The following is a 72,089-nucleotide window of genomic DNA, read 5'->3' as shown; positions in this document are numbered from 1 at the left end:
GGTTAATCTAATAGCCATCTTATAAAAAATTTCCTTTATTTAGAATAGTACACGACTAATACATAGAACTCTGGACGCACATCTCTATTTCTTCCACCTTGCTTGAATTATATGGATAATATCCCTCTCAGGCTCTTTATGCTCATGAATTATCAACCCATGATATTGAAAGTGGTTATCTTGAAAAAAAATAAAATTGGTCAGCGGACTTAACTAATTATTTGTTTTTACTTCTATTGTTATTAAAATTGTATTCTATATATTATGTTTTAGTTTGATTAAGCACCCTTTCAAAATTATAGCTTTCTGTTTATAATCTCCTCCATCTTATCAATCAAAACTATGTCATCTGTGAATAACATACACATGAGATCTCTTCATACATATGCCTAGTTAATTTGTACATAATCAATATGAAAATTTATGACTAGTTAGCTTGTTTATAATCAACCCAAAAATATAGGGGATCAATGCCCAGGTGGTCTTCATATTATCTGGTCGATCAATGCCATTAAACAATTAAAAATTCACTTATCTCTCTACTAATAAATTTCACATTCCTTACCTCTCCCAATACATTACGCTTAACAATGGTAATGTCTTCTCGAGTGTCCTATCTTTTTCAACACCCAACAAATTTCCTCTCGAGGGACCCTATCCTATGCTTTCTCTAAGTTAACGACGACCATATGGATATCCTTTCTCTTCTCCCTATATTTTACCATCATTATAATACGTGTGGGTATTTAAAGGCAATCTTCATCTTAAGCCAGATAAGATGGACGAAGACCATATAGATATCCTTTCTCTTCTCCCTATATTTCTCATCATTATAACACGTGTGAGTATTTAAAGGTCATCTCTTCATCTTAGGCCAGATAAGATGGACAGAGATCATATAGATATCCTTTCTCTTCTCCCTATATTTCTCCATCATTATATATAATACGGTGAGTATTTAAAGGTTATCTCTTCATGTTCGGCCTGACAAGATGGACGGCTCCACTCGATATTTCACTGTACATGTATTGGAGATAGCTAGCTCACCACCACCTAAGATGGTTCCTCAGGCCCACACAATAGCATTTCCCTCGTGCTAGGTATCTGAGGCCCACTCAGCACTATTTCCTCGCTCCTTCTATTCTTTTGACGGACAAAAGAGAAGCTCGCTTCCCACGCAACCCCACAGCATGGCAGAAAGCATTGAGTAGACACGAGCATATCTTGCGTCCTACTTCACCACCGTCTGTTTTAAGTTGTAGTGTCCCGTTGTCTGGCGATCATGTAATGAAATCCAGACCGTCCTAATCCTAACCCCTATAATGGTTGGATCATAACAAGAAGATTAAACTGATCAGACGTTTTTAACCATCTGATTTCTCCCATTTAATACGGACCATAGGTAATGTTACTCATAATAAATACTTTATAGTCATCAAGTGGTTGGTTAGGACCGTTTGGTCAGTATTGATTGGATAGGATACTTCAGTCACAGTGGGACCCACAACTTTCATGGTATGGATTGGTGTAAATGTGTGACGCATCCATGTTGGATGAGCCAACAACTCTTAAAAACTGGTGGTGGACTATCATCATAGTTTACGATTCAAAACATTGCCGACTCAGCTCTTGACTCGCCCTGCTGTCGGTAAAGAGACCTAACTCATCACCTACGGGCAACCGCACCACAACTTGTGGCGCCGGTTGCAATTGTAGGAAATCCACGCCAGAAAATTGTAGGATCCACCTTGAAAATGATATAACCTAAAACTCAGGCTGGAACGTTCATTATATGGGCCATACTAGTGAAATTATTGGGAAACCGACTATCTGACCCAACGGACACTTGTGGCCCACCTAGTGATTTAATCAACCCGATTTTTTAGAAACGTTATCTTCATGATGTTTCCTACCATTTTAATGGTATGGATATCAAAAAAATATCTCATGATAGTGGGAAATATGGAAAGACACAATAAATCGTGGTGCCCTTGCCTGTGGTGATCACTTCTCCTCCGGAGATCAGTTCCACTGAAAACCAGATCACACAGCATCTAATTCTACCATGAAGATTATATGGTATTACACCGGATACTCCTAGTTTTAACCCTGTACAAGTGGTAACCACATTTCAGAAATCTAGACCATCCATCTGTTGGACCACACCATGGATACACCATGTCCTTGAATTTCCTTGATATTATAATACTAATATTTCAATTGGTGCCTGCAAATAGACGGTTACAGACCAAAGCACAGCAATGGTTCACATTCGACTGAAAAGTGGTCGAATATTGGTGGATGAGTCTGTGAATCTCTAATATTTACTGGGAATCAATCCCTGATGGGACCCAATATATGAATGGTCTGGCTTTCTGATTAACGGGTCCCACTCATACAAACTGAAAGCTGTGCAATGGTTCCATCCTACTCATGCAAGCTCAGTTAGAGTATGGAATGTGCCCGGTTCAGTCTACGTCAGATTCTTCCTGGCCCGCTTTAAGTGTTTATGAGGAATGAAATTCAGGCCCAAGATCGATCCCTTTATCTTTTCTGCCAAATCTTTTAGCAGTGGCCCAGCGCCTATCATATTAAAAGGAAATGATCACCTGTTGCTTTGACCATATTGTGGTAATTGTCATAGATTTGTGTCATGTGGGGCCCACCCCATGATGTGTATGTGGAATCTGAACCATGAATCTGGTTTTATTCATCATATGCACCGTACATCCCAAGAACCATCCCTATAAAAAAGTTAGGTTGGACACATCTCAAGAAGTAATGTACAATCACTCGTAAAACCTACATATTGACTTGTTGTGGCCCACCTGAATTTTGAAATGGCTTGATTTTTGGTGTGTAACTTCATCCTTTTGAGGTGCACTTGATGGATAGGTTGTATGACATGTACACAACACAGTGGATCCCACATTCCATCTTAAAGTTTTTGTGGTGTGCGTCCCCCTCCCACATGTCCCTCATTTTCCCTTTGTTGTGGCCCCCACGATTAATGGATCAAGCTTGATTTTGTTATTTTGGCCTAACATTAGTACGCACACATGTAGTGGACGGGTTGGATGGAACTCTCGCATCACAACGGGCTTCACAATATATGGTAATCACCATACTTTGAAAGACATGCAATCATTCCTCACAGTAAAAGGAATGCTAGTCTTGGACCAAATTTTTAGGGCAAAGGTCCAGCTCATTTATCAAGCTGGCCTGAATTTGGTATGGACCTGGTCCATGGGCCTAGGCCATGTCGGCCCAAGCCCATTACCTGCCTTGCCTATAAAACACCTAATCTCATTTCTAGAGTTGCATAAACCCAGAAAAGAAATGAAAATGCAAATCAAGTTGCTCCCATTGCTCTTTCTCATCTCATGCTTTCTAATTGGTCTAATTGCGACCCTCGAAACCGTCACCATGTCAAACAACAAAGGTTTCATACTCTCCGGCGAGATCGCACAAGGTGATCAACTTCTAGGTTTGATTTTTAACTTGTACACAACTATTACTCACACACACAGGGTGCATCGGTTCGCGAGGAATGTTACTAGGGCTGCGTTTGGATGCACAATTGAATTGAATCGTAAACATCCAGTTCGATTAATAAGAGGAAAGTTTCCTAGCCTTTGCCAAATATTGGTTTCATTCCTTTGAAGCTTGAAATTAACCTAATTTTAATTTGGAGTCCAGTCCATTTCTATTATGGAAATTAAAGGGATCTTTTGGGTGGACTTAAAAATGAGTTCATCTCATTTTATTTAATCATAATTACGTATTAGACATCATAGTTTATATAAATTATTGGTTATATTTTTAATCCCTACCAAGAAGTTAACCAACTAATTATATACACTATGATATCTAAAACATAATTAGGATTAAATCAAATGAAACGAATTCATTTTTAAGTTGCACCCAAACAGGCCGTAAGGACTAGGGTGGCACCTATTTTTGATTTTTCATTCAATCAGGAGCTGTTGCACTTGTCCTGAAAGTTGCTCCCTCCCTCCCCATTTTAAAGTACTAGCATTAGCAAGACTTTGATATTTTCCCCTCTCATCTATGACTAATTTTTTGCCATGTGTTCAAGATCCAAATCATTCATTGGACTTGCTATCACAAGATACTGACTGCCCATGAAATTTTAGCCTTGTTGGAACCCTATGTTGGCCACGATCTTTACTTGAATGTTAACCGTTGGTTCACTTGGAAATATTAGGTGTTAAGAAGTCCTATAGGGGAAGTTATTCAATACTCTGGATGCAAATGATGCTTGATATGCAGGAACTTGGAAAGGGTACGCATGACATACATGAACTCAAACAAAGCTCACTCGACTGTGAAACCTAGTGAGCTAAGTTCCCTTATCAGAAGTCAGATTGGTTGAATAATTCTAACCTGATTAGGACGCTTGTTTGTCAAGTAAAACCATTGGACATATTTCAGGTTTGACTGTCCAATAAATGTCCCCCAATCTGATAGGTCATCTAATCTAAATACTAATTGTTTTGTAATACATATAGATTATATATATTATCACATTATCTTTCACATTAGGTTCAATATCTCATATAGTTCATAGACCATGTCCTAAAGAAAGAAATTTCAGCTTGTAATGAAATCTTCATATAAGAAAAGCAGATAAAGTTAGAGATAATATAGTCACAACTTGCCAAAAATCTGTCAAGATCATCTCTTCTTGATTGTGTGTAAGCTGATATTGTCTAACTTTATAAAATGTAATGTAACTCTCTTAATGAAATGTGATTCAAACATTATCTTCTATATTATGATTTCTTATACATAATTTGGACGATTTAATTTGAATTATTTGTATGCCATGACTAGAATTTTTTGAGTAGATGGAAGTGCTTGCCTATCATCCATCACACTCTATCAAAGTAATGAAGTTTTTGATCTCTTTCGACCAAAACATGCCATAAAGTTATTGCAATTTGATCATCTCCACTTAATTAAACTAATTATTGCAACTGAATATGTGCATCCAAACGCAGCTTAAAACATGAACATTCACAGTTATTAGTCATACTGAGAAATGACATTCTTGGTAATTTTTGTTGCTGGCATTTTTTAGGACAGTTTTCAAACTTTCAGGGATTTTATTGGATATAAAGGGAAAACCTAGTGGTAAATTTAAAAAAAATTTAAACAGAAAATAAAAATACATAATTGGTTTTTTAAAAAAATAAAGGGTCTAAGAGAAAGAGTGGTAGAAATGCTAATGTTTTAAACTTTTAAATGAAAGTATAGGAAAGATGCCCAATGTGGTGGGGCATGCAAAAAGAGAAATATCACTTTCTTCTTCTTTAGTATAGTCCTTGAATCTACAAGGAAATCTATAAATAAATAAATAAATAACGAAATATAAAGTTAATGTTATTGAAGGAACGGGCTGAATGCCATATACAAACATCATAGTAGCCCCACACCCAACATCTTATCCACTGTCAGGTTGCTTCTAGTTTTCGGCATGAGATCCTCTCAAAGTTTGATATCCAATGGGTTATGCCAAGTTCGATTGCTAGCCTTTTTCGATCTTGGCATGCTATTCATTTTGGCAAAAGGAAAACGGAAGCTTGTTCTCCTAGTTGTCATTTTGGCAATCTAGGGCGAACATAATAACAGTGTCTGTCGTATCGACAAGGTTTCAGTTCAAGGAGTTCTCTCTAAGTTTCAATCTTTCATTAGGGACTGGAACCCTGATAAAGGATCTTTTTAATCTGTAATTTTTTGTTCTATCATTTTGTTTTTCTTTGCCTTTTGGCTTAATAAAATTGCAGTACCTTTCAAAAGAAGAAGAAGAAGAAGAAGAAGAAAGAACTCAAACTAGGGCAAAAACAGCCTAATCCTGCACTCTATTGTATCTTCCAATGGTTAGAACTTTGCGATTAGTTGTTCATTTCATGTGTATAATATACCGTTGAAGAGCTATTGAAGAGCTCCAAGTTATGACTAATCAATCAAAGTTTATTAGTCCACCCCAAACATGTTTTGACGAGCTCTAAGCTCTAATCCGTTTTTTCCTGCCTGATCTTCTTGGATCCTGACCATTACTGAACTCATCTACCACCTGTTCTATATCAACACTATATCACTATTGCAATATTACAGCGGCTTTGAAAACATGTCGCCTGCATGAATAAGAAAAATCATGCAACTAGTTGGGTGTAGGGTTATTATGATGTGTATGACATCCACACCGTTGAGCAGGATCACCCACAATGATGATCAAATGCAAAAAATAGGTTGATCCAACCATAACATGAGCCCCATGATCTGGAGGCCTTTGGGTGATTACCCATTGCTTCTATGGTGTGATCTACCTGATGATTGGATCAAACTAATATTTCAGTCATTCCATTTTCGTGATGGGTGAGATGTTGGACATGTTGGATGCTTGTGCGAGAGAGGGTTCCCATTTTCGATATGGGAGTTGCATGTGAGGCACACCGTGCTGCATGTATAAAATCCGACCAATCCAGCAGGTTGTCGCACTACGAAAATAAAATGGCCCAAAAATCAAGCCAATCTAATAATCAGGTGTGCCATGCCAGAGAAAACCATGGAGAACCACCAAAAGCCTCCAAGTAAATGTGGTGGGCCACCTGATTGTGAGATGGAGCTGATTTTTGGAGTGTCTCATCTTCTCGGTGGGGGCTGTTCTAAATAGCTTAGATCCCACATATCCACCATTCTGAGCCATTCACAGTTTAACTTTGTTTTTTTGTCTGCCTGGTTGAGACACTCTTCCTTATACAAGGGATAATTGTAGAAACCTCCACTGTGGTTTCTGATAATTGCAAACACCATCCTTTTAGTTTAAATTATTGCAAGTATACCTCCCATCTACTAGAAATGTTAGAGAAATCTGCACCAACTGACAAAAATAACCTTATCTTTGAAGTTTTCCCCACTTGTGGGCCCACCATCATGCATGAGTGGTATTCAACCTGTCCAGGAGGGGACCCTCCACTGTAAATATTGCATGCCAAAAACATGTAGGCTAATCCATTCACCAGTACATCACATGCACTCAAAACCTCCAAATTTACATGGTGGGCCACCTGATGTTGAGATAGGGCCGGTTGAATTTTAGAGCATCCTATTTTCATAGTGAGAGACCTTTCTAAGCAGATTAGATGCTATGAACACCAAGATAGCCATTCTAATTTCTCGGTTTTCTCATCTACAGTTACTTGTGGAAATTGAGAGACTCTCTTCCATATTTTTTTAAGGAATAATTGTAGAGGACTCCCCAGTGGTTTCTAACAATTGTAAACACCCTCATTTTGGTTTGGATTATTGTTAAGTACGTACCATCTACTAGAGATGGTAGAGAAATATGCAGAAAATGGCAAAAATAACCTCATCTTATATGTTTTTCCTACACGTACGTAGCCCAACGTCATGGGCAAATGGTATTCATCTGTCCAGGAGGGTCCCTCCACCATAAATATTGAACACCAAAAAGTTTAGGCTAATCCAATCATTGAGTGGACCACACCCACCCAAGAACCTCCAAATTTACATGGTGGACCACAAGATGTTGGATTCACCTCTACAATCTTCCATTTTCATGGTGGAGTGACCATGTTGAATGAATTGGATAGCATACATGCACTATAGTAGGCTTATATGTCTAAACCAGTTAGTTACTTTGACGAAGGGCTAAAACAGCCAAGTTGTCAAACATAATTATGCTAATAGATTGTGTGGGGAAATTCGCAATGAATTTGTAAACCATAGGGGAGGTATTTGAAATAATCCAAACTAAAGGGGGAGGTGTTTATAATTATTCATGTTTTAAACAATTGTTACTCATCTTATATGAGTTAACCACAGGTTTAACTCTCTCAATCATCGAATTCAATGGAGATGCTGAGAGCAGGCAATGGGAATTTCCGAGGAGGAAATTACAAGCTCATGGAGGCAGTGGAGGTGGTGGAGCTGGTGGAGGTAAAGGAGCCCATGGAGGTGGCGGGGGAGTCATTACACGTCCACGAAATGAGAGGCGGAATGGTGCATCCACCTTACTAACATCTCCAATTTCTCACACCGTAATGCAAGTCAGTGTTGGATGGCTCTTAGTTTTCATTTTCTTGTTTTAAATTAAATGAGAAAAAGATTACGAATATAATTAAAGAGAAAGGGAGACTATTAGTTTTAATTGTCGTACTTTGGAAAAAATAATGTTTGTGAAAATTATCTATTAAATCATTATAAAAAGGCTTGTTTTGGTTCATATCAGTTTTGTTGCAATGGGTTACTTTGCACTTGTCCAAAATCCAAGCTTTCCATCAGGTGGGCTGCAATTTTTAGATCTCCTAAACAGTGTGTCCCACTTGATGGAAAGCTCGGCTCTCGAGCTTTGCCATATTGGTATATGTGCTTGGTGTTAATGGGCAAGAAATTTCTTTATATAATTTTGAACACCATCTTATGGTTTTAAAATTGACTCAAGACTCAGTCAGATCCAATCCAGATTGACACCACGAGTCGACCTAGATGTAGCTGAGTTGGGCTTATTCACCCTTCTTTGGGCGAATCGTGACTCGATCAAGTTGGTCTGAGTTGTTGAGTCTTTTAACTAGCAGCAGTTACTCAAAATAATAATAATAATAATAATAATATCTTAGTTGAAATTATTGAAATATCATTTTCATTGCACTTCAATTTCTCATGCGCTATTGCTGCAGAGAGAAAGAGAGCGTTTGTTTTTCCAATTATCTAGCAAACGAAAAAAAAAATGGACATTGATAATAATTTACTTTACTTGTTTGGTGATGTCAGTTACATTTGATCATAATGATAATATGCTTTGGTTGTTTGTTTAAGCCATATAAAATTGTATAAAGTGAGATTTTATAATTTAAAAATATAATAATTAAAAATTCATTTATCTTTCTTTTATATATGTATTTGATTATCAATTTATGTGTCATAATATTTATTTAAACAAATAGTGAAAAGAAATAATAATGATGACCTACTTGCATTACTATAGAATTTAGGAAAGAAAAGAAAAGAAAAAAAAAAAGCCCTTAACAACAAACACATCCTTGGGTCCATTTGATGTGTTTGACATCCACTGAATTCCATCATTTGTCCGAGTTATGCAAGGATACAAGCTTAAAAATAAGGCATACACAAAAGTCAAGTGGGCCACAACTCAAGGAAAAGTAGGGATGGCACAACTACCATTAAAACCTTAGAGCACAAGTTTGTGATCATGTTGATATTAACTATATCCTTGCTGATAGGTTAAATGACATATAAATATGGCGGGTCGTAGGAAGTTTTCAATGGCAAGCATCCCCTCCACCGCTCCCATGGTGTGCTCCACTTAGGTTTGGGTTGGCCTAATTTTTGAGCTCACATCATAATATGAACTGATGTACTAAAAGATGGATAGAGTAAATGTCACACTAGTATCAGGGTGGGTCTCATGGGGCTTTCATTTCATGAGATCCCTGCAACAGGACTTCTTGTCCCTTTTCATGGTCCCATAGTTTGCAAGCAATGGATGCAAATGGGTTGGGCACCCGACAAGTTCTAGACACATCTCTAAAAACAACCCAACCCAACATGTCTTTGGTTTAATTCTGTCTTTGGTTTAATTCTGAACGGTTGAAGTCAAACCAACCTAGCTAAAATTGAACTGAACTGAGAGCAAACATTCAAATTTCAAATTTATAAGAACTTTACCATATCTTTTATCTATACTATATATGATAGCATTTGGCCAATTTTACCCCCTGCAATTAGTCGCAAGAACAGGTTTTAACAAGTAGTTTTTGGGTGTGGATGGCCTTTCACCTGAAGGGTATTTTAATAGCCTGTCCCAACTTCTTTTTCTCTTTTGTGTGTAGCCTGCACACAAGCATGTCGGGAGGGGACCATACAACAAAGGCTCTATGAGTCCCACCATGATAACTGTGTAATCTACATCTTATATCTATTATATATGATGGCTTATGTAAGAATCTCAGTTAAAAAATAAGGCATATCTCAAGCTTGAGTGGACCACAACACTAAAAAAGCATGCATTAATCACTGTTAGAACCTCTCTCTCTCTCTCTCTCTCTCTCTCTCTCTCTCTCTCTCTCTCTCTCTCTCTCTCTCTCTCTCTCTCTCTCTCTCTCTGCATATAGCTAGACCATTTCCCTCATTTTCTCTATCTCTGTCTCTACTTGCAACTCTCTCCGTGTGCAGTGCAGTACTTGCCATACCTGCTATACCCTATATATATATATATATATATATTAGAGATCATGTGTTCTTGTACAAGGTATTTGATAAACATACAGCCACATAAGTCACCATGGTACACAGGTGAAATATCCAAACCATCGGTCATGTAAACCTCACCAAGTAGATGCTATTGCTGAAAGATACAGGTGATCCACTTAGTAGGTGTGCCATGATATTAAAAATAAGTAGACAGTCTAGATAACTTCAGCTGATTTTTCACAACCATATATTTGGTAACTTAATTATGACCCACCCGATTCTACAGGAAATCTACATTGTAGCATCCTTTTAATTGATTGGATATTGCACCTACATAGTGGCTTGTGCATTAGCTGACTTGCACACAAACCTAGCAAAGCTCTAGACGCATGTTTTGTTGTTCATAAATGTTTTTTCCATGGTATCGTAACCTATTTGGATACAATGTAAAGAATACCTTTTTCTTCGATGTTGGCTGTAGGATTCTAAGGAGAAGCTATTTGATTGGAAAGTAGAAATCTTTGAATCATTAGATCATGGTTACCTAATATCTTGTGCTAAGGAATAAAGTTAATGATCACGTGGTATCTTATGCTAAGGATAAGTGGTTTAAGTTCTGATGGATGTTAACTCAAATTATCAATGGTTGGATTTCAGACTAAAATATAAACCAGATTGGTAAATGGATCGAATCCGTGGTACTTTTTCTCTAGTTGTGGTTATTATCATGTGGTTATTATCATGCATGGAATTTGTTCACTCACGTGTTATTCAAATGTCCAATGAAATCTACTTTATCATATTCTTCATATCAAGTGAGTCTCACTATGATGATTGGATGTCCCAAAATTAGGTCTGTAATTACCAGAGGACTTGAACAACCGGGTGTAGTTTGGCTGGTGACCTCAACACCAACACTAACACCAGATAGCTGGTGTCAAAGCTCTGTGGGCTCCAACATGATGTATGTTTTTTATCGATGTTGTACATCCATTTTGCCAGCACATTTTAGGGCATGAGCCTAAAAATGAGATAGATCCACAGCTCAAGTGCACCACATCATATGAAGTAGTGGGGATTCAACGCTTAGCATTGGAAACTTTTATGGGGCTACATAAGTTTTTGATCAAGCTGATATTTCATTTAGAGTTATGTGATCTAATCAACAGACTGGATGGCATAGAATCGCCCCATAAAGTTTTCAACAGTAAGCATTCAATCCCCACTTTCCTATGGTGTGGTCCAGTTGAGGTTTGGATGTGACTCATTTTTGGGCTTATGCCCAAAATGATCTGGCAAAATGGATGGACAGATGGATAAAATACATACATCATGGTGGTCCCACAAAGCTTTGACACCAGCTAGCTGGCTGATGCTGGGGTCACCAGCCAAACGGCATCCTGAGCATCCACCCAAAACTATCAAATAAATTCATGAGGTGGTCCACAGAATGGTTGGATCTGGTTTATTCAATGTGCCCCACAAGCAGAGTTCTAGAATAAATCCTTTCTACCTACCTTGAGGAGGACCTTTCAAATCAAGGAATTATATGATCTCAACCAAGGCTTTGTACATGATAATGGAGTTTCCAGTTTTTATAAGTGGGGCCCATGGTATTTCCAGTTTTTATATGTGGGGCCCATAGTTCATCGATCCAGACCATCGGGATGCTGGACCCCACGGCAGATGGAGTATGCTCAAAAATGTCCTGGATAAGACAATCCTTACCTTTCTAGTTATGGCCTACAAATACATAGCCAAAAAGAAAAGTTACATAGATAGTCATTCAACTGAATAAAGGTCCAAAACCGGTGGCTAGAATCTTATATTCTAGGAATATTTGGTGAATGGTCCATTCACGTTGGACACGAAAGACCAATGGTCCGGATCACTTCAATTGTCGGAAAGACCAGTCCAGCCCAAGTACTAAGATCCTGACTTCAGTCCCAAATCATCCCATGGGGCTCAGGAATCAGACTCGGACCGTGCTGGTTCCACTACATTGTTGGGCCAGGAGGCCTACTGGTGGGGCCTTTAGTCAGATGAACGCCCAGATCAAGTGGGCCCCAATTTCATCCTACCACCTCATAAGCAGTTACATCAAGTGGGGCCCACTAACCATATCTTCTTGAGACCCCCCCTTAAAAGAGAATTCTAGCATTATGATCTGTGCCTGATTAGCTAACCTGTGGCACTTATGGCGATCAAGTCGAACCCAGACACCTCCCTAACACAGTTTCTTCAACTTTGGGATGGACGCTGGGAATGGTCTGGTTATAGAAGTAGGTCTGTGATTGAAGGTCAGGATTCAATTGAAATCGTGTGAGCTCTGAAAGATGATGCCTGTGGGTTAGTGTATGTTTAGGTGTTAGCCTTTTAATAGGATTGAAACTGGGCTGGGCCAAAGCAATCAAAACATGCTGCACTCAGTCTGACAAGGACAAGTCACCCACTGACTCGGCTGAATCCCGACTCGACTCAGTACCGAATGAGCCGTTCCGTTTCGCTGACTCTTCCATCTATTTCTGGGCCTGTTACAACCAGCATGTGAACAGGGCTGTCAATGGTTCAGATCTTCCATTGGCTGGCCAGCTTGACCCACTTCTTTGATGGGTCTCACTTACACTCAATTGGGTCGAGCTCGGTGGGCCATTAAATAAACTTGGTGGGCCCGATCAAAACGGATCAGACCCGGATCCGTTTGAACAGGTTGGAGGGATGTTGCATCTGAACGATCGAGAGACCCCTCAACTTACAACCTACCGTTTACGAGCCTTTGGTTGCAAGTCCTTAAACTCCAAGCATGCGCCACCCTACATCCACGTACCTGCCTAACGCATGAAAGCGACGCATATATACCGAAGCTAGTTTGTATACACTCTTTTCTCTTGCATTGGACGAAAATGCCCTCAAATTTCTTAAGGGATACTATCGATGTGACACAAATGATTCGGTGTGTGGACTACGGGGAAGGATCCTATACGTTCCGACATATGGTAATAACCGTACGTTCTAGCTGTGTGGCGCTTATACTTTGATGTTTATGTGGAATCTAAACCGTTCATATGGTGCATCTCTCATGTTTCAGTATTCCTCATGAGTCATTCCAATCCAAAATCTGGTGGGACACGCTATAGGGAGAAAGGAAAAATCATGGATAAAACCTATATTTTTACTTTTTGTGGCCCAGATAAGTTATGGAATGGATTTATTTTATGTCCATTCCATTCTTCCTAATGGAGGATCACGGTATGAATGGTTTGGATGAAATTTACGGCTCACTGCAGACCCCACATTCCTTGTAGATCGCGCTGGAATTTGGATGAAATGTATATAACACTTTTGATAGCCCTCGCACACCATTGGCTGGTGGTCGGTGCTCTGTGGGACCCACTATGATGTAGTATTTTCATCCATTCCGTTCATATATTTTTATAGATCATTTTAAGGTATGAGACCAAAAATTAAGTATATAGCCATCTCAATTGGACCACATTACAGGAAATAGTGTTGAATGAATGTCGACCATTAAAAACTTTTTGGGGGCTATAAAAGTTTTGGGTCAAGATGATCTTTGTTTTTTCCCTTCACCTGGGTCTTTATTACCTAATCAACAGATTGGATGTCAAATAAACAGTATAGTAGGCCTTCGAAGGATTTAAATGGTGGATATCCAATCGCTACTGTTTTCCTGTGGTGTGGTCCACCTGGGATTTATATCCCTCTCATTTTTTGTATTGAGAACTAAAATGATCTATAAAAATGTATGAACGGAATGGATGAAACACATGCATCATGGTTGGGCCCACAGAGCACCGACCACCAGCCACCGGGCTAGTGGCAGGAGTAGCAGCCAATCCGTTTCCGTTGTAACTACCATACGATCGAAATCCAACGTACGTGATAATTCTCCGTTGTACAATGTTCTCCAGGAGGTTGGTACTGTACTTACGGATTTTGTGTTTGTATAAGACTCGTTGATCCAGACCATTGGTATGATGGGTCTTAGATGGCCCTACGCCAAAAACCACGTAGGTTAGAATGAGTGGCCTTCTTGAGGTTGAATGTGCACCGTTGCTTATTTTCTATCTTAACCGTCTATTTATTCGGCCGCCTACTGAAGGGTTATTATTCTTCCATATGTGAGATTTTTGGCGCATGGGCCATCCAAAGTGGGCACCATGATATCAACGGTTTGGATGGTGAACCATGGATCCAACTTGTACAAACTGAAAGCCCGTACTGTACCAATCTTTCTCACCAACGTGTCATGAGTGCAGGACATAGGAGCCGTGAAAAGGACGGGACAATCTATGAAATCAACTGCCATGAAGTCAGGCTGATCCACTCATTAGGTGGGCCAGACCTCTATCTTGAGTCAGATCACCAAAGGCCGTCCATTGATTTGATGGTGTGATCCACCTGATTTGTAGACAAGCCTGATTTTTGCTCGATGTGATCTTCAACGTGTGGCCCACCTATCGCACGGTGCAGTTGTACTACGCGCATGACATTGACCGGATAAAAGGGCTCTACGTGAGAGTTCACATACATTGCCTGCATCTGATAATTTATCTAAAAGACAGCCATTTTATAGTATGGACACACTGATTAAACGGTGGGAATGAAAGTTACATATCTTGCAGTGTTCCGAATGTGGGACCCACTACTTTTTTAGTATGGACTTGCTTCGTGGGCCTAACGCTTTTATATGGGTCTGATCATCATGAAATTGAGATCCAACGGTTGTGTATATGCCAAATGGACTTCTAATGTGCATCATTTAGACCTGACGGAAAGCATCCAGCCATCCATCTGCTGGCCCCCGCTATGGGCAGTAATGTGATGAGAATCTCACCATCTCCACTGTCTAATCAATGGCTTCACAATCTGATGGTTAGAAACGATGCTGGAGACCATCATTTAAACATTTGAACATCATGTTCGTGCGTTTTTGTCTTGTGGCCCACCTATTATAGTGGCACCACGTGGATCGTGGAGGTCACTATCCAGGTGTCCACGTCACCGCTGTTAGGCGCCTAAATTGTGTTCTATCTTCTACGAAGATTGGAGTAGAAAAAAACTTCGATACTCTGGCGGAGTGTGATGGATGATATGCAGGCACTTGGAATTTGCAAACATGGCGTACAAGTAACTAAAAATAAACCGTCCAAATTAGTGATCTCTATTTAGATGTATCATGAACCAAAAATTACAATTGCTTTATTATGTAACTATTGGATTGGAAGGTATTTACTGGACGGTTAAAAATGAAAAATATTTTTCGACGAACGAGCGTCCAAAAATCAGAGGTTAGGATTGTCTAACCATCTGATTTTGGTACGACAGTGGGTTCCACCATTTAGTCGGTTTGATTGAGTTAATGTATTCCACGTGTATTCACTTTCTGAATGCTTTCATACCAAGTCTCATAGCGGATTGCCTACTGAGTAACTCAGTAGGCTACATGGGGCCCACTGGAATGTATGTGTCTTATCTACGCCGTCCTTAAATTTTTTTCAGTTCATTTCATGACATGAATAGAAATTTGAAGCATATCCAAAGTTCAAGTGGACCACACCACAGTAAACCGTAGGAATTAAACGCCTGCCGTTAAAAAAGTATTAGTGGCCACGGAAGTTTTAGCTCAAGTTGATATTTGTGTTTTTTCCCTTCATTCATGTCTTTTTGACCTTATGAAAAGGTTGGATGACAAATAAAATCACTGTGAACCCTAGGAAATTTTCAACGGTGTACGTTATTTTCACCCCTATTTCTTGCGGTGTCGCCCACTCGAGCTTTTCATATGATTAAATTTTTTTCCTGTTATAAAATGAGATGATAAAACGTATGGACGGCGTGGATAATACACATAGATCATCAGAGGGCCCCACGGAGTTTACTCGGTCTGAGTTACTCAGGACGCATCCGCGTCCGTCTCACAGTCGGCCAGAGCATCAAATAACTCCCCCTTAGAATATGTACGATGGGCCATAAACTACGTGGATAGTTCACCCCCAATTTTTTGAGCGTCCACCGTTCACGCAGTATGATCTGAACCGTTCAGATATTAGTCCACATTTTGGATGGAACATATATTTAAATTCCACCGAAAAAAAGTATTTTTATCTTTGGATTTCGCTTTTTACTGCTAACCATCCTTCAGAAACCCACTAAATTGAAGGTTCTTCCGTGTTATTTATATATTACAGTCCATCTATAATCTGAAAAGCCGTTTAGACGGTCCGGATTACTCTTTACATTTCCTAAACATAGACATTATCAGTGACGGCCATTCACTGTAATCTTGACCGTAGACCATGGATTTTACAGTTAAATGACTTAAAAAGTCATTTCCTCCAGAGCCAGGGGCTTTTTTGTCAATCCAATAAAAAATTACCTACCTCGTTTCGTCAGGTGGTTGGAAGAGCGCAGGAGATGAGAAGGTGGTTGAATACAGACATAGCTTCACTTCGCAGCAATGGCGACTCAGCAACCATAGACAGGACACATTAGGTGAGATTGACCCACAGCCATAGATCACCATAACCAATTCTACAAAACCCATCAGCCAATCTTGGACGTCTACCGACCCAATCTCCGACCCCATCACCGGAAAAATGGAAGCGAGTGCAGGGCTGGTCGCTGGATCGCACAACCGCAATGAGCTTGTTGTCATCCATGGTCACGAAGAGGTACTGAAATAACCATGAATGAAATTTTATTACTGAAATGAGTTCGATTTTGAATTTTTGGGCTAATAATTTCAATTGGGTCTTGATCATTTTCCCTGCAGCCCAAGCCATTGAAGTCATTGAATGGTATGGTTTGCGAGATCTGCGGCGACGAGGTGGGGGTAACAGTGGATGGGGATCTTTTTGTTGCATGCAATGAATGTGGTTTTCCGGTGTGCCGGCCATGCTATGAATATGAGAGGAGAGAAGGGACCCAGTTGTGCCCACAGTGCAAGACCCGGTACAAGCGGCTCAAAGGTTTGTAGTTCATCTTATCATGCTGTGTGCTATGGTTGAAACTGTTGATTGATGTCTCAAATCAGTAATTCAACGTCTGTCGATGACAGTTTCATATGTCACTTTATGCTGTGGTTTTTTCCCGTAAGGGTTTTTTCACGTTAAATTCGGAGTCTTTGTGATTGGGCTTGATTGTGCAATTGGAATACTTTGTTTGATTCATTTCTGTGTGCTTCTGCGGTCCCCCAACAGAAACGAATGTTGTTATGATCGACGGCCACCCTTTTTTCTTATAACGATAACTTGGCAAATGCATACAAAGTCCAATTGCTGAGATGGGCCCCATCATGTAAACAACCTGGTTGAAAAATCAGGCCGGTCTTCTCATCCGGTGGTCGACATATTTATGATTCAAATTGATGGTCAGAAACTTAATCGATGGTCCACATTCAACTTACATTTGTGGCTCACCATCGAACAAGAAAGATCTTGTCCTGTATTTTTCCTAAATCTTTGTACTAATGCATTCTTAAGGGAGCCCCCGAGTGGAGGGAGACGATGATGAAGAAGACATCGATGATATCGAGCACGAATTCAATATTGATGACCAAAAGAACAAAGAGAAACATCTAGCAGAAGCGATGCTCTATGGGAAGATGAGCTATGGCAGAGGTCCAGACGACAATGAAAGCACCCAATTCCCTCCAATCATAACCAATGCAAGATCTCGACCAGTAAGTGAATTTTTTGAGACTTCCTCTGTTTTTGAGATTTGCAATTCACCCAACAAATCGAATTTAAAATCTATGCAGGTCAGTGGCGAGTTCCCGCTGCCTAATCATCATGGAGAACAGATACTCTCATCGTCACTCCACAAGCGTGTGCATCCTTACCCGGTGTCAGAGCCTGGTAAGAAAAATTGCCGTCGTGATTTCTACTTCACTTGATCTATGCACATGATTATCGATCCATATCATCCAGCTACGATTGGATGGATGGGATATGCATTAAAAAAAAAAAAAATAGACCAATCAAATGTTCCTGGCCATCTGATCAATAACTTCATTTTGGATTGCCACAACAGGTATAGGAAATGGTCCGTAAAAATGTACTTTTACACTAGGTTGGTTAGGATCAAACGCTAGCGCCAGTTATTCTGGGACCATTGCCTATCCAAGATGTGGCCCACCTATTGGAGAGACAGGATTATTCAATTTTTTTCAATGTAATTTGATAATCTAATACGCCGATGATACTGAAATTATGAACATTGACATGTCGATTTGAGCAGGAAGCGCGAAATGGGATCAGAACAAAGAGGGCGGCTGGAAAGACAGGATGGACGAGTGGAAATCGAAGCAAGGAGGAATTCTAGGACCCGACCCAGATGATGTTGATGCGGACATGTCCTTGTACGGTGCCTGCTAACCTGAATTCATCTTAAGAATAACCAATTTTTTACATTTCAAAATGAAGAAATGTCCTTGACAGCTTCGAAAGTAATAAAATAAAAACAAGATTTTTGAATAATATGTGTTTCGATCTAATTATATTTTTATAAGTTAATCCATTCATGGTTAAAATACTTTAAAAATGGTTCGATTGTTTGGCATTTTCATTAGTCCTGGTCTTTTTAACTACAGAGATATTCTTGATTAATGATCAGGTTATAACTAGCATTGAATTTGGATGCACGAAATCTTGATGGGATGATTCTAATGTGCAGGGCAACTATCTGTTATATTGGTAGGCCCCAAACATGAGGTAATGGTCATAACATCTGACCATCATTCCATCAAGATCACAGGATTTCTAATGATCAACATAATAATTGAAGAACCATTTTTCATATTTTATATAAAAGCTAGTGCTACTCAACATTCTCTCATATCTGTGCAATGACGCGGTGCCGGACATCCATAGCGAAGCTTACCTACCAGTGAACCTTTTGGACATCAGATCAAGATCAGATGGTGATAGAAAGCCCCACTTGGTTTGATTTTCCAATAAGTGGTTGGATCAAGTGCGGCCAGCTTCTTTTGATGGTGATAAGGTTCACCAACAGAAAACCTTCGCTATCGCTGTTCAATGATGGATCATTTGCCACTTCTCCATGTGGGGCACTATTTTGAAGCTGAAATGTTACAAGTGCAAACCATGCAGGATGGATGAGGCAAGACAGCCATTGTCAAGGAAAGTACCGATTGCTTCGAGCAAGCTCAATCCCTACAGAATGGTGATTGTGATCCGGTTGGTGGTCCTCGCCGTCTTCCTCCGATATAGAATCCTGCATCCGGTGCATGATGCTATCGGGCTCTGGCTCACCTCTATTGTTTGCGAGATCTGGTTCGCTTTCTCTTGGATCCTCGATCAGTTCCCCAAATGGTTCCCAATCGACCGTGAGACTTATCTTGACCGCCTATCTCTCAGGTACTAGAACTGATAATTCTTTCCTTCAATTGATATGCTGTGAAACACACATAGCACTGGTTTACTACAATGGACTCTTATTATCATCTGTTGAAAGATTGGACAATGAGGAGAAGTGGGCCCCACTCACAAGAATTCTCGTGCAATGTGAGCCAAGTAGGCCCCACTTAATGATCCGCATTTGATCTTGATCTCATGGTGATAAGATCTTCCCATAGTGATTCTCCATTGTGGGTGTTTCACGGCGGATCATTATCAGTGTTTTGAAGGATCTTCCTACTAGAATTGTATCTGAACTTACAGTTGAAACAATGCTTGTATCCACAATCATCTGGTTGTGTTTGGATGTACAGATATGAAAGAGAAGGTGAGCCGTCGATGCTTGCTCCTGTGGATATCTTCGTCAGCACTGTCGATCCCTTGAAGGAACCTCCTCTTGTTACAGGGAATACAGTGCTTTCGATCTTAGCCATGGATTATCCGGTCGACAAGGTCTCCTGCTATGTCTCTGATGATGGAGCATCCATGCTCACATTTGAATCACTCTCTGAGACTGCTGAATTTGCTCGTAAATGGGTTCCGTTCTGCAAGAAATTCAGCATCGAGCCCCGAGCGCCAGAAATGTATTTTTCGCTCAAGATGGATTATCTCAAGGACAAAGTTCAGCCTACTTTCGTTAAGGAACGAAGAGCTATGAAGGTTGGAAACTCATTCATTATCTACGATATAATTATTCATGGGGAATGATCAAATTCGAAACTAGGCCAAGTCCAGGAACGTTGGATAGAGGGCCCCACCATGGATCGAAGAGCCCAAAAATCACCCTGATCAGTGATCTAATCCATTCAATCAAGAGCCAACAGAGTGGCCAACAAGAAATTAAGTCTTACCATCTATTGGGCTCCTTGGATCATCTGGTCAGGGTGAATTTTTGGCCTAGTGCAATCATCGGTGAGCCAGCATATCCAATGATCCATGGTATTGAAAGGTGGAGCCCACCATCCAGTGCAACGATCACATTATTCATATCGATGATATGTCAAAAAATATGTAACTATACATGAATTGAAATCCTCTTTACATGAATTGCTGGCAGAGAGAATATGAAGAATTCAAGGTACGGATCAACGCTCTGGTTGCCAAGGCCATGAAAGCTCCTCCAGAAGGCTGGATCATGCAAGACGGCACCCCGTGGCCTGGTAACAATACCCGTGATCATCCGGGAATGATCCAAGTCTTCTTGGGCCACAGTGGAGGTCTGGACACTGAAGGAAATGAGCTACCTCGCCTCGTTTACGTCTCTAGAGAGAAGAGACCTGGATTTCAGCATCACAAGAAAGCTGGTGCCATGAATGCGCTGGTAATTAGCTCTCAGTTCTTCTTCATTATTCTTTGCATTGTTGATTTCTTTGGTATAACATGTTTTCAGATGTTCTAATTTGCATCATGGGGTATATCACTCATGTTCGAATGATTTCGTCCATCGGATTCATTGGTTGCAATTTCAAGTCCCAAATCAAACAGTTGGATCCAACTAGTTGACGAAATCAGTACTTGCAGTCCATATACCCTTATGGTCATAAGATTTATATGTTAGCATTTGGGGTTTTCTAGTTTTCTAGATAGAACCATCGGGCCGCACATCATATCACGTGTGCCCCATGGTCCCAGTTTCTGGCCCGCTTGCAAGTGCTCTGATGATGAGTAATATAGAGTATAGGTTGATTGGACAAACCCATGGCGTTGGTTATTGCAGATTCGCGTTTCAGCAGTGCTCACCAATGCTCCTTTCATGCTGAACTTGGACTGTGATCATTACATAAACAACAGCAAGGCTGTCAGGGAGGCAATGTGTTTCTTGATGGACCCACAGATCGGAAGAAAGGTGTGCTATGTCCAGTTCCCTCAAAGGTTCGACGGCATTGATCGGAATGATCGATATGCCAATCGGAACACTGTCTTCTTCGACGTAAGTGTTTCACTCAGTAGACATCAAATTTCACTGGCCTTCACAGAAAAATAAAATCAAACACTGTATCTGAAACTGAATTTATAAAGAAAGACGATAAAAGTACAGGCCCCATCATGGGACTGGCCACTCGGCAATATGATTATCAGGTAGGCCCCATCATGGGACTGTCCATTCTGTTATAGGTTTATCAGGTGGGCCCATCATGGACTTTGCGATTCGGTAATATCCACATATCAGATTACACTATCTATCTGGTGTAAGTGGACAATTACAATCAATGGCCCAAATTTCAAGAGGGTTCAATGGGACAGTTAAAATCATTTGATTGGAAAGATTTTTGGGGCATCATCCATTCATCATGGAGACTTACCAAAAAGTGAGCCTTACATGTTCAATTCATTAGGCCAAGGAAATGCTCAATCAAACATTGCACATTCCTTAAAACTGTGGAAATCCCTGATGTGATAGTTTCCTCTATTTGAGAAACCATAAAAAGAGAGGAAATTGATTTCTTTTTTCTAGCTTCTAGTCAGAAATCGAATAAAATCATTTAAATTTATATTTCCATGTTTAATAGAGACAGGTCTTGTTGTTCGACAGTCGATCTTTTAATTTATTGCATGGATGACAACACTCATAACCAAACAACAGAATGCTATTGGATTCTGCAGTTCTCCATTTCCTGAAGATTCCATGGGGGTTCTCCATTTTAATATTTTGACAAACATGAATTTTTGAAGGTGGAATCTGATATTGTTTTTGGGTTTCACAGATCAACATGAAAGGACTGGATGGTATACAGGGTCCAGTGTATGTCGGCACTGGTTGTGTTTTCAGAAGACAAGCTCTATATGGGTATGAACCTCCCAAGGGTCCTAAACGTCCGAAAATGGTCAGTTGTGACTGTTGCCCATGCTTTGGACGCCGCAAGAAGCTCCCAAAGTATTCCACAAGTGGAAAGAACCAGCATGAAGGAGATGCATCTGGACCAAGCTTTCAAGGTCACTTAGATCACATGAAAATCAACTTAACTAGTCCATGTTTCAATTCAATCTTCTAAAACTTAACAGTTTTGGATTTCCATTTCAGACGACGACAAGGAACTGTTGATGTCACAGATGAACTTTGAGAAGAGATTTGGACAGTCCGCAACATTCGTGACGTCGACTCTGATGGATGAAGGCGGAGTACCTCCATCATCAGGTCCTGCCGCTCTGCTCAAAGAAGCTATTCATGTCATCAGCTGTGGATATGAAGATAAAACTGACTGGGGAAAGGAGGTAATGAGAAATGGAGCATTTTGATGCACATTTGAATTGAATCACAAACATTCAGTTCAAACAAGAGAATTTATCAAATTGCAATTATATTTATTTCAAATCCAATTTGAAAGGAATGTAAATACAATTGGAACTAGTCAAATACTGAAAATGGTTGGTAGAATTTTGTCAGTTCTGCTTAATCAAACTAACTAGTGCAATTCAATTGAATAGTGCATCCAAACACAGACAGGATCATGAACAAGAACAATAGTAAGACAGTAGTTTCAATCGTCAGACAGACTAAAATGGTTTTACCATGTGCAGCTTGGTTGGATTTATGGGTCGATCACAGAAGACATTCTAACAGGATTCAAGATGCATTGCCGCGGTTGGAGGTCCATATACTGCATGCCCAAGAGGCCTGCATTCAAAGGTTCAGCGCCCATCAACTTGTCGGATCGCCTCAATCAGGTTCTCCGGTGGGCCCTTGGTTCTGTCGAGATCTTCTTCAGTCGCCACAGTCCTGTCTGGTATGGCTACAAGGGTGGCCACCTGAAGTGGCTTGAGCGATTTGCTTATGTCAACACCACCATCTACCCCTTCACCTCCCTCCCTCTCGTTGCATATTGCACCCTCCCTGCCATTTGCTTGCTCACCGGAAAATTCATCATGCCCACGGTAACATCATCATCATCATCACTGTCGATCGCAATTACATATCTGAATAGTGCATTGATCCTACATTGTTTCACTAGTTAAGCTAGTGTTTGGAAGCTCAATTGAATTGAATTGCGATAACTCAATGCAGTGGAAATGACCCAAGTGAGTTGTTCATACTGAACGGCTAGTATCCCAAATTGAAATCATAATAGTTTAACATCCATCTTGAAACACATGGAATCGCAATTTGGTGTTTAGTTACCATTATGAATTAAAATGGCACCACCCATTATAGACTGAATGGGATTATTGCAATCAGTTTGATTGAGAATCCAAACTCACCGTTAATCTTTTCCTCGCTAACAATCATCATTTGTTGATTGATGATACAGATTAGCACATTTGCGAGCCTCTTCTTCATATCGCTATTTATCTCCATTTTCACCACTGGCATCTTAGAGCTAAGGTGGAGTGGGGTGAGCATTGAGGAATGGTGGAGGAATGAACAGTTTTGGGTCATCGGTGGTGTGTCGGCCCACCTCTTCGCTGTCATCCAAGGCCTTCTCAAGGTCTTGGCTGGGATCGACACTAACTTCACCGTCACTTCCAAGGCTACCGACGATGAGGAGTTCGGTGAACTATACGCATTCAAATGGACCACCCTTTTGATCCCTCCCACCACTCTACTGATCATCAACCTTGTGGGAGTCGTCGCCGGGATATCTGATGCCATAAACAATGGGTACCAGTCATGGGGCCCACTCTTCGGAAAGCTCTTCTTTGCATTCTGGGTCATCGTCCATCTCTATCCATTCCTCAAGGGTCTTATGGGCCGGCAGAACCGGACCCCCACCATTGTCATCATCTGGTCTGTGCTTCTAGCATCAATTTTCTCATTACTCTGGGTACGGATCGATCCCTTCATCATGAAAACCAAGGGCCCAGATGTTAAACAATGTGGAATCAACTGCTAATATTTTTTCGCGACGAAACCTCTTTAAACATGTTTGGGTTTTTGTGCCTTTTGGGTTTGAGGGTAGCTTTCAGCTAAGCTAAGGTACACACCTCAACAAAATGGAGTAGCTGAAAGAAAAATAAAACCGAGATGGAATTTTTGTAAGTGTAATACATGTGTATTAAATTTTAGTACATGGATTTGATGAACATGCTCGTTAAGATACTCAAAACAATCGTTGTTAGTGTAAATCCACAGAATTATCAATGGTTGAAATTGAATTTGTGTGTGGATAATCTAGTGTGAGAAAGGGATCTATTGTAAGTGTGATTATTCTTTAACTGAATAATTTTCTTCCCCCCACCCCCCCACCCCACACCCCTCTCTCTCTCTCTCTCTCTCTATATATATATATATAGCTGGGTAAAGTATCAATTTGTCCAAGTGGGGCCCATCATTCTGTGGTCCATACCAAGTCTGTTGGTCCATACTATGAATTGGTCCAGATCACTGGCCTGTTGGCCATGCCCCAAAACCCTAGACCTAGAAACGTTCAAGAGTGAAAGATCTTAGCCCCACCAGTCTTGGGATTTTCAGTGAATGGGGATCATTGATACATTTCTCTTCTTAACCATCCTTTTCCATTTCACAAAATGGAAGGTTAGAATGATCATAATCAATGAGAGTTTCCAGAAGAGGTCCATCCAAGGAAAGGCCAAACAGATCAATGGTCCAGATCACTGATTGCATATCCTTGGGTCAAGGATCCTATATTTAATCCACAACCAGTTGACCAGTGAGGCAAATCAATGACAAGGGTGCAACTTGGACAGGTTCAGTCGAGTTGTTGGTCAACCTGAGCCCAACCTCACCTTAAGAGAACCCAACTGGCAACCTGACTCGACCTGAATTCTAACCCAACCCAACCAGATCAGACTATATTCGAATTAACCTGACCCAAAATGACTCAAACTGACTCTGTATGTGATTGTTTCCAACCCGACCTTACCTTATCGGAATTTTCTCAACTCCAAACCCAACCCAAGGACCTTGACAAGATAAGTACTATCCATAACCATTGGATAAGGGGCATTGGAGTTAATGCCAACTAAAGCTTGTAATACTAGAAAACTTAGGAATTTTACCATGATGCAAATGCTTGATCTGAGTTCCAGAAACGCCATCGAAGAAATCACCACACGGCACATCTGCATAGTAATACATTACAGAGTCAATCTAGTGGGCCGTCATAGATAAACAGCACCCCACGAATCAAGGCCATTAAGATTTGGGGTCCAGTCAGTGATGTAAACCACGGCTGCATTCTTGGCACATCTGGACCAAAAGAACTGATCCAGGCCAGTCCTAAGTAGAGCATGACGTAATTGAGCCCCATGTGTGTTCGGATCGAAGGAATTCATCGTGGATAGCGGAGAAATTGCCGTTTGAAGTTTGGATAATAAATTAGCCGTAACTTTTGATCTGGCCATCGTCACGAAATGCATAACCTATCGATTATTATGTAGCAGGCTATCTGAGGTCAACCAACCACCATTGCGGGTCGTGTCCTCTGTTTTGCCTAAAAATACACCCTTTCAGTTTAAAGTTGAGATTTTAGGAAAATTTTACAATTTGGCTCGAGTCAATGATGTAAAGCGGGTCGCAGATCATTTCATGGCCAAGATGGACTAGAGAAGGCCCAATTAGAGGCAAAAGTGATCCAGACAGTTAGAACCTTAAAACAAGCATATCTCGCAAATCGGAATGAGTTATTCGACATACCATATATGATTTTGGGGTAGGAGAAGCTACTTTAGCAAACCATCCCTGGTACGCTGGGTTGCCCAAGCCGAATTTGCGAAATTCCATCAGATCAACGATGGTCGAAAATCCATTTTATTTCCGTTTTTACTATTTATAGTAAGTTTTAGTTTGATTATAACTTTTGATCCATTGAGTTTTAGGAGTCGTGTCCAACATAAAAAGGGCTTAGAAAAATTAGGGGAATAATGTGGTTGGGCCAAATTGGACACTATTTTTGGCAGAAAACCATGATGTCTAGTAGAATCATGACCGTCTATAAATAGTAAGTTTACTATTTATAGTAAGTCACGATTTTAGAGAGTTTGGGTTGGAATTTGATTCTGAAACTTCTTCCTATGTTTGATATCACTATTTAAAGGATTATAAAGTCATTTTTATTATCAATCAATTTATTTTCAGAATTATTAGAAATTGTTTTCTATTTTCTTCCCTCGTGGATTTGAGGAACTTTGTGAGGAGTTCATAGAAACTCTGTGGATATGAAGTAGTTATCCTTGAGGAAGACGGTGCTCGACCTCATCATGTGTCCATCCCTACGTTAGTTGGTATCAGAGCGAGGATTTTTCCTTGGATTTATGGCTTCTAACGACAGGTCGTGTAACATTCCCATGGACGATGCTTTAAAGAATTTACCTTTAACAACGACGGCTTTCGAATCAGTGTAGCGAGAGAATCAGCAAGTCACACAAGGGCTGCGGGGTGTCATCGATCGCATGACAAAGGCCCTGGGGCAGTTCCATATATATGACAGCAATGTGCCCCTAGTAGGTGCTGGAACTCGTAATCGCACTAATCGCAGGACGATGCCAATAGTGAACCACGGGATCATTCCTGAAGAGGTGAGATCCAACAACGAAGAGGTTGACGACACGATCCTCCAATATCTCAGACAAGGCGGCGATAGAGCAGATCGAACATATCAAAAATTCAGGATAAGGGTCGATCTTCCTAGCTTCAATGGCCAACTTCACATTGAGGATTTTCTCGATTGGCTTTCTGAAGTTGAGCGATTCTTTGATTATATGAAAATCCCTGAAGGGAAGAATGTCAAGCTTGTGGCGTACAAGTTGAAGGGCGAAGCTTCAACTTGGTGGGAGCAATTGCAACTCGTACGGACGACACAGATGAAAACACATATCTGCACATGGCAGCGAATGAAGCAGCTGCTACGTGCAATTCCTCCCTAGCGACAATGATCAGGTACTATTCCAACAATACCAAAATTGTCAATAAGGTAGTTGATTGGTGAGAGATTATGTAGAAGAATTCTACCTTTTGATGGCATGTAACGATTTGGTCAAGACTAAAAAGTAATAAGTCGCCCAATTCAACGGTGGATTGCTTCATATGTTGGAATTTGGAGAGTTTTGTTTTAAGAAGGCAGGCCGGTTGCCTTCTACAGTAAAAAGCTTAGTGATACACGCAAAAAGTGGTTGACCTATGAGCTTGAATTGTATGCAGTAATCCAGGCACTGCGACATTGGCGACATTACTTAATTCAGAGAGAGTTTCTTCTTTACACAAATCATCAAGCTCTCAAATTCATTAATAGCAAAACTAAAGGATTGTAAACTCAATTTTATTATCAATCAATTTATTTTCAAAATTATTAGAAATTATTTTCTATTTTCTTCCATCGTGGATTTGAGGAATTTCTGTGAGGAGTCTAGAGAAACTCCATGGATTCGAAGTAGTTATCCTTGAGGAAGCAAGTGCTCAACCTCATCACATCCATCCCTGCATCAGTTAGCAATGTAGAGCGGTGCCACATATGCATTTTGGGCACATTTGGACTAAAAGAAGCCTAAACAGAAGCGGAAGTAGTCCATCCAATCTAAGCCAATCCTATACAGGGCATGATGTAATTAAACCCCATGCGTGTTCGAATGAATGAATTTGGGATAGGAGAAATTACCTTTTCAAGTTTAGACAGTAAATTAGCCATAACTTTTGATCCAACCATCATCACAAAATGCACGACATATTGATCATTATGTAGCGGGCCATCCGAGGTCAAATGACCACCATAGTGGTACACATCCATTCTTTTTCTTTTTTTCTTTTTTTTAAACACACCACCACACACTCACACCATGGTGGGATTTCACCACCTATGGGCACTCGAACCCCTCAACCAAGTGTTGAAACTCCTGAGAGTCTACCACTAGAGTAAGAGTAAGGACCCACAGGACACGTCCATTCATTTTGCAAGAAAACGCTCCCTTTCAGCTTAAAATTGTGAATTTAGAATAAAATTACTATTTTAGTAATTTCTATTTTTATCATATCTCCTTATTTTTGTAGTTTTAGGTTTATCTATCTTTTAGAAATTGCTTGTAATCTGCTAGGAATCCTCCCGCATGATTTATTTGAACTTTCTATTTTTGACAAATTAAGCTTTAGAAGAGTTTTACTATTTTAGGTGACTTTCGAATTATGGTTAGAATTTTACTATTTTAAGTAACTTTTGAATAGGATATCTCTCAATATAATTTCAAAATTTTCCTTTCGTGTCTTGTGGATTTAAGGATTCGCCTAGTTGAGGAAGATGCTGATCTTCTCATTATTTCACGCCCTTCACCACATTAGTCACTGGTATGAAAATGTATGTGACGAGCACTATAGTTTTTGTGTGGGTTCATATCGCACCCCAAATTCAGAAATAAAAAATGTTACTTTCCAACTCATGAATCCGATGTCGAAGGTTTTTTTTTTTTTTTTTTTTTTTTTTTTTCTTTTGCAATGTTGTTACGTCACGAGTTCCGCGAGTCAGCTCACTAAATTTCTGAACTCTGAACCTAGTTTGCAACAGTAAAACGTTTCTAATTTTCTATCATCACACTCCAAACTTGGCGAACGGGGTCACTAAATTTTCTAGTATCAAGATAGTTACATCAATCTACGGGTTATAAGTGCTTCCAATTTGTGGCACTTTTTCAATCTTATCATGTCCCATTCCAATATTCAAGGCTCGCTTGGGCCATCCAAAACTACAACATACTCAATCCTTCATCCGGGTGGTCGACATGGTCAGTGTGGTCCATGGTCGCATCATAGGAATGGGCTCTGGCCCATGCCCATGAAAGACACAAGTGATGGGCCCTTTGGACCACTAAAATATTAATATTACACCTATATATTGCCAATGCGCCGAATGAAAGAATAAATTCAAACTATCCACACCATCATGTAACCACATCCACACATACGAAGCATTATAAATCATATGTTAAAAGGGCCCCAAGTGTTGGCAAAACACAAATCAGATGGCCCGTTTATTAAGAGATATCGGGCCTCATTTTACTTGAAATTTGCCTCAATTTAGGTTCCACATGTGGCCCACACAGTAGCCCATAATTTTGGTCCCTTTGGGCCTTAAATCGGCTCCATTCAGGCACAAACGAGCCTTGCCATATGGCCCACCAGTTGCTCAAGAAATTTGCACCGTGGGCCCATAATATATACATCAAGATGGGCTACATGGGCTGCCAAAATTGGTGGGCAGCACATATTAAACACATACATCATAATATACAACACATGCATCCTAGTGGATCATGGGTTGGATATTGGCCTCAAATTTAGTAAGTACATGCTCTATCAAGTTTACCATCATCACACAAAATTTGGGATTAATGAGATATTTATGCATTCTATAAATATGGGCCACTCAGAAGGTTGTCAATGCCGACTAATACACTGGACAATAAACCTGGTCCAAATTTCATTAATCGGATGAAGGGATTTCAAAGATTATATTGATTCTAAATTTGGTAAATATATATTCTATCAAGCCTAATATTATCACAAAAAAAAAGGGACCAATTATGTATATGTGGTCCCCACAAATTTAGGTTGTTCAGAAGACTATCAGTGCTAACTATTGCATTGGACAACAAACCTAGTTTGAATTTCATTAATCGAATGAAGAGCTTATAAAGATTGGATTGACCATGAATTTTGTACATACATGCTATATCAAGTCTAATATCATCACACAAAATTTCGGACTAATTATACATCTGTACACCCCACAACTCTAGGTTGCTCAAAAGGGTGCTAGTGCTAACTACTACACTAGACAACAAACGTAGTCCAAATTTTATCAATCAGATTAAGAGGGTTAGAAAGATTAAATTGACCCCAAATTTGATACATACATGTTCTTTCAAATCTAATATTATAACAGAAAATTTTGAACCAATTATATATCTGTGAACCCCACAACTCTGGGTCACACCTAAATTTTATTAACCGGATGAAGGGATTAGAAAGATTAGATTGACCCCGAATTCAGTACATACATGCTCTATAAAGTTTGCTATCATCACACAATTTTTGTGACCAATTACATATCTGTGGACTCCTAATCTGTCCTAAAGATAGAATGGAAAAAAGAGTCGAGTTGGAAACCATTGTTAGAACAAAACTAAGTATCATGGTGGGCCCTCTTTTGATCAGGAAGGTGAGCCCTACACATGGAATCTAAGCCCCAAGAATGAGCTCCAAACTTAGTAAAAGAAAAGGAAAGAAAAGAAAAGAAAAGAAAATGAAGGAAGAGGGATGAGTACACCCATCTTGAATGATATGGACCTTCTCATTGTCTACTCTCTCTCTCTCTCTCTCTCTCTCTCTCTCTCTCTCTCTCTCTCTCTCTCTCTCTCTAATACTTAGAAAATTCTAAAAGTTCTAGCTCTAGCTTTAATACTTAGAAAATTCTAGAAGTTCTACGCTCTAGCTTGAAGTCCTTATATAAATAGTGTAGGTGAAAATCCTTGTTGGCATTTTGATGGACTTCCAATGGATGGTGTTGGGTGAGTGGATTGGTGATATAGTTAAGGAGCTAGCATGTGTTAGCCCATTGTGAGATACATGCATTGGCTCATTTGGGAGGTGTTGTAAGAAAGGGAGAGGTTTGAGTAGAATGCATAGGTGGCATTTTAGTGCACTTTAATTGGAGAGAATGGTGATATGGATGGGTGATGCAGCCAAATCTTACATATGCATTGGTTTAAATGGAGGTGGTGTAAGAGAAATGGAGTAAGAAATTATTCAATGTAAGTTGAGAGTGACATGTAATGATTTGTTTTAGAAGAGAGTAAGTAGGAGAGAGAATAAGTGAAAGTGGGAGAGAATGGGTAATGTGGCAAGTGACTTAGTGATGTATAAAAGTGCGTATGATATGTAAATGTGAATGACAATGTGAAAACGTGAAGTCAAAATTTCTCCTTTAATCTTTGATTAACATTTGACCATAATATACTACAATGAGGTACGTTCATACTTTTGGTTACCGGCGCATGTGCTATTGGATACATATGTAGAAGCTTAGGGTGTAGATGAGCGTGCATAATGCCCCAAATATTTGAATCAACGGTAACAAGCCGGAAAATTGTCGGAAACTCCCGGGTCCCACAGTTCACAACAGTGATTATCCTTCATCAAACCCCTTCACCAGGTGTGGCTCACCAGGATGAACGGAGTATTAAAGAATTAAGCACATCAAGGGCTAGATCGCATGAACCATTAGCTACAATTTTACATCACTACAAGAAAATTCGCCTTTACCGGCGGTCAAAACTGCCGGCAAAGCCTTTGCCCGCGGTCAGGCTTTACTGGCAGTCAGCTTCCTTCACTGGCGGTTGCGCTGGCCGCCGCTTCATGTGAGATTTACTGGCAGTTGTGCTGGCTGCCGCTTCATGTGGGATTTACCGGCAGTTTATACGCCTAGAAAGGCGGTACATTGTGGTATTCGAATTTTATAATGCCTACGGATGGATGGACCTTATCATTGACCCTTTTGGTCAAGGCCCACCTGATTTCACATTCCTCTTAGGAAGTAGATAGTGCCTAGTGATTGTTTTCCTATAAAAAAAAAATACATGCCTATGTGGCCCTTTCACATGCAACCCAACACTCCTCCAACCTGCATGTTCATTTATTGGACCATATGGTACACAACCTTCATCCAGGGGCATTACAGGCCTTCTGGATTTCCCAAAGTGAGGCCCTTTGTTTGGTAATCCAGACCATTTGTCTGTTGCATCCAACCGTGGATGGATTGTGCCCCAAAAATCTCCTTGACAGTTTTCATCTTAGCCATTCATTTGATGCCACTGAGTCAAAGGTTAGCATTAGGCATGCCACCTTATGTGCTGATGTGGCGCACGAATGTGCAAGCCAAAAAAATTGGCTGTTGCATTGGTAGGATGGGCTATGGCTTACAAAAAGCAACTTATAAGCAAGTAGATGGAGGCTTCTTTGTTTGATGTTGTAGCCATTTCCCTTCTCTACTCTACTAGAGCTGCTGCGAATAATATTTACAATAATAAATTGAATAGTTTCAAAATAAATAAATAAATAAATAAAATCCATCGATCTAGCTACCATTCATCCATGCCTAAAACCTGCAAAACAAAATAGCAAAAAGAAATTAATTGGTATCAGAGTTAAGAGATTGGAATTCAACTCAATATTGCATCAAAATACATATTAAAGCTACAAGTTCAGTGCAAATGAGTCAGATGTACATACAATTTAAGAAGTATATAGCTTTTTTGGAATGGCCGTGTATCGGACAAGCTGTTGTTTCCAAGAAACCTGAAAATCGCAATGATGAAATACATACATCAAAGAGAATTATGCAAAGAAAATTAGATTCAAGAAAGGCAGTTTGATTCTTACAAGTAAACAAGTGAACTTACCATGCCATGGCTTTGTCGGTGGAGATGTTATTGACTAGAAAGCCTGCAAATCACCTTGCGTGAAGATGTATGACAATGTACTGATGTACCATGTGTTGAATGTGAAAATATGGCTAGACTCAGCTGATAACCACTGTCAAACATTGCACGGAACGCGTCTGAAGAAGCAAGCAAAGCAATTCTGTGGGCATAGAAGTGTTTACCTGGAAAAGGAAGCTTTAGCATTTAGAATGCCCTTTTTTCACCATATAAATTTTGGGACTTTCTAGTAGGCAAATTATAATTCCAACATTTCTATCTAAAGCCCCAAAGAATGAGAGCATATAGACTACCAAATTGATTCAGTCAAGAATGATTTACAACCTAAAGTCAGTGACGCCAACCAATATATCCACACCTAAAGTCAGTGAAGATCTGTTAGCAAAGTTCGAACATATCAATGTTGATGTATTACTGCAATGATTCACATTAATAATTTCATTTGCTAAATATTTATGAGTTGTTAGCAAAGTGAAGCTGTGATCAAAATATTTTTAAATTGTGTGCTACTAACCTGAACAGATAAAACAGAAGGTTTCTCATTATGGAGCGAGCTTGAGAACTTTTCTTTTGAGATTTTCCAAATATGGAAATAGCTTCGACGTGTGAGATCCATAATACAGTGAAAATATTGCATCTACCCGTTTTATGGTATCCATTGCAGAAGCACAATCATTGAATGAGAGCTGAATGGATGCTAGCTTCACCAACTCATTTCCAATGATGACGTGGCTGGCATGGTATAGCTTTTCAAGGATCTATGAACATGACAAAAAAAATGAAAATTAATTCAGACTTTCTTCAACAGATATTACAGAGCACCGAAAGTTCAAGAGAATTACCAAACTAAGAGAAAGTAAGAAAAGAGCAAAGTTCAAAGAAGATGACTGTTTCCCTTTGGAATTAAGTGTTTTTGTACATAACAACTCATTGGAAAACATTATTATCTGTCACAAGTATTTAAATATTTGAGTGTGAATGAGTATTGTTCAAGGAATGAAAGAATCTTAGCATCTATGTGTATCATGATATACTACTCGAAAGAACTAATAGATAGCCATCAAAAGGTGGGCTAGTCCTATACTTGAAGATTTATTTACTTAAACCAAGTAGTAACCACCTGTGTGAATGTTGGTTGGGATCACTTGAGAGATCATTGGATATGCCCAGATTTTGCTGGAACAAATTATCGTTGCTGCTTTTGTTTTGAAACAAGGCACCATGTTGCTGACTAGACAAGGCAGCAAGTTCAGTTGATATCCTGCATTTATTAGATGGACATGTTTAAATCACTGCATTTAGATTGAAGAGGAAACCAGTGACAAAATCATATATCAGACAATGTCAAGGAAAGGAAAACCACCATCACTTGCAATGCTCCTGTAAAGTGCATCTCCATGTATATAAAGATTATATATCTAATGCCTATAAGGATATTTTGTAGCCAGAAAGTTTTCCCTTTCATAAGCATCCTCTTCAAAGGTCACCTTGAATGACATATGCTTATAAAATAAAATGACTATACTACAACAAAACTAAAAGGAAGGCAACACATAGATAAATCATTTAAGAGATTCTGGCATAATAAAGAATGAATGGATTATCGTGCTCAAGTGCGATGTTCAAGTGGCTGAGTACAAGGGAGCTACCAACCCTACCTCATAATGGGATCACTAGAGAGATGAGTGAGTTTCCAAAAAATGAAAGAAAGAAAGAAACACACCTTGTATATGTTTTCCCAAAAGCAAAATCTGGTCCAACCAGCATATGGCCTCCGATATTTGAAACCAACGAATGGGTTATAAAACTTTGCAAAGTTTCTCAAAGCTGTAGATTTGTTTTGCAAATTGTGCTTAGCATTATCTAACTGCACAAGCAACCAATCAAAATGTCTCAATAAAACAAATAATCATCCCCACTGGACATGTCCAGTGAAGTTGGTCATCTGACTCATGAAAATTTGTCCATTTAGGACATTTTTGGATACATGGAATTCAAGGGAAAGAAAGAAGAAGTTACAATAATCATTCCACAAGGCAAAAGAAAGAAAAGTTAATAATAATCCAATGATTATTTTGAGATTATTGAAAACTGAATTCTATTTTAAGGATCTTATTAGGATAACAAGTGAAAATCTTATATTTATTAGTTAATCTTTAAAAAATCCCAACTATAAAAAATGTTAACAATTGTTTTGTTGAATTGATGGTTCTTTGCCATCCAAATAACACAAAAACTCACATCATGGCCAGCCACAAGTTGAGAACTCTGTTTTTGGTTGGCAGCCCAAGCATGGAAACATGAAATCCTCCATACATGGGTTATACCCTAATGACTTGAGCAATATTAAACCCAACTTCCAAGTATAAAGAAGAACGGAAAATGAAAACCACACTCTTCTTCTTCACTCTGTCAAAGAGAAAACTCAATTTCATTCAATATTAGAAGTATCTGAATAGAAAAAATGCAAGTATTTACCCTCAGCCCAAAACTTAATCAATCTAGACATTTCATTCCTACTTAGTTCTAAGTCTCATCCATACATGGCCCAACTCATCACTGGATGTAGAAATTGGATTTCCCCCACCCAATATTAGAAGTATCTCAATAGAAAATGAGAGAGAGCATCCAACTTCAAATAGAGCTTTTTGAATAATAGACTTGCCCGACCACAAGAAAGGACAGTAAGAGCGTTCACATCCCAAAAATATTTCCCAATAAATATAATTTTGCAAAACAACAAAAATTAGAAAGAGGTATGAGAATTCAATTTATAGTCTATCATCCACCATCAATGTTTTGAAGGGATCTTAACACGGTCTACTGTAGCAAGTCTAAATCAAAATCTCATGAGAATGGACAGCGGATTATTCGACTTTACGCTGGGTAATGTACTATATATAGTACACATGAATAAAGAGCCTCACCTGAGCTCGAGCCCTCTAGAGCTCCTGTACTAGCTAAGTTAATCCTACTAGACTCTAGCTGTTGAACATAATCCTGTTGAAGATGAAAATAACAAAAAATCGAATTTAAACAAACATCCAATTGATAGCATGTTGGGTAAATGAAAGTTAGGATCTCCTTGCAAAGCACACAAAAGTTAATAAGTGCAATTGCATCAAGATATCATTTTACATGAAGAGGATATGATTTTAACAAGAGTGTAATGATAGAAAACCACAAAATTGAAAGCGTGCAATCTCATCATTGTCTAGAACCTGGACTTTGGATGACATAGAATACAAATTAAAAATAAAAAATAAGAACAACCATGAAACAAGGAAGAAAAGGGTCCCAAGTTTCAACTCGCGACTCACACCATATATTTGTCATTTTTTGAATCTATTGCACCTGATAGTCATTTTATCAAAATTGAACCCTAGATCATTCACACAAACTATTCTCCACCAGCTCATCTAACGACAAGTTAACATAAGAGTTAGAGGCATGATCCATGAATAATTTGTAAAAATTTTCAGAATTTTTTTTCATGAATGATTCACAATTGTCAAAATCGAGGAATTCTCTGACCTTTATAAATTATCCTGAACATACATGCACAAGCCAAAAGGTGCTTGCTAATAGTATTTGACATTACATACGAGAAAAAAGAAAAAAAATGAATTTTGAAATGAACAATGGTTGATAAATTAAGAAGCTAGACATCCATGGTTCAAAGTTAATTGAAAGTTACTGATTCAAAACATGATCCACAAACTCTGCCATGTGAGATTCTGTCAGCACATGGCACTCCTAGGCATTTTAACACAACATGAGAAAAGGATGGGACCATGTAAAAGAAGCACGTAACAATCAGGTCAGATCCATATGCCAAAGCCACAGTCCAACTGAGAACCAAGCATATTTTTAAAACAACTAGGTTCTAAACCCTTTGTGGCCATAGCTATGGCTTAGGGAAGGAATGAGAAAACCACTGCTGGGAATTTAGGATTAAAGCCTACTCAAAAGTCTCAGTTTGATACCTCCCATCAAGCTTGTGAATTGACACAACATCACTGCTGATCTAATCAGCATGGAAAACAATGCAATACTTTTGGTTGGAATTTAAAGAAATTACATCAAAAAGCAGAATAATATAACAAACAAGCAATATATAAAAGATGATGGAAGTGGAAACACGTAGACTTGGAAAACGAAAGGCAGGGACTCTCAGAGGAAAGATCAATATAGCTGGGCACAGCAATCGTATAGAGGCTCAGGCACTTGGAGTTGAAACAGAGTGAAGCTTTAAGACGAGATCCAAAAAGCAACACTCTGGATCATGATTTGGTAAGCTTAAGTACAATCTTATTCTGCCACAGTAGTGGTGCTGTGCTCTACCAAGGTTAGCAAGAAAGCCCTAAAGCTGTGAATTTGGGAAACAACATTAAAAAAATCCCATAAGATTGGAATATCGGATCTAGGAAATATTGAACATGTAGCCATTCGGATCTCTAGCCCGGTTCCATTAAATTTGAACCATTTATGGCATTCTCAGGACATAATCCAGTAGTTAGGATCACCTTTACTCACCAAGTCTATCCAGGAAAAAACTATCAACAGTTTAGGAAAATGCCCATTGAAGAAGACCATGAATGGACAACCGGAAACCAGCAGCAATCAAGACCACCCCATCAAATAAATGTAAGAGATCTAACTATCAAAGAAAAAAAGAGAGCCATCAAACACCAGTGCTTATCCCCATAGAGCAAACATAGTTTCTCTACGGTCCGCATCATAGTTAGCCATTTTCAACAGAAAACAGCTACATCATTTGGCAATCTTTTATTTCATAAAATAAAAAGAAAAAGGACACAAATAACAACCCAAAAAGTCCTAAAAAATTACACAACCAAAATAGAAAGGAAATTAGAAATCCAAAAACCCCAACTCTCAGAACATATGAGAGAGAGATGAAGAATGGCTCAGATAGAAATGGGTATGTCATATATCAGCACTGAAAACATCAGAGTGGTGCATGACTTTCATTTCCTCATCACAGGCATCCTTCACCAGCATTTCCTTTAACCGAAAAATCTACACGCATTAATGAAAACGAGAGAGATGATGAAAACCCTAACCTTCTTAGGAACCGGAGGGAGAGTGAGTGGAGAGGGAGAGGCAGAGAGAGGGGGGGGGGGTGGGGGGGACTGAGGGAGAGCGAGCAGAGAGAGAGAGAGAGAGAGAGAGAGAGAGAGAGAGAGAGAGAGAGAGAGTGGGGGGGAGCGGGGAGAGGAGCGCAGATGAAAGATTAGGGATGCGATTTTTATTTTTATTTTTATAGGGCCCCTTTGCTCGCGGCCGGTAAATCTGGCCGCCGGCAAAGGGTAGCCCCAACCGTTGACTATGCTCACTTTTCTTGTAGTGCATCATTGCCATTGATGTGCCCGTTTGAGTTTTCTTATCGGGCTGTTCATTTGTATATACCATTAAAATAAGGGTTACCATATAATAGACGGATTAGATTTCACATATAAACCATGGTGTTCAAGCTTGAGTGTTTCACCCTGCAGCATAAAACAGATGCTGTACTTTAATTTGGGTTAACAGAAATTGCAGAATAATAAGCACTGGACATTACCTTAAAATAACTTTAAAAAAAATAATTCATTCAGGTGGGCCACACCATAGAAAAACAATGTTTGGCCATTGATAAATAACATCATACAATTGTGGTCCAGTCGATGACAGGATGTGTATAATTTTTCCATAAGGCGATCCTCACACTGCAGATGAGCTATTTGACGGATTGGATGTCTCCCACACATGAAAGATTGGAAGTTATCCGCTGGGCGGACGGTAACTTATGGTCCAACTGTCTGGACTTAAGACCTGCTCTCTAAATTTTACTGATTAGTGTACCGGTTGCACTGCACTCCGTTACAACAAACACAAGATGATTAGTTTAAATTTGATTTGGGAAAGGTCCCCAAATTGAAAGGCTAGGATTGCTTGATCAGTGAAACTACAGCCAATTAACAGTAGGCTCCACGGAACGAACGATTCGGATCTCATACATGCGGGTCCAGCTGAAGACCTCAAGTGTGATTCCTCCATTGCTCTCCTGTTCATGTGTTTAGCGTTATTAATTCCATCTTATAATCACACCACATAGACCACAATAATGTGGGCCCTTACGCAATGATTGACGGCCCACCAAGCTTTTAGGCCATCACCAGTAATCTCCACAAGAACACACGCCATCTCTAAAATGATGAAATCTATTAGCATCCCTAACAACGATCACTCTCTCAGTAATCTTCGATATAAACTTAGTTGCATTGTGGCAATCCAAACACACCCTAAGATTCTTAATTATCCTAATCTCAGTCCCTGGCTCAGTGCTAATCAGCCCAAAAGCAATGGCCAACTTCTCACTATGGACCTTCACCATCTGCTCCTTCTCTTCCTCCTCCACATCATATAATGCCACATCAGTCTCCGCTCGGAATCCGGCCTCTGTCATCTTCCCAATCAACTTCTCCAGCATTGCATAGATTTCATCCGATTGTGGGTGGGACCGATCAGTAGCCGTAAATACATGTAGAGTATCACCAACTTCTATTAGGGTGCACCCAGGCGTCTTAGCCAACTTCCTCCTCTGGGCCAACTGACGAACTATAGCCGCCTGCGGATAATTCCGATCAGATGAATATATGTTTGAGAGTAGGACATAGTAGCCTGTGTTCTCTGGCTCCAATTCAAACAATCTCTCAGAGGCTATCCGGGCCAGGCTCGCATTCTTGTGTATCATACATGCACCGAGTAGTGCACCCCAGACGCCAGGACCCGGCTCGACAGGCATTGTCTTTATAAACTCCAGGGCCTTCTCGAGCTGCCCGGCTCTTCCAAGGAGATCAACCATGCATGCATAATGCTCAGACCCAGGCATGATCCCATGCTCATGGGTCATCGATTCGAATATTTCACAACCATTGGTTACCAAGCCTGCATGACTGCACGCATACAGGACCGAAAGGAATGTAACTGCCGTGGGGACAACACCAACATTCAACATTTCTGCAAATAGCTTGAGAGCTTCAGGCCCCTGGCCATGGAGACCGTAGCCGGATATCATGGCATTCCAAGAGACCACATTCTTTTCTGACATCCCATTGAACAAATGCCGCGCCTCCCCAATGCTTCCACATTTCACATACATGTCTATCAATGCCGTTGAGACATATACATTTGAATCTATACGTTCTTTAATGATCAGTTCATGTATCCATTTACCTAAACTGAGAGCTCCGAGCTGAGCACATGCTGAAAGAATGCTAGTCACTGTAATTGGATTCGGCCGGACTTCCCCCATCTGCATTCGCCGAAAGAGTGAGATTGCCATATCCGTAAACCCATTTTGAGCATAACCAGAAATCATCGCATTCCATGATGCCAAGCTTTTCTCAGGCATTTCATCAAAGAGTTGCCGTGCAGATTCCATATCATTTAATCTAGCATAAACAGTGGCAAGAGCAGTTGAGACTGCCGAATTTAGATAGATCCCAGCCTTTATAGAAAATCCATGGATGGATTGGGAAAGCCCCATATGTCCAAATGGCGAGAACACTGGGATCAAACCAACGACTGTGCTTGAATTTGCTTTCCCACCATCAATCATCAATGCTTTGAACAGACTCATCGCGGACTTGACATCACCATTGCAAGAATACCCAGAAATCATTGCATTCCAAGCGATCAAATCCGGCTCATCGATCTGCCCAAACAATAATCTCGCCATGGACACCTCCCCGCATTTTGAATACATCGAAATCAAACCCGTTGAGACAAAATCATTCGAATCCATCCCTCTCTTCATCGCCAAGCAATGCACCTTCGCCCCCACTTTCAATTCCTGCAGCTCCGCCAATGCTGGGAGGACAGCGGCCAACGTGGTCGAATCGAACTGGGCCCCACTTCCAACCATCCTCTCGAAAACCCGCACGGACTCCACAAAACACCCATTCCAAACTAACCCAGAAATGACCGTGTTCCAACAAACGGTATCTCGGTCAGGAATTCTATCGAACACCTTGCATGCATTGTCAATATCCGAGAATCTGAGGTAAAAATCAGCAACTGTAGATGCGACGAACCGATCTGGTCCATACCCACTAACAATCGTGTGGGCGTGGAGCAAACGACCGGCGCGATTGGAATTCAGCGACGAGGAAGCGGCGATCGCGAATGCAAAGGTGAAATTGTCCGGCTGGAGGTGGGGGTTTTGGAGGAGCTGACCGTAGAGGGAGATGGCGGACGATGGGAGGTTATTTTGGGAGAAGGATCGGATGAGGACGTTGAAGAGGAAGCGATCAGGACGGTGGATGGAGGAGAAGAGGAGGTGAGATTGGGTGACGTTGCCGAGATCTGAGAGCTTTTGGGAGAACTTGGTGACTAATGAGAGGTTGGATTGGAGGTTGGTGAGGATTAGGTGGGCCAGGATCTGGTTGAGGTGGGACAGGGTTGTGGAGTTGGAGATGAGGGTGGTGAGGTTTTGGCGGCGCATGTGTGTTTGATGGATCTTGTTCGTTCGTGGAAGAAGAAGATATAGTAGTAGTACGTAGGTAGGGACTCGGATTCGGTAGTGACCCCTCCAGTACCCAGTTCGGTGCTGGTCGGTGCTGGAAACGCTCTGCGGGCCCACCATGATTTGTGTGTTCCAAGCCGTCCATCCATATCTTACCGGATCATTTTAGGGAATGAGCCCAAAAATAAGGTAAATCCAAATCTCAGGTGAACCCACCATAGGAAACAGTGGTGATTGAACGCCCACCCATCGTTAAAACCTTCTCAGGAGCTATAAAAGTTCTGGATGAAGCTGATTTTTGAGTTTTCACTGTGACCTAATTAACAGATTCGGAGGCAAATACACATTATAGTAGGCGCTAGAAGATTATTAACAGTAGCCTTTTAATCACCACTATTTTTTTGTGGTGTGGTTCACCTGATATTGGGATCTGCTTCATTTTTTGAACTCATGCCTTGAAGTGAGCTGGCAAAATGGATGAACAGGTGGATAGAACACATAGATCATGGTGCGGCGCACGGAATTTTTCCTACATAGATCAATGTCGAAGTGGGTACTGGATGGTCGATGTTGAATCCAAGTCCATACTGTAGTTCATAATAAACGCTTGATTTGGTGGTGCATCTAGGATGGAAATATCTTAAAGCATAGTTATGGGGGCACCGTGAGGATGGAGATGTCTTAAAGCATATTTATTAGGGAGCGTCTGGGAAAGAGAAAATAAAAAACCTTCCACTATTGACACTAAACATTCCACTCTACAATCATTGTTGAAATTTGTGATATTTGAAAAATCTAAATTTTTGAAAACTTTTGAGATTTTCGACCTGCCGTCAAAACGTTTTTTGAAATTTTCAAATTGAAAAGTTCTGTGTGTGCTTTTGTCTCGCATCAGAAATGAAAAGAGGAAAATCGTAATTTCTACGTGGAGGTGTATGTAATATTCTTACTTAGAGTTTTAAAAATTGATTAGAAATTGAGACGCTTGGGTTATGTGTTCCATTGCATAGCACTGGTACGCGCACTCAGGCGTAGGCGGTGTGGCTATAGTGGCGCTAATTGGCGCACTTCACACGTGCGCATCGTGTCGCATAGTGGTTGCTCCCTTTTGACCTTACGCAAACCATTGCAAGACGATGTGAGTGATCTTCAAATTATTAATTTGAAACGGTCAGCCGTTTTTTAAAACGGCTAGTAGCCTTGAAAGCGACAACTGTCTGAAATGTACGGGCCATGATGATTTAACAGTCAGATCTTTCGATCCGACGACCAGAAACGGCTCAAATTAATGATCAACGGTCAGAAACATTTTTCAGACGTTCTGAATCATTGATGACCACCCAACAACGGTCCACTCCCTGATGCCTATATAAACTGAACCATTCCGGTCCAAATTCCGATCAACTCAAGCACATCTCTCCTCATCCATAAGATCCTTTAGATAACATCTCCATCTTAGAATACTATAAACACATCTACTGTTTAATTTTGCCAGAAGATCTGCTATGTTGAATTGTTCCTAAGTGAACCCTTCGTGATTGTCGTACATAAGATTCAGACAGGCTTATCTTATCCTGGAAGTTATTTGCTTGTAACCCATCAACGTTAATTGACAAGGGGACGAATCACGCTTTAAGGACAACCTATATTTACATGATTCAACCTAGTGAAATGAAAATAATTAACCTTATTTTATTTTTATTTTTCAGTATTTCCAACACAATTTGCCAACAATCACCGCTTTATCTAAAAGCTCAAATCAATAGAAAATAGCATACCAATGTATATTAAGGGACTTTAACACTTTTGCCTTTAGAATCTAACTACTACCATTCAAAACTTCATTGAAACCTTTAGATGATGAATGAAAACCCACTACACACACATATGCCCAATAGGTGTTGACACGGAGACAAAAAGAGAGTTAAAGAGTTGGGATAAAGAATCAAGAGAAGGTGCCATCTTAGCCTAGGTGGTGAAATCCCACTAAGGCCTGAGTGTGTGGCGGTGTGTGTGCATGTGTTAAAAATATAATAATAATAATAATTAAAAAAAAGTAAGATCTTTAGGGTGTCACATGTATATATAGAGTTCATCATGGACCTGCGCCTTATATGGCCCTTTTTGTGTGTGTGTGTGTGTAAGCATGTGAGCCACCACCAACCACTTTGCATAAGAAAATATCTTTACATACGTAGGCACATATACTATCTAGTATTTTTCTACTTAATGATCATCATACCACATCATCTAGGCACATGCCTCAAACATGGTTTCCACTTAACAATCTAAAACATGGAAGACTGAATTTGTAACGAGTCTTGACCAGGAGAAAATCTATTCACTAAAAACTGGAGAAATATCTTTTCTTATGCAAATACTTATTCATTTGAAATTCTATTAACATAAAAATGACGCATGTCCACGTGACTAGGTAGACTTGTCACCCCAAGTGTGCTTACGAGATGAATCCATCTATAAAACAAGATTGTTGGTAGTGCATTCTTGCATACGGCCAAAAACGCTTCTATCCAAGTACCCTAATCACAAGTATATGTAATCATAGGCCCTAGGAATCGCAATGAATATCGATGACACTAGTACAGTTTAGGAAGTCTGCATAATCGATATTCGGTGTAACCACACTAAAATAAGGTGCAAGTGAATCTATGCTCCTTATATGGGACGTAAGAGCATTCCTCATACGTTCCATTGTTCAGTATGTGAACTAAAATATTGTTTACTAATAATAAGTTTTGAAGCCAGCAAGCAACCGTTGAAAAGCGGTCGTGGGCTAGCGCGTAGATACATTTTTCAGCTATATATATATATATATATATATATATATATATATGTTTGTGTGTGTATTAATGTGACTCAACTCAAATTCTTTGAGAGAAGGAAACATTGTTTTAGCAGTAATTAAGTCCTATAATAGCCATATACACATGCTAGCCCATGCATATGATGGTTGTGAAAATTTATTTTCGTAGACAATGTTCCTTAAGTTACATCGCTTGTGTCAGTCACATGCACATAGCTCAATATAGTATTCATGATAAACTTTTATGGTCAATCACTATAATATACAATTAAGTATAACCCATGAATATAAGCATGAACACAAATATGATGATAGGATATGTTTATCATGTTGCAGTTAAGCTTTGAGATGAATCAAGTAAAGTATTTCAATTGCACAATCAAGTCCAATCACAAACATTCTAAATTTAATGTGAAAAAACCCTCGTAGGAAAAAACAATAGCATAAAGTGACATTAATGCCTTATGAAAGCAAAAAATTATAAGAGACAGAGATTGCTTGATTCAAACAAGCTTCGAATCATTTCAAGCTATGCCCTTGAAACCTTGAAACAAATTAAAAAGTTCTCTAATACCTCAAATCCCAATTACACTCATATATATAGCATACACAAGAATCATAATCAAAATTGGAAACAATTCTTGCACTAACGCAATTATGTGCACGTGCTCGATGACACATTCGATGGGACTTCGATGACATTGGTAGACTATCGATGGCATCGGACACCGTCGATGTCATTGAGAGAAACACAAGAATGTTCCAACGACTAAACATGGATTTTCTAGATTTTTTTTAATAGCATCTTCGATGGAACTTCGATGGATCGATGACCCATCGATGGCATTGAACCCCTTCGATGGTATTGGGTAGGACACCAAAAAGTACCCAACAACCAACATGGGATTTTTGATTTCTTTTTGATGGCATCAAAGAGTCTATTGAAGGCATCAACAAACCCTATTGCTAAAAGATTTGAGACATCAACAACATTCCAAACAGTTGATTCAATACATCCTATTGGGTCACACCTGAAGAACGGGATTTGATGAAAGATACACCCAAGGTGTGTTGGCATTCCATCCTCCATCATTATGTGGTGTGGTTCACTTGAGTTATTGATATGACTAATTTTGACCATAAAGCCTATTAGAAAAAGGAAGTGGGTCTTGATGAACAGGGATTTCACATATACAAGATATTGGGACCCATAGAGTATGTGAATTTCCATATACCGGAGCTATGTGGGGCCACTATAATGTGTTGTGTCAACTGACTGATCCAAACGGTGGGGCAAAAAAAGAAAGAAAGAAATAAAGAAATGATCGAATTAACCAGTTGGAGATGTGCCTGAACTGATTTGGAGACTGCCTACAAAAAGTGTCCATAGTGCATGAATCTAGCTATAGGTCCTAGAACTAGCTTGTAACAAAGGTACAAAAAGTAATTGAATGCATATCCACTCCCGAAACTCATCATCTAGGACACTAAACCCACAACACCTTTATTGGATTTGAAACTCTTCCTTATAAAGAAATATTAATGTGATATCTACTAGAGTAATCGAGAAAGTGCATGCATTAATGGGGAGTCTTGAATTAGTGTACTTTATAATGCATGCATGGATGTCTTAAACGTGTTGCATACATGTATCCGTCTAGGAAGTGTTGTTTGCATTATTAAATCGCATGCCCATGCATTTATAGGATGCCTGTCCTGCCCTTGCCTGGATGAAATCGGTCCAACAGGGTTCCGTAGGGCCACCCATGATGTATGGGTTTTATCCATGCCTTTCTTCCACATGAAGCAGCAGTGATAATGGCGCCCACTGTTGGAACTTTCATATACCATGTTGTTTATTTGCCATGGATGAAGAATGGAAAATACAAATTTCATCTTGATCCAAAACTTAAACTTCTGTTACCCCAATAAGTTTTTAACGTGGGCATTCAATCCTCAAAGTGTGGTCCATGTGAGCCCTGGGTCTGCCTCATTTTTGAGCTCATACTCTAAAATGATTGAAAATTGGATGAACATTATAGATCAAACCCATACATTACAGTGGGCCCCACAGAGCCCCTCCCTGGACAGATTTCAGTCCAGGCAGGGGTAGGACGCAATCCACTTCCCATAGATACATGTATGCTTGTCTAGAAATCACCACCGCATTGCCGGCAGATTTTTTCGTGAGCCCAACGGGCACTGCCGGCAAAGGCGCCGAATATATCAACAACCCTGACCGGCCCTCTCATTTGCTCTCTCTCAGTCTCAGCCCCCATTCCCCTCTCTCCCCATTCTCCTCTTTCCCTCTCGTTCTCTCTCCCGATTCTCCTCTTTCCCTCTCTTTCTCTCTCCCGATCTCCATTTCCCTCTCCTCTCTCCTCTCTCTCTCTCTCACCTGCTCCATCTCTCTCATTCGCCTCCCTCTCTCTCTGTCCAACGCATCTCCACCATCTCTTCTATCTCCCTCATGTCATCTTTTTACTTGGATCTCCATTGCAGCAGCCGCCGGAAGGAACCACGCCCACTTCGAAAGCCCCTTTTCAGATTTTTGTGGCATTTCTTAAAATCGAAGGAATCTAAAGCTCCTCTCTACAGGTTTGATCTCTTCCTCTCTCTATCACTTTCTGTAGCTCTTTCAGATTTCATGAATGCTAACTATTTGATGAAATGGCTCAACAAGAAAATTTTCATTTTTTAAAAAAATTAATTATTATTATTATTTTTTTTGTGAAAATGAGAAATCTGGATTCGTGAATCTCGTGTCTCATTATCTAAGGTAGAACGAATCGAACTCTGTCGATTTCTCCAGATCTTGCAATTTCATCACTTGATTTTTCTTTCTGCCTTGTTATATGGTAGCAGAGAAGCGCAACAGATTGAATGAAGTAAGACCCAGCTACTCTGACATATGAAGTTATCGTTCCTTATGATAGCTTGGCACCGACTCATGAAGGTGATCTCCTGGTTTCATGTTTCCTGTATTTAATTGAAATGTAGGCTAGTGGAAACAAAATCTGGTGAGTGGAAATGCAATTTTTAGTTATCAATAGAAAGGGGAAATCTTTCTGTTGAATATCTATGTGAAATATGAAGAGATTGTGTGTGCACGTGGGGTGTTTGATGAAATTCCTGAGAGGAATCTGGCACTGGCCCCACCTATTCCTAGCTACCTTGATCCCTGATGTGGTGGAGTTTGTTTGGACAGCTGGCCGCTGTTGGAGATGGGCCTATGCAAAAGCATGTTTACAAGTTATTGGTTGAGTAAATATTCAACCAAGCTCATATCTAACAACAGCCTGACAGTATCCAATCACCGTCCAGCAAATTGTGACAGAGTCCCATTGAGTTGGATGCAGATTGCATGGTGACTCCAACACCACAGCTAAGTGGTGTTGGGGCATGGTAGCATTTGATTGGGCCAGGACTCCTGTCAAAGATGAGCCTGGTCAAGTACATACTCGACCTAACAACTCAGGAACATGTTTTGTATGGGCTCCATTTCTGACCGCAGCACATGGCCACCATCGACCTATTTGGTGTTCGGTCACCATGCAATCTGTGTCCAAGTTGAGTCAGAACTAAGCCTTGCTCAACAGCAAATATCTATGGGATATGGCAGCCTCTGAGATGGGAGGCTGCACTTAGAATATAAACGAAAGACATCCATTCATTTCGAGGGGTACCACGCCATAGAAAACCATGGATGGAATGAATAAAATGGTTGGCCAATGGATCTAATCAAATGTAATGTGTAGCTGTCATGATGAAAGTATCCAATTTTTGCACTCAAGTTCTCAAGGTGGGACCTACATTTTAAACAGCTTCAGCTTGGATGTTATATACATGTGACACATGGGCTGTACCCATTCGATGGACATTAAAAGTTAGTGGAAAACGCTCCTAAAAAAAGGAATTATACCATTCCATTGGGCTGCATCTCCATTAGGGTGATGCATCTTGGGTTTCATCAAAAACCACGTTTGCAAATCAGATTTGCTGTTTAGGTCAAGTTAGGTGGTGTTATGCTTAGGCTTAAAGTCATCTTCAAGCAGCCCAAACCTAATACACACGAGTTATCACTAACATATAGATATAAATGTAAATTTTCATCAGATCACCAAAACAGTAGTATAGATCTCATCTCTTTGGACAAATTGAATTTCTTGATTTGATTGTTATCCAAATTGAGACCAGCTTCTAATAACATGTATTGCTCATTTTTTGTTTCTCAGTTCCATTTTGGCTTGTTCATGACATGGATGTTCAAGACACCCTTTCAGATATAACGTATGTGCAGGGTCATAGATTTGACCAATCCCTTCAAACCATGGCTTTTGGATCATGGGATTGAGGGTTCTTAGTTCAAAAAGGAAAAAAGGAAAAAAGAAGAAGAAAGGAGCAATGTTGGGTTCACATTTTCCCTACTTGGATGTAGGTATTTTCTCATGACTGCATGCACGTAGGAAACTAGCTGAAACTTGTGTAGGCAACATCACCATCTGAGACTTTTGTACTATTGTTGCTACTTCTTAGAACCCAAAACTATAGCTAGAGGTGCAGTTGGACTTGACTGGCTTGCGGCAAGCTTGAGTCCACCCTAGCCAGGTTTGGGCTTAACCTAGAGGATTACAAGTCACATGTAAGCAGAGTTTTTAGTCCCACTCATGTAGATTGTATGTATGTGGATTACAGATATACAATAATGGAACAATGATGTCACTTCCATAGAACAAGAAGTTATCACAGCTTACTACTGATAATGCTAGTGGGAAGATCAACAACTTCGAAGACCTGGAACCGTTAGAGGGATAGAAGTGCAGACTGAATTCGATGATGAGGTTGAACACAAGGTTATACTTATTTATCAGGGTATGAGAAACTTTCTTGTAATTTTTTTTTAAAAAAAAAAATCGTCACAAGGTGTAAATATTAATGTGAATTGGACTGAGTGTGAACTAGATTACACCAATCTTGTTGAAGGTTTTGAGCAAAACAATTTATCTTGGGTTTCATTCAACCAAAGTCTTAATGCTTACATATTAATATGTAGATAATAATGCAACCAATTTGAATATGCAAAAATTGTAAATTATAAGTTTGATATATCATGCAATTCTGTGAATTTGAGCTCAGATTGTGTTTGGACTTAGTTGAGGGCTCTAAAAAGCGAGGAGAAGGTCCAAAGGGACATGGATGGAGTAGTAAGAAGAGACTTGATGACCGATGGTCCAAGTAATTGAAGATCTTGCCCTTGATAGAGTAGAATGGTGGAGCAGGATTCATGTAGCTGACCCCAATTAAGTGGGATGGGGATTCATTTTGTCATTTTTTTCTTGTTGTGTTGAACTTAGTGTCGGACCTGAAATTGTATTCTAAAGGAATTTAGTTTTGGTCTTTATTAAACTTCGAAAATTGTATTCTAAAGGAATTTAGTTTTGGCCCAACTCAGCAACAAGACAGCTTCTTCTTCTTCTTTTCTTTTCTTTTTTGAGCAAGAACATCTAATCAGTGCAGCCCGGGTCCGTACTCATGGTCATTAGTAGAACCTATGAGTTTCAACATTGAGGTATAAGTTAAGAGTACCTATGTGGTGTGTGAAAAAAAAAAAAAAAAAACAGTGCATCCCACCTGCCACCTGATGGAAAGATTGGGTCACAAACCTGCACCATATTGCTAGTTGCAGGTCCATGTGCAGGGCTCTACACTTGTATGGGCTTGGAGGTTTACTGTTCCACCCCAAGGCCTGTTGTATTGAAACTGAGGAATGCTAAAATACAGTTTTGAGGCTTGGGAAAAGGCAAACCAAGTGCACTCTGATTAGTCCACCATAGCTTAGGTGGGTCCTCTCTTAGGTGGGCCAAGTAACATTATATTCTTGCTTGCAGGGATAAAACGATTGAAAACCCTCAGATTCTCGAGAATCCCACTTTTCTGTGTTGTTGGTATTCCTTGGATTTGGGTCTTCTCAATTTGGAATTTCAGTGATGGGTCTTGCTCGGTTTCGCTCTTAATAGTCAGAAACCATCGAATTCTCTCGAATTCAGGTTTCCAGATCATGGGCATGTTTTGGTTTTGAGGATTTTGGTATTCTGGATACGCTGAATTCAGATTTCATTTTTTCCTTTTTTTGCTCTGTTTCCAAACAGAGGAAATCGAAAGAAAGTGAAGAGAAGAAATCGAAAGCCGGTAAGAAGAATGAGAAAACATCCACTGAAGATCCTCCCAAAAGCTACATTCATGTGAGAGCAAGAAGAGGTCAAGCAACAGACAGCCACAGCCTTGCAGAAAGGGTGGGTGATTTTCCACCGAGACTGAGTCGACTCAGTTCTAGAAAACCAGCTGAGTCACTGAGTTTTAATTCAAACTCATCAACTCAGTATCTAATATCATGTTTCCTAAATTGGGTTTAAAAAAAAACTCTTTTCAGGTAAGAAGAGAGAAAATCAGTGAGAGAATGAAGCTCGTGCAAGGCCTTGTTCCTGGTGGTGACAACGTGAATTTAAGCGATTTTTAATTAATAGATACACATGCATGCATACGTATGTACGTGTGCGATGCATTCGTCTTCAATTGGGACACTTGGATCCAGGTCCGACATACATTTCAATGGCTTCCATGAAAGAATCACACGGTCGGTCCGATGATCAAATCCATCCCTAATATGGCCTTCTTTTTATGGCCATTCATTTTTCACCTTCTTTTTATGGCCATTCATTTTTCAACCCATGAATGGATGGTTAGGATGACCTGATCAAAAGTCATTTGATAAAATCATAATCATAGTTGTCCCAACAAATAAATGTATCGGATGGTTGATTGACCTATTTTTAGATAACTGATCATGACTGTCTTTCTTTTTTTGCTATTGATTGGATGGTTAGAATGGTATAATTGGTGTAACTTTTTCATGGTAGCCCATGAAATGTACATGCATCAAATGGACGGTCTAGATCGGTCGATGGACCATAAATTTTTTCTGATTGTGAACAGGTGACTGGGAGGGCTCTTATGTTGGATGAAATTATCAACTATGTCCAGTCATTGCAAAATCAAGCGGAGGTGTACATTTCTAACAAGATAGTTTCATGGCTTATTTTGTTTTATTTTATTTTTCCAACCTAAGTATTTCATGGCCTTTTAATGATTTTTATTTTATTTATTTATTTTTACAGTTCCTCTCCATGAAGCTTGCCTCTGTGAATCCTGTCTTTTACGACTTCAGTGTACAAACATTGCCACCTCCATAACTGATGTTCTCTCACCCATGTGTTTTTGGTGCATGCTTCTCTTTTCTTCTACAAAGAGAATGTCTTACACGCTACCAGCTGTATATGAGAAAAACGCACAACTGGCCTAGTGTGGGGTCCACCTCCTTATGTATATGGCATCCAAGCCGTCCACAGGAGTGGACCACTATTAAAGTGGGATACCCAAAAACCATTAGGCAGGCCTCTACCTGGATTTGGAGGTCTCTAGGTGATTGTCTGTTCTTTTCTATGGTGTGGTCCAGTAGATGATGTGACCATTCTAACGCTGCATCCAACCTTCTTTTTTCTAGAACTGGTCATCTACAGGCGTTTGCACCACTTCTTGTGGTACAAGATATTAGATAATTCTCCCCCTTATATAATACATCCAGAAATGCTATGTACCTCAATAAGGGTGCAAGTGCCTGTAGGTGAACAATTTGCTTGTTTTCTCTTTTCTTTTCTCTCTCTTCTTCTTCTTCGTCTTGAAACCTACATGCGCATGCGCCACTCCTTGTGGCACGGGGTGCGTGTTTCTATCCACCAGATGCATTAAATAGTTAAAATTATCTTCCTTATTTAATACATCTAGAAACACCATACAGGAGTGCAGGCACCATTACTTGACTGTTGTAGCTTGGGGCAGCTCACTAGAGGGTCACTGCATTATGACATTTTTTCTACCTATCACATTTGAGATTGGGTGAGAAATGCATCATCGCCTCACTCAAATGCATCCTAAATCATACTGTTGTTTATTATCATGGATGTTGTGAATGTTGTTTTCTTTTCTTGCTATCCATAAATTGGATGCTTGCAGAAGCTCAAAATCTCCATTCCTCTAATAAGCAGTGGTTCTTAGCTATCTTGATTGACTTGGTTGCTAGTTATATGTTTGGATCCTTTGCTGCAGCTTATGTTGATCATAAGTTCTTTTGTTGTCTTATCTCATTACTTTTGTGTTGGTTTATATGTATCTCTCCTTACATTTACCCTCTATGTTCACTCCGATCGGCTTGATTCTGTGGATCAAGTTCTGGTATGGTTCACTGCAAGGTTGACTTATATTATGTTATGTTGCCAGGTTGTACTGTGGATGCTTGCTATGAGGAAAGAAGAGTCGAGCAAAACTTGATACACATGGGATATTTCTATATATATACATGTGCAAGTGTATGTGTGTGTGTGTCTAGGTTCCAGAGGGTCTTAAAGTTTTTTTTTTTTTTTCCAGCCACATGTTGACAATAACTTATTTTCATGCATAGTTTCAACCAGAATCTCCCAGAAAATCGTTATCATATGAAAGATGAAGGTTCATCATCAAAAATTAATCTCATTAGTGCCACTTGTTTAATTATATATTAGTTTATTACCTAACTGTTTATGTTATTTTCTTATATTGCAATTCTTTAACATCTTTGTATATGTAATAGTCTCATGGAATTTAGTTTATTAGTTTATTTTCTCATCCATTTTCTTCTTCTCTGTCTTCTTTTCTTTTATATTTACAAAAAAAAAAAAAAAAAGAAGAGAAAAAAAAAAGAAGAAGAAGGAATCTGTCTCAGGCAAAGTTCAAATAATTCCTGCATTTAAATTACTAACATTGGAGAACCTTTGGCCAGGAAGATAGAAGAGGCTGCAGCGTTGAGGATGCCAAAGTTGTTTGTGAACCTCAATTCTGGACCAGAATCTGTTTATGAGTAAAAAGACCCACAACTTTTTCTTCTTCTTTTTCATTTTCTGAAGTTGGTTTTGGTTTTTTATTTATTTATTTATTTATTTCCCCCCCTGTTTATAACACACAACAGTTCTTCCAGGATTAACATGAATCTGTTACTCTGTATGTACATTTCGTTACAGAAGAAATAGCTATGGACTATAGGTGGCCATGGGCTCTATGGCTACGAATTAAATCCGTAGCTAATATTTAAACCCCCTGGCTATGTCTCGTGGCAATTTGTATTTAGCTATGGATTTCAGCCGTATCCTTTGACCATTTTTCTGATAGTGCCGTAAAAACTGATGTTTAGGGTCGTCCCGCAAAACCGCCGGTAAAAGCTGATGGCTGCCGGTAAAACCTTTTCTGACGGAGCCTTTAGCGGCAGTTGTCTGACCGCCGGTAAAACCTTTACCGATGGTTTTCTACGCCTTTACCAGTGGTTTTGATTGCCGGGAAAGGCCAGTTTTCTTGTAGTGAATTATAGCTTGCATTATAACTGGTGCACAAAACTCCTTAAGTAATGTCTATGGACATAGAATGTGTTGAAAGGAGAAAGATGAAAGGTTTGACTAATCTCCATATAAATATCAAGTGATGCCTAGGAAGATAACAAGATACATCTCTATTAGATATAACCTGAGTGCTGATAGACAATTTTCCCCAAGAACCCAAATTATAAAAAAAATCAAAGGATTTTTATTTTTATTTTATTTTATTTTTAACTCACACTGATCACCCCACACACCACATGGATGCTCAAACCCATGACCACTGAAACCCATTGATGCAGGGATGAACGTGATGAGGTCGATCACTGTCTTCCTCTAGGATAACTACTCCAAATTCACAGAGCTTCTTTGGACTCTTCACAGAGACTTCTCGAATCCACAAGGAAAAAGTAAGGAAAATAGAAAATAAATTCTCTAAAATTTATAATTTGATTGATGAATGAAATAAATGAGTTCACAGCCCTTTTAAATAGGGATATTAAGTAATGTGAGAGATTTCAGAATCAAACTACAGCTAAAACTCCTAGAATTCGCAACTTATACTATTTATAAACGGTCATGATGTCTGCTAGTGCACAAGGTTTTCGGCCAAAAATAGTAAGTGTCCTATTTGGCTTCACCACGTTGTTCTTCTAATTATTCTAAGCACTTTTCGCGTTGGGCTGAACTCCTAAAGCCCAACGGATGAAGAGTTATAGTCAAACTAAAACTTACTATTTATAGTAAAAATGGAATTAAAATAGGGAAACGACTGTCGATCCAGTGGTATTTCACAAATCCGGCTTGCGCAACCCGACATAGCAAGGTTGGGTGGCTAAAGTAGCTCGTTCTACCCCAAAATCATATATTTTACGTCCGATAACTAATTCTGAATTATGAGATATGCCCGATTTAAGGTCTGATGGTCCGAATCACTTCTGTTGTTGACCAGGCCTTTTCTAATTCATCTTGGCCATGAAACTATCTGCAACCCGCTCTATATTAGTCCCCTCCACTTCAAAAGAACTCATCCTCGAGTTCTCATCCTGCTTTGGTTCATGATACTCGGTCAGGTCTACGATGTTGAAAGTTCGTGAGATTATCATGTCATCTGGAAGATCAATAACGTAAGTGTTTTCCTTAATCTTTTAGATGATCGGTACCAGTCCAATCTTCTTATTCTTCAATTTGTTGTACTTCCTAGTTGAAAATTTCTCTTTGTGCAGATGGACCATAACGTAGTCGTCCACCTCGAACACCTTTTATCGCCGATGCTTGTCCGCTTGCTCCTTATACTTCTCATTCGAGGCATGTAAAACTTGGTCTGCACCTCCGCATGAATGCCCATGATCCTATCTGCCATATGTTCTACTGCAATGTTCATGCCTGGGAGCTTCCGTAGAGGGACCAAGTCAAGTGTGTGGTGAGGCACTCGTCCATAAATAATCTAGAACGAGAATTTCCCTATCGAGTGGTTTACCATGTTGTTGAATGCAAACTCTGCTTGAGACAATGCTAAATCCTACAGCTTTCATTTTTCTCGTGAAATACATCGAAGGAGGTTTCCCAACGTGCGATTCACAACCTCGGTCTGCCCATCAGTCTGTTGGTGGTAGGCATTGCTGAACTGAAGTCGTGTATCGTTGAGTCCACAAAGTCTGCCAAAAGTAGCTAATGAACTTCGTATCACAGTCAGAAGTAATAGTCTTGAGAACCTTGTGTAGCCGCACAACCTCTCTGAAGAATAGATTCGCCACGTGTGTTGCATCGAGAGTTTTCTTCATTAGATAAAGTGCGTTATCTTGGAGAAACGATCTACCACCACAAACACCGAATCCATGTCGTGTTGTGGTCGTGTGAAATCAAGCACTAAATCCATAGATAAATCATCTCAAGGGCTGTCAGACACAGGTAACAGGGTGTATAGACCCATATTATGAGATTGCCCCTTGGAGGTCTGACAAACATAACAACGTTGTACTGTTTTTCTCACATCACATACCTATTGCGGCTAGTAATACCACTCTTCCACAAGATCTTACATCTTGTCTCGCCCAAGGTATCCACCATGGCTACCTCAATATAGCTCCTGAATAATCTGCTCCCTCAGAGAACTTTCGGGGATGCATAATCGATTCCCTTTAAAGAGGAACCGGTCCTGTATATGTAGGTCATTAGGATGACCTTCTTGGCACTTCATCCAAGAATTCTTGAAGTCCTCGTCCTCGGCATATAACTCCTTAAGACAGTTGAAGCCAACCACCTCATTGCTCATTGTAAAAAGTAATGATGCACGACGGCTAAGTGCATCAGCCACCTTGTTCTTTACCCTAACTTGTGCTTCAGAACGAACGTGAATTCTTGTAAAAATGTGACTCATCTAGCATGCACACGATTCACGTTAATATGACTATTAATAAACTTTAATGCTTGATGGTCAGTATACAGAACAAACTCTCTTTGAATCAGATAATGTCGCCAATGTCGCAGCGTTTGAATAACTGTGTACAACTCAAGCTCATACGTCGACCACTTCTTTCGGGCTTCGTTGAGCTTCTCATTTTAGAAGGCTACCGGCTTGCCTTTTTGTGATAATACTCCTTGGATTTCGACATATGAAGGTCACACTCAACCTCAAACAACTTGTCGAAATTAGGAAGAACCAAGACTGATGTTGTAGACAACCGATGCTTGATTTCATGAAAGCTCTTGTCAACCTCATCGGTCCACTGAAACGGTCATGTTTTCATACAATCTGTAATAAGTGTCTATCATGTTAGAATTTCACACAAATCGATGATAAAATGTTGTCAACCTATGGAAACTTTTCACTTCGTGAATATTTGTCGGGATCGGCCATTCTCTAATGGCTCACACCTTATCATCGTCCACTCAAACGCCCGTGGACGTTACAACAAATCATAGGAACAACAGGTCATCTATTAAAAAATTACACTTTTTCAAGTGAGGTACAACTTGTTAACTTATAGGACCTACAGCACCTGCCTGAGATGTTTTTTGTGCTTCATCTCATCCTAACTATATTTCAGGATGTCATCAAAATATACTACCACAAATCGGCCAATGAACGGTTTTAGCACTTGAATTATCAAATGCATAAAAGTACTTGGTGTATTCGATATACCGAAGGACATGACCAGCCACTTATACAACCCTTCCTTAGTCTTGAATGTCGTCTTCCACTCATCACCCGGTCATATACGAATCTAATAGTACTCGCTCCTCAGGTATAGCTTAGAAAACACCTTGGCCCCTTCCAGCATATCGAGCATGTCGTCCAACTGCGGTATTGAGAACTAATATTTGATAGTAATTTTGTTGATTGCCCGACTGTCGACACACACGCACCAGCTCCCATCTTTTTTTGGTATTAATAACGCTGGTACGTCACGTAGGCTCATGTTTTCTCTCAAAAGACCCTTACGGATCAATTCCTCCACTTGCTCCTAAAATATCTCACACTCCTTCGGACTCATCCGATAATGAGGGCGATTGGGCAGGCTAGCCTTAGGGATGAGGTCTATGTGATGTTAGACGTCCCTCATGAGGGGCAACCCATCAAGTAAATCTTCAGGCTAGACTTCTTTTAATTCGTTTAGTAATAATCTTAAACTTGGAGGAATGTTTGAGGGCTCCGATTCCTTGCTCTTCACCACTACGGCGTATACCTCGCCTGTTTCCTTGGATTCATTCATGAAATCCTGAATAGTCAGGAGGGAACTCCCCTCCACTTTAGAGGCTTCAGGGTGGTTATTTGGTGCCATAAGGGCAAGGATTATTTTTCGCCTATCCTTGACGAAGACGTACACATTATCTCATCCTCGGTGGGTCGCATCATGGTCTCATTGTCATGGCTGACCAAGTAACATATGACGTGCCTCCATGTCGACCACGTAACAAAGTATTTGATCCTTATAATTTTTCTCAATTGAAAATGAAACAGTGCATTGTTCAGTTACAGTAGTCTCGTTCACCTTTTTTATCCAACCAATTGAGTATGGGGAAAGATGTTTTGTCGTTGGTAGCTGTAACTTGTCTACCATCACTTTTGAGACGATGTTCTCGCTACTGCCACTGCCTATGATTACATCACAAACTTTGCTGTTGACGGTGCACCGCGTACAAAACATATTGTGTCGTTGTGGATGTAATTCCTTCCATGAGGCATAAGGATTTGGAATTCTACTCGGGCCAGCTGTTGTGGGTGCTACACGTTGAAGCCTAGATGAGCCGCTCTCTGTATCACAGTTTGCAGTTGTAGGAGTTTGAGGGCATTCTCCTACTGGTCATTTTTCTCATGCCAGTACTGGATCCTGTATGGGAACCATCATGGGGATCGAGTTGAAGGATAGGGCCGAGCAGTAACTCTTGTAAGTTGCGTTTCCTCACTACCTACTAATTGAATTACTTCATCCATGGTCCTAACCGGTGCATCTGAACTCGGTCCTGAATCGTTGGTCATAAACCACTAATAAATCGTGTTGCCTTTTGTGATTCGGTTTCTGACAAGTCATTTCACGTTGCCAACCGTTGGAATTCTTTGATGTAGTCGGTGACGGTTCAGTCCCTTGTCGACAGTTTTGGTATTGCTGGAATAGTGCCTGTTCATAATCACTAGGAAGGAATCGTGATTGAAGAAGGCATCTTATCCGTGGCCATGATGAAATGGGCGCCTTATTCCATCGGGCACGTGAGAGTTGTAATTGCTCCCACCATGTAGAAGCACTAGATTTTAATTTAAATAATACTAATTTCACATTTTTATGCTCTGACACATCCATGTAATCAAAATATCATTCTACTTCGGCTAGTTAGTCGAGGAAATCTCCTATGCGTAATAGACCGTTAAAACTAGGAAGTTCAAATTTACCTCGATAGTGTCTTTCAGCACGATCTACATGATCGCTTCCATGGATTGGTCATCAGGCAAAACCTTCATCGTCGCTAGAACTTGAATTATCTGGTATAACTTTATGATTTACCACTGGTAATGATTTACGAAAATCGGGATTGTGTCATATAGTAACCACAGGTGGTGGAGCAACCACAGGCGGTGGAGCATCGCCCAGGGCTCAGGGCAGAAGTAATGCATATGCAAGATGGTCGAGGGTTGCTTGCATCCCTTGCATGGTCAATTGGCTCTCCAAGTGGAAAGCTTTCAATTCTTTACGAAAGATAACGAATCACTGGATCACCGTCTACAGGATTTTGGTTCATTTTTTCGTTGTTTGCCATCGACCCGATGGGAATCCTTGCTCTGATACCAATTGACGCTGGGATGAACGTGATGAGGTCGATCACCGTCTTCCTCCAGGATAACTACTCAGAGCTTCTCTGGACTCCTCACAGAGACTTCTCAAATCCACGAGGAAAAAGTACGGAAAATAGAAAATAAATTCTCTAAAATTCATAATTTGATTGATGAATGAAATCAATGTGTTCACAACCCTTTAAATATGGATGCTAAGCAATGAGAGAGATTTCAGAATCAAACTACAACTAAAACTCCTAGAATTCGCAACTTAATATAAATAGTAAACTTACTATTTATAGACGGTCGTGATGTTTACTAGTGCGCAAGGTTTTTGGCCAAAAATAGTAAGTGTCCTATTTGGCTTCACCACACTGTTTTCCTAATTATTCTAAGCACTTTTCGCGTTGGGCGCAACTCCTAAAGCCCAGCAGATGAAGAGTTATAATTGAACTAAAACCTACTATTTATAGTAAAAACGGAATTAAAATAGGGAAACGACTGTCGATCTGGTAGTATTTCGCAAATTTGGCCTGTGCAACCTAACATAGTAGGGTTGGGTGGCTAAAATAGCTTGTTCTACCCCGACATCATATATTTTAAGTTCGATAACTCATTTTAGATTGCGAGATACACCCGATTTAAGGTTTGATGGTCCGGATCACTTTTGTCGTTGACTGGGCCTTTTCTGATTCATCTTGGCCATGAAACTGTGCACGACCTGCTCTACATCACCCATGGTTGAAAAAGCCCCTTAACGGTTGTAGATTTTATCTACTCAGAGTAAGATACTTTTCATCAAAATGAAGGTTAGGATTATTTAATCTCTCCTTATCCTGTCACCAGTTATTCCAGCATTTGTTATAATGAGCTTCTTGGTGACGTTTTGAAGCATTCCTCGATTTCTTTTGAGTAATCAACGATGGAGAGACCTGACCAGTACTTAGTTTTGAAATATTTTTAAAGAAAGATATGGCCTAAGCCGAGGAAGTACCTGATGTCCATCGTAGCTTTGATGGAGTTAGTAACGGTCGATCCACAGTTGTTGATTGAGGAGATGGGTCGACACACTGGAGAACTAAGATTGAAGGCTTCAGAAGAGGACCAAGTGGAGCTCCCAAGTTAAGAATTCTCTTCGGAGCTAGTGAAGATTTGTGGATCGATGGAAGTACTAGAACAATAGAAATCCTTGGCACAACTTTTTAGCAATTGGTAGTAGTTGTTGCTTCAGTTGGCTAAGTTTGAGGGGAAGATGTTGTGGCTGATCTTGTATTCGGCTTATTTTTCTGTCAACTTGGTGTACTAGCTGATGAAGGTGTTGTCATTTTTCTTTCATTTGGGCTCAAGCTATAAGGAAAGCTGAGCTACTAGCTAGGCTGAACCGAGCCGTGCCAAGCTCAACTCGTGTACAACTTTAGCGGGGGCAGTGCCTAATCCGCACCCTAATTTAATAGGATAGAAAAATGTTTACAAAATACCGTGTGTTAAGGAATATTACATTCCACTGCCTTTTTCGATTAGCCGTCTTAGCTGCGACCCAGGATTGATCCAGTGATGTCCGTGGGATTCTGACCGTGGGCCCACCTTGATCTATGCATTGTATATCTACATTATCTATCTGTTTTTTTTTTTCCAGATTATTCTAGGGCATTGTCCCAAAACTAAAGCAGATACAACTCTCAGGTGGACCACACCACAGTAAACAGTGGCCATTGAAACTTCCTAGTGTCCACCGTAATGTTTATTTGCATCCAACCTGTTGTTGATAAGGTTACACGGACCTCAACCAAGGAAAATCACAAATATCAGGTTGATCCAAAATATCACCGTGGGCCCTAGGAAGGTTTGAATAGTGGGTGTCCTTAGCATCACTGCTTCCTCTGGTGTGGTCCACTTGAACCTTGATTTGCCTATTTTTTGGCTCATAACCTAAATAGATATAGAAAAATTGATGGACGGCATGGATAAAACTATACGTCACGATGGCCCCTCAGAGCCCCAGTCTGTTCTGAGCTCGAGACAGGCCGTGTTATACCCAACCACTTCCATTAAAATCGTGTTTGTAATGTGGAGCGTGAATTACTTACTGAGTAAACTCTACGGTCTCACCTGTAATGTGTGTCTCATTACTCAATTTTCCAACTCATTTTACGACATAAGCACAAAATTGAAACAGACTTAAAATTCAAGTGGCCACACCATAGGAAAAATAAAAACTTCTTGCTTTGGATCACAGATGTTTTAGATGAAAATGATATTTATGTTTTCCCCTCATCCACGTCGGTGTGACATTAATATTTATGTTCTCCATTCATCCATGCCTGTATGAGCTTATTAAGTGGGGACATTTTGGGCTCATGACCTAAAATGGGATGATAAAATCAATGGACATGGTAGATACTACACCTAGATCATGGTGGCCCCACATAGTGGAAGTGGATTGCATGCTATCCCTACCTGACCATAATCAATTCAGGCAAGACTCTATGAAGCCGTCGTGGTATATGGGTTTTATCCATGCTGTCTATCCATTTTGGAGTATGCACCTAAATATAAGGCAGATCCAAGACTCAAGTGAACCACAGTGGGGATTAAACACTCATCATATTGAAAACTTCTTGGGAGTCCCGCAAGTTTTGGATCAAGCTTATATTTGTTTTCCCCCTTCATCCAAGTCTACATGACCTTACATGACCTTATAAACAGGTTGGATGGCAAATAAAAGTGAACGTGGCCCTTGGAAGGTTTTAATGGTGGATGTCATTATCACCACTAGTTCTTCTAATGTGGCTCATTTGAGCTTCAAATTTGCCTATTTTTGAGCTAAAACCCTAAAATGATTTGAAAAAAAAAACATGGACAAAACCCACACATCACGTTGGGCCCTATAGATCCCTGCTTGGAGGGAATATGGTACAGTGGGTGTAGTACATAATCTGCTTCCCCACAGTGTTTATTTAATACATTATACTAGTTAGCAATCCAATGTCCATGATATGGAGACCCCGACCTCTATTTATGTGAGGGCAACCTTTGATGTGGGCCCTACATTATGTAGGGCACAATTCAACGTGGACCTTAAATCACGTGGGGCCATCGATAATATAGATCATCCATTATCGATATTTTTTATTAGTCATTAGACAATGTGATGGGGTTCCATTAGACAAAGTGACAGGATTATCAAACGAAATGACAAAATTCTACTAAACAAAGTGGCGAGGTTGTTGAACAAAGTAACCTGGTTCCACTAAATGAAGTAATGAGGTTAAACGAGATAAAACAACAATGTTCCGTTAGACAAAGTGACGAGATTTTTAGAAAAAGTGACGAGTTGCCGGACAAAGTGACCTGGTTCCACTAAACAGAGTGATGAGGTTGGTAGACAAAGTCACTAGGTTCTATTAGACAAAGTTACAGAGTTCCATTCAACAAAGTAATAGGGTTGCTAGACAAAGTGGTTGAATTTCACTAGACAAAGTGGTTGAATTTCACTAGACAAAGTGATGGGGTTGCTAGGCAAAGTGACATAGTTGCACTAAACAAATTGACGAGGTTCTACTAGACAAAGTGATTGGGTTCTCATACAAAGTGACGGGGTTCTACTAGACAAAGTGTCAGGGTTGCAAGACAAAGTAACCGAGTTTCATAAAACAAAGTGGAGTTGCCAAATAAAGTGACGTGCTTCCACTATACAAAATGACGTGGTTGATGGACAAAGTAATGAGGTTCCACTAGACAAAGTGATAAGTTCCAGTAGACAAAGTGACAATATTGCTGGAGAAAGTGGTATGGTTCCATTACCCAAAGTGATGGGTTTGTCGGACAACGTGATTGGGATGCACTGGGCAAAGTGGTGGGGTTCCACTAGATAAAGTGATGGGGTTGCTAAACAAAGTGATTAGGTTCCACTTAACAAGTGACGTGATGGCTTGGCAAAGTGGCGTAATTTCACTAGACAAAGTGACGGAGTTTCACTAGACAAAGTGGTTGTGTTCTCGTATAAAGTGATGGGCTACTACTAGACAAAGTGATGGGATTGGAGTGTAATGTGATGGAGTTCCACTAGACAAATTGATGGGATTTTATTAGCAAAGTGACAAGGTTCCCCAACAAAGTGACGGGGTTTTATTAGATAAAGTGACAGAAGGGGTTTTTAGACAAAGTATCTGGGTTCCACTAGGCAAAGAGACAGGGTTGCTAGACAAAGTGACAAGGTTCCCCTAGGCAAAGCGACGGAGTTGCCAGATAAAGTGACATAGTTCCACTAGACATAGTGACGAGGTTATATTAGACAAAGTGACAAGGTTTTCATACAAAGTTATGAGATTCTACTATACAGAGTTACGTGGTTTTCGTATAAAGTGATGGAATTTTACTAGACAAAGTGATGAAGCTCTACTAGATAAGGTGACAGGATTGCATAACAAAATGATGGAGTTCTAATAAACTAAGTGATGGGGGTTCTACTAGTAAAGTGATGAGATTGCGGGACAAAGTGATAGAGTTTCACTAGATTAAATGATCAGGTTGCTAGACAAAATGATGACGTTCTACTAGACAAAGTGACAGGGTCGCGGGACGAAGTGACGGGGTTCCGTTAGACAACGTGACGGGGTTCCGTTAGATAACGTGACGGAGTTCCACTTGACAATGTGACGAGGTTGTCTGACAAAGTAATGGAGTTCTACTAGACAAAGTCAGGAGGTTCCAGACAAAGTGATGGAGTTCCACTAGACAAAGTGGCAGGGTTGTTGGATAAAGTAACGGGGTTCCACTAGACAAAGTGGCAAGGTTAACAAGACAAAGTGATGGGATTGTCAAATAACGTGACATTGTTCTACTAGACAAAGCGACATGGTTCTACTAGAATAAGTGATGGGGTTTTCCTATAAAGTGATGGGTTTCTACTAAGCAAAGAGATGAGGTCGTAGGATAAAGTAATAAAGTTTTATTATACCAAGTGACAAGGATCTACTAGACAAAGTGAGGGGGTTGCTGTAGAATGCGACGGGATTTCATTAGATAAAGTGATGGAGTTTCATTAATTAGACAAAGTAATGTATTGATTTTATATAATCATATCCATGTCCATTTTATATAATCATTATGGTGGGTCTTGTAAATTTCAAGGGTGGATGTCTCTCCCAAATATTTTCTTTAGTGTGGCTCACATTAATCATGTGTTAACTTGGCTCTTTGGATTCGGGCCTAAATAATCACACATCTAATGGTAAGAGTAAATTTTCCATACACATCATGATGACAAAAAATTGAGTCTCTTGTACTTCTCCAACTAGAAAGAGAGTTTACACACACACACACACACACACACACACACAGAGGAATGCTCAGTTGCGCACCAGTTCTCACGATAGCTTTTTGAGAACTCATTTCCAGTACATGAGCTCAAAATTTGAACTATCCACCTGATACAACACCCTATGAAACCCCTAGGGCCCAAATTTTACCCTGATCCAAAACTTTGGTGTGCCATGACGAAAGAGAGGAAAATCGAGGGAGGAAACTATTTACTTTTTCCATGGCTTATGATTTTTGACTTAGGGTAAAAGTTGGGCCCAGGAGATTTCATGTGGTGCTGCACTAGGTGGACGACTCAGATTTTGGGTAGCGACTCTTCATTTTGCCAAGGCCTACTATGATGTTTACGTAAGATCCACTATAACCATGGGCTGTAAGTCCTATATTAGGCCTAGAGAAAAAAAGATCATGCTCATTGCGATTTTGGTGGGGCTTCACTAAACGAAATAGTTAGAAGAGAGACATCAACCCTTAATTTTAAAGGCCAAACATTATACTAACATGAAAATTCACTCCAACCACTAGATTATTATTATTATTTTTTTAAAGCGTTTGACCAAAAATCATACCTATACATGAATCACTTGGGCCACACTAATGGAAACAATTTGGAAGGCAAGCGCTGCCTATGCAATGTTTCCAGTCAAGTAGTAAACATGAATCATAGATGGAACTGATTTTTTCAGCCTGTGGCCTAACATGGGTGACACATTGATGGTCCAGGTTAATTTTCTAAAAAACATCACAGTATGGCTCACCGAGCCACCCACTATTTGCTCGTACAAGTGGCTTTAATAGACGGGACTCTGGTAGCATACACCACTAGGTGAAGTAGAAAAGCTCTATTGGCTCCACCATGATATATGTGTTTTATCCACGCTGTCCATCCATTTTTACCATCACTGTAGTGCATGAGCATAAAATTGAGGCAAATCCAAATCTCAGGTGAACCACACCACAGGAAACATGGGTGATCGGAAGCCCACCGTTAAAAACTTCTTAGGGCCTACAAAAGTTTTGGATCAGGCTGATATTTGTATTTTCTCTTCAACCATTCTCCGTGGCTCTATCAACTGGTTGGATGGCAAATGAATATTATAGTGGCCTCTATAAAATTTATAATGGTGTGTGTTCAATCACCACATTTTCTGTGGTATGGTTCACCTAAGATTTGAATCTGCCTACTTTTGGGCTCATGCCCTAATCCAAGCTGCCAAAACGGATAAACAGTATCCACACAACCATCATGGTAAAGTCCACCGAGGTTTTTATTATTATTATTTTTAATAGCATTCAGTACCAACATTGGTGCTTGTGTGATACAAAGTGTTAAAAACAAAAAAAAACAAAAACAAAAACAAAAAAAAAGAAGAAAAGAACCCCACTTTGATGCAACTCTGGATCCCCGAATGTGAGTGGGACCCATTCAATTGTACACATTGAATATCTATGCCATCATCTATTCATTTTAACAGCTCATTTTAGTGAATAGGCCAAAAAAATAAAGCATATCCAAATTTCACGTTGACCACACCACAAGAAACGGTAGTCACTGATCATTAAAAACTTTGTGGGCACAAAGGTTTTGGATCAAGCTGATATTTGTGTTTTTCCTTCGTCCCGTCTGTGTGACCTTATCAACATCAGGTTGGATGGAAAATAAACGTTACAGTGGACACTATGAAAATTTCAATGGTTGGCATTCAATGACTACAATTTCCTGTGGTGTGTTCCACCTGAGAGTTGTATCTGCTTCATTTTTTGGACAATTATCTAAAATAATCTGAGAAAATGGATGCATCGGGTAGATATACAATGCATAGATCAAGGTGAGCCCACGGTGAGGATCCCATGGACATCACTGGCTCCTGGGTTGCAGCTAAGATGCGGTGTTGAAAAAGACAGTGGAATGTAATATTCCCCGTGAATCAGGCAAATTTTGTAAATAATTTAATCTTATAAAATTGTCATGGGATGATGTGGCCCAATTAAATTCTAGAAACAAGAAATGGCTGTGTACTGGAAACAGACAATCTGTGTACCTATTATGTGTGGGAGCTTCTCTATATAAGGGCGTATCTATTGAGTGTAGGAGCTTAGCTATAAAAGGATATAGGGATTTTTCCATATGGCTGCCTGTCTTTTCAGCTATGGACCAGAAATCTTTTATTTCTAAACCATTCCTTAAAACTTGCTTATCAATTTCATATACACCTACAACAGCCAACACTGATGGGCACTTAACGGATAGAGCCATTAAGTGCAGAAAAGACAGTTTTACCAGATCCGAACAAGTCTCAAATCACCCTAAGTTATGCCGTTGAAACTCTAGAATGAATCAGAAAGCTATTAGATACCTCAAATTCCGATTACACGCATATATATAGCATATTTAAGAATCACAATTGAAACCAGAAACAAATTCTACACTTACGTAATTCTGCTTGCGCGCTCGATGACACCTTCAATGAGACTTCTATAGTATTGAAGAATTGTCGATGACATCAAATGAGAACACACCAAAACATTCTAGCAACTAAACATGAATTTTTCATATTTTTTCGATGGCATCGAGCATCATTTGATGTCACTAAAGTCTGCGTGATGGCATCGACAGACCTGATGTTTACATATTTGAAACATAAACAACATAGGAAAGTTTCAATGGTTGGAATTTCTTTCCCCAGTTTTTCCTCTCTTGTGACCCAATTGTGTCTTGAATTAGGCTCATTTCTAGTCTCGTAATTAAAATGAGCTCTCACGGTGCATTTCTTGCAAACATCATGGTAGGCTGAACCTAGCTTCCCATGATGTATGTCTCATCCTCGCCATTCATCCGTTTCAACTTAGGAAACTTAGGAATTGTGTTCAAAATTAAGGATATCCAAAGATAAAATAGACCACACACGAAATAGTGTGAATTAAACACCTATCATTGAAAACTTCTCATAGGGCCGTAGGCTGAAATTTGTGTTTCCCTCCATTTATATCTATATGAACTTATTAACAAGTTGGATGACAAATAAATATCTATTTGTGGGCCTTGGGAAAGTTTCAATGGTGGATGCATTATCCCCACTATTTCCTGGGGTTCCACTTGAGCTATGGACATGCATAGGTCCATGCCCTAAAATAATCTAAAAAAAATGGATGAACTGCATGGATAAGACACACATCCACAGTAGACCCACAGGTTTACTGTGTACGCTAAGGAGTTAGTACGCATTCCACTTCCCAAGTTTTGATGCTAGAGTTCCTTTCAATGGTATCCAATCACTATCATTTATGAAATGGCAGGATTTTTTACAATTCAAGGTGTAGATTTTTTTAAAAAAATTTATTATTATTATTTTTTAAAGTTTGCCTTTTCTTCTCTATCAATGGTGTGGCCCACTCCTCCTTCATACCAGAGGAAATAAAGAGTCATTATCTTTAATTTTTTAGAAAAGAATGTTTTCATGACTGCCTACTTTTTGACTATGGACCAAAAACCTCCTGCTTGTAACCTATTTCTCCAAACACATGCTTATAGTTTAAGCCGTTAGTCATTAAACTATCTACCATTAATTAAATGTAGGGATTGATTTTTGTATTTTCAAATGTACAAAACTACCCTTGTTTTGCCGCAGCGGGCAATCTCAAGTTGGATTACTATCGAACCAACCCTCACCCTGACTGTGTCGTGGGGTCCACCTTGAGGTTTGTAAGAAATCCACCCTGGCCATCTGTTTTCACCCCTCATTTGAGGGCATGGACACAAAAATAACCACGGCTCAAAGTGGGCCCCATGATTGGCCAAAGATATTTCAACGTGGACATTCTTTCCCACTGATTTCTGTGTATGGCCCATTAATGTTTTACGTTGAATATGGATTTGTGTCATTTTCTTGCCCATGCCCCATATGAGCTAAGTTAATTGATGGACAGGGTGGATTTGTAAAAATATCTATACCGCTGTGAATATTTCAATGGTAAGCTTTAAATCCCCAATCTTTATGTTCATGTGGCCCACTCGAGCTCTCTATTAGCCTTATTTTCGGGCCGATGTCCTAAAATGAGATGAAAAATCTGATGGACGGAGTGGATTTGTCTTAAAAAAATAAAATATAATCCCACGAATATTTCAACGGTAAGCTTTCAATCCCCCATATTTATGTTCGTGTGGCCCACTCAAGCTTGAGCTCTGTAATAACCTCATTTTCTGACCCATGCCCTAAAATGAGATGACAAATTTAATGGAAGGGATGGATTTGTAACAAGCATCATGATGGCTCCACTTACTATCAAATCACCCTTGACACGTAGGCTTAAATGTTTATCCTGATTGGCGTGTGACTATCACTTCGACCGGATGTGGGTTCCACATTAATGTTTCTAAGAAATTTATTATGTCCATCTATTTTGGCAGCTCATTTTAAGGCATGAGCCATTAATTGAGGCGGATTTAAGGTTCAAAGTGCCCCATAATGGTCTGAAGATACTTCAAGAGTGAGCATCCTTTTACATTGTTTACCATCGTGTGGTCAAATTGTGTTTCAAATCTACATCTTCTTTAGTTACATAGCTTAAAATGAACCGGCAAAATAGTGGATTTGTCACAAACATTATAAGGGGCTTGACCTACGTCAAGGTGAGGTGTGCACGAAAATGGAAGTACCCAAACCCGTACAGGTAGATTGTTTGGGACGCTGATTAGCTATTAAACCCGATAATAGCAAGACTCATTGCTGAAGTGACGTCACGGCCATGATGTATGTGTTGTATCCACACCATCCATCTATTTGTATAGAGAATTTTAGGGCATGACCAAAGAATGAGGTAGATCGAAAGCTCAAGTGGACCCCACCATGGTGGCACTTACATAGTACTGGCTAGTACCAACCCTGCCACTAGCAGTGTCAGTAGGCAATCGACATCCCAGAACACACATAACACAGTTCACTTTGATTAGGACATTTAAATGGGTTGATGGTTACTCTACTGTAGGTGGGGCCCATCATGATGTTTGTGATAAATCCACCCTGTCCATTTAGATTTTCCATCTCATATTAGGGCATGGGCCAAAAACTGATGCTGATCCAAAGCTCAAAGTGGACTGCACGATGGCTTTAAGATATTCAATAATAGGTGTTTTTTTTTTTTTTTCAATATTTGTTATTGTGTGGTCCAATTGACCTTTTGATCTACCTCATTTTTGGGCCCATCACTTAAAATGAGATGACAAAATATATGGATGGTATGGATTTCTTATAAATTCATTTGGCCCCATGAATGTTTCAATGGTAGGCATTTGATGCCACTATTTTCCATCATGTGGCCTGCTATAGCTCCTTAATATCCTCATTTTTTAGATCCTGTCCTAAAATGACAGTGTGAACAAAACACAGACATCATGATGGACTCATTGAGCAAAATGGGATGACAGTACCGTCATTTGGCAGAGGTAAACGTTGGAGAAGGGAACAAACAGTAATAGATTGGACAATTATAGGTTAAACAGGCTTTTTTATCGGCTAATTCTGTTAACCGTCCGTTAGCATAGGTGGCTCTGGCACGTATATGAACTAGGTAAGCACGAGTTGAAAATTAATTTAAAAGCTAGGTTTTTGATCCACACAGGAAGGGTTAGGTGTTTGCGGTCCAAAAGAAAATAAAAGCTAGAGGTTTTTGGTCCACACGGGTGTTTGTGGTCCAAAAGATAATACAAGCTAGAGGTTTTTGTTCCAAAAGAAAAAACAAATGAAAAAACAAAAAACAAAAAAAAAAAAACTGGCATCATGTCAATCATGTCCCACGTCGGTCTCAAAATTAATATGCAAAATCCAACAAAAAAAAAAATCTCAGGACAGGGCTGACAATAACCACTGCATCCCAATCGATTGCCCTTTCATTCATTTTACAGATATCAGTAAATTATTGCAACGTTGTGATTCACCGCCGAGGACCAAAGCTCGACCTCCCGATATAATTGAAGGCAGGCTGGGCAGGCAGGCTCCCTTGAACGTTCAGACCACAGGACGATACGGCTTGGTGTTATGTGGGCTCCACCATGATGTGTTTTATCCACACCGTTCATCCATTTTTACAGGTCATTTTAAATATTTATTTCATAAATGAGGCAGATTAATATCTTAGGTGGACCACACCATGGGAAAACAATAGTAATTGAACAACTATTATTAAAAACCTCTTAAGGCCAACCGTAATGTTTATTTGACATTCAACCTAACTGTAATGTTTATTTGACATTCAACCAGTAGATTATGTAAAGCATACTTGAGAAAGGCGAGAAAAATAAATATCAGCTTGATCTAAAACTTTTGTAGCCCTGAGAAGTTTTTAAAGGTGAGAGTTCAATCAACACCATGTCGCTTACTCTGAGATTTTGATCTACCTCGTTACTTTTGTCGCCCTGAGAAGTTTTTGTGGTGAGAGTTCAATCAATACTATGTGGCTTACTTTGAGATTTTGATCTACCTCATTTTTACTTTCATACAGGGAAAAATGGATGTACGTTATGGATGAGACACATACACCATGTTGAGGTCGACATAGCACTTAATACTGGCCATTGGCTAGTGGCAGGGACTACCCAATCCGTTTACAATACGCTTCCCAAGTTCTGATGATAGAGTTCCTTTCAGTGGAAAATCCAATCACTCTCCAATCACTATTAATTATTAAATGGCCGTCGTCCGCATGTGAAAACGCCGTACCAATCAATTAATCCTGGAATGAAGATTTTTTCGCAGTATGGGGTGTAGATTTTTTTTTTTTTTTTTTAATAACTCTTTCTTTGGGTTTTTTACCTCTGTAATAAATGGTGTGGCTCCCTTCACTCCGTTAAACGTTCAGGCCACTGGAAGTAGCCATGCAAGACGACACGGATATGGTTCGTTTGAAGGGATCGTGCACAATCAAACCGGCCAAGCCGACGCCGAACCACCGGCTCTGGCTCTTGGACCTTGATCTGATCCAGCCCACAATGCATGCTCCGACCGTCTACTTCTGTCACCCCAACGATGCTGCAATCGACTTCTTCTCCCTTGAGTTCACCCGTTTGGAGGGGGATTGAAAGGGATTCGGATGGATTTGGATGGATTGCACACAAATCAAGGTTCTTTATTGCTGGTCAGTGGATTGTCTCCACAATCTTCCTTGATCCAGCACCCAATGGAGGTGCCCGTTTGGACGGTCAGGGTAGTTCAGGCATTTCAAATATGGATCCTGTTTGGCCGGGCATGGGATTGCAATCATTCCACCCAATGACATGTTTGGGAAGTGGCAAATGTGCATGAAGGTGGGATTGGACTTGTGCCTTGTCTCTGCAGGAAGGGGATTGTGTACTGAATTAACTCTGTAGGGTCCACCATGATGCATGCATTTTATCTACTCCATCCATCCATTCTACCAGATATTTTCTTGGTCTTGAACCTTACAATTAAGTAAATCCAAAACCGTACAAGGACGTCACACCAGGTAACAGTAGGAAATGAACGTATACCATTGAAAATTTGTCGGGGTCTGCAGAAGTATCGGATCAGGTTTTGATATTTTTTGTTATTCCTTTATCCAAGGTATTTTTATCCTACGAACAGTTGGATGA

At 39.9% G+C, this 72,089-nt stretch overlaps 4 protein-coding genes, 2 long non-coding RNA genes and 1 other non-coding gene across 15 annotated transcripts; 4 read left to right on the top strand and 3 right to left on the bottom strand.

The window, feature by feature from the left end:
- Positions 1–3,337: 3,337 nt before the first annotated feature.
- LOC131256142 (uncharacterized) lies at positions 3,338–8,272 on the top strand. 2 transcript variants are annotated; one of them, XM_058257190.1, is made up of 2 exons: positions 3,338–3,472; positions 7,873–8,272. In XM_058257190.1, exons 1-2 carry the CDS (start codon positions 3,340–3,342, stop codon positions 8,136–8,138), a joined length of 399 nt encoding a protein of 132 aa, XP_058113173.1. In that variant the 5' UTR covers positions 3,338–3,339; the 3' UTR covers positions 8,139–8,272. The 2 variants fall into 2 exon arrangements, with proteins under 2 accessions (XP_058113173.1, XP_058113172.1); XM_058257189.1 differs by having other exon boundaries at positions 3,338–3,487.
- An 8,526-nt stretch (positions 8,273–16,798) lies between these two features.
- On the top strand, positions 16,799–24,799 carry LOC131256930 (cellulose synthase A catalytic subunit 7 [UDP-forming]). Its single transcript, XM_058258036.1, has 13 exons — positions 16,799–16,955; positions 17,057–17,252; positions 17,766–17,965; positions 18,044–18,140; positions 18,523–18,643; positions 19,395–19,661; positions 20,015–20,360; positions 20,758–21,021; positions 21,418–21,630; positions 22,406–22,634; positions 22,723–22,913; positions 23,220–23,573; positions 23,948–24,799. Exons 1-13 carry the CDS (start codon positions 16,881–16,883, stop codon positions 24,527–24,529), a joined length of 3,135 nt encoding a protein of 1,044 aa, XP_058114019.1. The 5' UTR covers positions 16,799–16,880; the 3' UTR covers positions 24,530–24,799.
- Positions 24,800–32,395: 7,596 nt separating this feature from the next.
- LOC131256929 (uncharacterized) lies at positions 32,396–38,202 on the bottom strand. Of its 4 annotated transcripts, none has more exons than XR_009177021.1 (7): positions 35,319–38,202; positions 34,198–34,944; positions 33,592–33,835; positions 33,402–33,452; positions 33,039–33,241; positions 32,869–32,934; positions 32,396–32,741 (listed from the first exon to the last, which is right to left on the bottom strand). It is a non-coding gene; the product is annotated as an uncharacterized LOC131256929 (long non-coding RNA). The 4 variants fall into 4 exon arrangements; XR_009177022.1 differs by having other exon boundaries at positions 33,402–33,435; XR_009177023.1 differs by lacking the exon at positions 33,402–33,452 and having other exon boundaries at positions 35,319–35,486; positions 36,005–38,202.
- On the bottom strand, positions 38,002–38,085 carry LOC131257260 (small nucleolar RNA Z221/R21b). Its single transcript, XR_009177268.1, has one exon. It is a non-coding gene; the product is annotated as a small nucleolar RNA Z221/R21b (small nucleolar RNA).
- A 343-nt stretch (positions 38,203–38,545) lies between the features above and the next one.
- On the bottom strand, positions 38,546–41,719 carry LOC131256928 (pentatricopeptide repeat-containing protein At4g30700). The gene has a single exon (XM_058258035.1). The coding sequence runs from the start codon at positions 41,584–41,586 to the stop codon at positions 39,253–39,255; it is 2,334 nt and encodes a 777-aa protein (XP_058114018.1). The 5' UTR covers positions 41,587–41,719; the 3' UTR covers positions 38,546–39,252.
- A 4,989-nt stretch (positions 41,720–46,708) lies between these two features.
- On the top strand, positions 46,709–49,916 carry LOC131256927 (uncharacterized). 5 transcript variants are annotated; one of them, XR_009177018.1, is made up of 5 exons: positions 46,709–47,029; positions 47,297–47,387; positions 48,667–49,039; positions 49,127–49,303; positions 49,568–49,915. It is a non-coding gene; the product is annotated as an uncharacterized LOC131256927 (long non-coding RNA). The 5 variants fall into 5 exon arrangements; XR_009177017.1 differs by having other exon boundaries at positions 48,667–49,303; positions 49,563–49,916; XR_009177019.1 differs by having other exon boundaries at positions 47,294–47,387; positions 48,667–49,303; positions 49,568–49,916.
- Positions 49,917–49,982: 66 nt separating this feature from the next.
- On the top strand, positions 49,983–52,902 carry LOC131254880 (basic helix-loop-helix protein 80-like). The gene is made up of 4 exons (XM_058255579.1): positions 49,983–50,000; positions 50,479–50,724; positions 50,862–50,927; positions 52,766–52,902. Exons 1-4 carry the CDS (start codon positions 49,983–49,985, stop codon positions 52,814–52,816), a joined length of 381 nt encoding a protein of 126 aa, XP_058111562.1. The 3' UTR covers positions 52,817–52,902.
- Positions 52,903–72,089: the final 19,187 nt, after the last annotated feature.

The sequence above is a fragment of the Magnolia sinica genome, chromosome 9 (assembly GCF_029962835.1).
Source record: "Magnolia sinica isolate HGM2019 chromosome 9, MsV1, whole genome shotgun sequence".
NCBI lineage: Eukaryota > Viridiplantae > Streptophyta > Magnoliopsida > Magnoliales > Magnoliaceae > Magnolia > Magnolia sinica.
Note: the sequence above shows the minus strand (reverse complement) of the source record. Positions and strands in the feature narration are given on the sequence as shown.

Bases quoted from the DNA above. Each gene is read 5' to 3' on its own strand.
- LOC131254880 (XM_058255579.1), top strand. The intron at 50,725-50,861 runs GTGGGTGATTTT...AACTCTTTTCAG, and splicing joins GCCACAGCCTTGCAGAAAGG to GTAAGAAGAGAGAAAATCAG. The intron at 50,928-52,765 runs GTGAATTTAAGC...TTATGTTGCCAG, and splicing joins TTGTTCCTGGTGGTGACAAC to GTTGTACTGTGGATGCTTGC.
- LOC131256142 (XM_058257189.1), top strand. From the start codon at position 3,340: ATGAAAATGCAAATCAAGTTGCTCCCATTGCTCTTTCTCATCTCATGC. The intron at 3,488-7,872 runs GTTTGATTTTTA...AGTTAACCACAG, and splicing joins ACAAGGTGATCAACTTCTAG to GTTTAACTCTCTCAATCATC.
- LOC131256928 (XM_058258035.1), bottom strand. From the start codon at position 41,586: ATGCGCCGCCAAAACCTCACCACCCTCATCTCCAACTCCACAACCCTG.
- LOC131256930 (XM_058258036.1), top strand. From the start codon at position 16,881: ATGGAAGCGAGTGCAGGGCTGGTCGCTGGATCGCACAACCGCAATGAG. The intron at 16,956-17,056 runs GTACTGAAATAA...TTTTCCCTGCAG, and splicing joins TCATCCATGGTCACGAAGAG to CCCAAGCCATTGAAGTCATT. The intron at 18,141-18,522 runs GTAAGAAAAATT...CGATTTGAGCAG, and splicing joins TTACCCGGTGTCAGAGCCTG to GAAGCGCGAAATGGGATCAG.